The sequence below is a fragment of the Idiotropiscis lumnitzeri genome, chromosome 14, assembly GCF_059441095.1.
Source record: "Idiotropiscis lumnitzeri isolate Australia: NSW breed Sydney's pygmy pipehorse chromosome 14, RoL_Ilum_1.0, whole genome shotgun sequence".
In the NCBI taxonomy this organism is placed as follows: Eukaryota; Metazoa; Chordata; class Actinopteri; order Syngnathiformes; family Syngnathidae; genus Idiotropiscis; species Idiotropiscis lumnitzeri.
Genome location: NC_142404.1, coordinates 6,242,991 through 6,304,191, shown reverse-complemented (window position 1 = coordinate 6,304,191; position 61,201 = coordinate 6,242,991). Strand labels below are relative to the sequence as shown.

At 40.7% G+C, this 61,201-nt stretch overlaps 3 protein-coding genes across 5 annotated transcripts; 1 reads left to right on the top strand and 2 right to left on the bottom strand.

The window, feature by feature from the left end:
• Positions 1-605: 605 nt before the first annotated feature.
• On the bottom strand, positions 606-16,340 carry efhc2 (EF-hand domain (C-terminal) containing 2). Its single transcript, XM_088315274.1, has 15 exons — positions 16,240-16,340; positions 15,026-15,214; positions 14,798-14,948; positions 13,488-13,711; positions 13,127-13,378; positions 11,476-11,583; positions 11,244-11,382; positions 8,805-8,970; positions 7,591-7,733; positions 7,294-7,490; positions 7,090-7,223; positions 6,193-6,387; positions 3,816-3,908; positions 3,640-3,739; positions 606-1,543 (listed from the first exon to the last, which is right to left on the bottom strand). Exons 1-15 carry the CDS (start codon positions 16,279-16,281, stop codon positions 1,421-1,423), a joined length of 2,256 nt encoding a protein of 751 aa, XP_088171400.1. The 5' UTR covers positions 16,282-16,340; the 3' UTR covers positions 606-1,420.
• A 218-nt stretch (positions 16,341-16,558) lies between these two features.
• On the bottom strand, positions 16,559-21,224 carry fundc1 (FUN14 domain containing 1). Its single transcript, XM_088314573.1, has 5 exons — positions 20,924-21,224; positions 20,303-20,456; positions 19,400-19,475; positions 18,077-18,205; positions 16,559-17,235 (listed from the first exon to the last, which is right to left on the bottom strand). The coding sequence occupies exons 1-5, from the start codon at positions 20,940-20,942 to the stop codon at positions 17,158-17,160; spliced, it is 456 nt and encodes a 151-aa protein (XP_088170699.1). The 5' UTR covers positions 20,943-21,224; the 3' UTR covers positions 16,559-17,157.
• A 467-nt stretch (positions 21,225-21,691) lies between these two features.
• Positions 21,692-60,729, top strand: kdm6a (lysine (K)-specific demethylase 6A). Of its 3 annotated transcripts, XM_088314570.1 has the most exons (30): positions 21,692-22,237; positions 22,395-22,458; positions 27,668-27,776; positions 27,875-27,924; positions 28,484-28,542; positions 34,044-34,164; positions 40,352-40,406; positions 40,851-40,885; positions 42,988-43,081; positions 45,166-45,292; positions 45,962-46,060; positions 46,543-46,762; positions 46,995-47,135; positions 47,745-47,837; positions 47,938-48,015; positions 49,405-49,512; positions 49,610-49,993; positions 50,478-51,307; positions 52,045-52,174; positions 52,303-52,408; positions 54,592-54,797; positions 54,925-54,977; positions 55,047-55,115; positions 55,784-55,932; positions 56,017-56,131; positions 56,211-56,398; positions 56,487-56,628; positions 59,163-59,289; positions 59,373-59,543; positions 59,899-60,729. In XM_088314570.1, the coding sequence occupies exons 1-30, from the start codon at positions 22,050-22,052 to the stop codon at positions 59,923-59,925; spliced, it is 4,338 nt and encodes a 1,445-aa protein (XP_088170696.1). In that variant the 5' UTR covers positions 21,692-22,049; the 3' UTR covers positions 59,926-60,729. The 3 variants fall into 3 exon arrangements, with proteins under 3 accessions (XP_088170696.1, XP_088170697.1, XP_088170698.1); XM_088314571.1 differs by lacking the exon at positions 46,995-47,135; XM_088314572.1 differs by lacking the exons at positions 21,692-22,237; positions 22,395-22,458; positions 27,668-27,776; ... (1 more) ...; positions 28,484-28,542; positions 34,044-34,164 and adding an exon at positions 38,118-38,238.
• The last annotated feature ends 472 nt before the right edge of the window (positions 60,730-61,201 follow it).

Below are 61,201 nucleotides of genomic sequence, written 5' to 3'. Positions count from 1 at the left end.
AATCAATATCGCGAGAAATCGAGCAATTTTACCTCGATAACGATAAATGCACGATAAATTTCCCCGTGGACTAAAATCTAAATAAATGCAGGAATTGCATATTGACTGTTTTTTTTTTTATTGACCAACTGGTACACTTTCAATGAAAAACAAAAGTACAAAAATCATTTGTATGAACATTCCAAATAGCTTGCTTTGCATGACTTGAACAATGTCACAAAGAAAAAGGGTACCTCTTGCAAAATCTTTTTCTGCAAATAGATTGCGCCAAGATGCTCTCATGATGTAAATAATGGCAAATAAAAAATGCTAAATAAAATGAAAGAAAATGTCAATGCAAGCCAAATAAACAAGTGGGCATCATCGGGGAAAATGTGCCGTCTCGAGTACTCTGGTGCCACTTGTCATCTATGTAATGCACAGTCAGGCTCAATCAGGGATCCATGTTGCGACTCGACCACAAGTCGGATGTAGATGCAAAATGCTTGACATGTCTAAGCTCCCGGCCCGATGTAGTCCATATCGGGAAATATGGCTTTCATGAAGCGTTTAAATCCTGTGCGCGCCACTGTAACTAGAGGAGCTTTATCTTTAGCTATGTACTAGGCTATCGCGTCCACCTCTGAGACGTTCTCTCGCATGGTGTCGCCTCCGTTCATGGGCTGTTGTCACTTATCGAACCTTGCTTCTCACTTTGAACTTTCAGCACAGCATGGTTGTGTTGTGGGTGGTGAAAAAGCTTCTGGATTTGAATCGCCAGCTACGACAGCGACGTCTGTTTGCTTTCTCGATCAGACGGGTGGAGTCACGTGACTAGAGGCGCTGTAGCGGTCTTAAAGGGGCATGAACATTGCCGCAGACAAAAGGCTTTTCTTTTTTTTTTAAACACCGAATTTACCGACATGGGCAAAATGATTTCGGTCATTGTAATAAATTTCGGTAACGGTAAATTTTCGGTTTATCGCCCAGCCCTAGCCCTACCTATTATTATTCATTCTTTAGGAATGTCAGATGATGAAAGGTCACGATTATACGAGAGGTTTTAATTGGCCCGACATAGGACATTGCAGACACACAAGTTATGGTTCACAGAGTTGGAGAACTACTGATTTAGAGACATTACAAAAATAACATAAAATTGTCTCACGTCAATTGGACCGGAAAAAAAAAAGTTAGTCATCAGTACCTGTTGTTGCCACAGCTGTGAGCTGACAGTTGTTGTTGCCAATTTTCTATATTATAAATTCAATTCAGTGCGGGACGCTTCAGTAGTCATTGCGTAAACTTGAAATGTGGTTCCGATTTAAAGTCAACACACTTTTTAAAAGCATGTGTGTGATGTGAAAAGCGCACAGATTGGATGTTAATTTACCACGTTGATACGTCATGTTTGGGTGCATGGGATATTTTGTGCACTCATCTACGCTGATGCCGCGCTCTCCGGATCGACCGTGTTGGAGACGCCGGGGAACGCTTGCTGTAACAGGGAGGAGTAATTGATGGTTTTCACTCTGCTGGCGTCACGCCGGAGCTTCACGTCAAACTGGAGAAGACAGGATAAAAAAATAAAAATATATAGTAAGAGAAGAAAAGTTAACAAAATAAATCCCTGCCTGTATTTTGTTTGCCCTCTGTTGACCTGTTTCTACTTAGGCCAGGTGCAAACATTAAGACAAGCAAACTATTTCTCTCATTCAGACAAAAGCCATCAAACGCCTGACCTATGTCAAATAAGATTGTCCTATAAGATTATCCTTTGGGGTAAGGTGTGTTACGGTTGGATTTGTCCCGATAGTTGGCTCCAAAACGAGCAAGCCGACAATCATAAATATTAAAAGGTGCTCAATAATCACCATCAAAAAGCTTCATGTGCGCTGTAAATATAACAAATGATGTTGTTGAACCATTTTACAACGCTCCCGCCTCGGGTCCACTCGGGGAAACTTTGACGCATATCCAGAAGTGTCTGTTCTTCTTTGTCTTTGTGAGCTCACGTGTGATGAACGCGAGCGCTGGGGGAACATTGTTTTGAGATAGATGGTGGGACAGAATCTTTATGTCTGTGTAGTGTTTTGTGTTGAGAACATAACATATAGAAAAACTAAATACCTGATTTTCTATCTCGACAAAAAAAATCTATGATCAGTGTACTAGGCCTTGAAATGCACAAGCTTTTGCAGTTAGTATCAAATAGAAACAAAATCAGCAAAAATTGTATTGACTCCTGCTCAGAAGTTTATTTTATAACATTATTATGCCACAATTTTTCAGCTTTTTTTGGAAAGCCTTAAGGTTCCACTAGATGGGACCAGTGCTCTGTCTATATAGGAATGTAGTACACCCGCATTCACACATTCCTCATAACCAAACTCCCCACCCCAAGCCCGTTATTTTTATCAGCATTTTTTAAAAGATTTTTTGGGGTGAAAATAATTTTATTTCTATGCATTTCAATGAGTGTCAATAATACAGAGATTTTCAGTTTTTGCAGGTAGGCCTGGTCCCTATCCAGTGACAATGATTTTTTTTTTTATAGTTGGTGGGATATAGCGGGCCAGCACAAGCATAGCAACATTTAATGGATTCGGCTCAAAATTGCATTGAAAAAAAATATTTATATTTATATTTATTTTTATATTTATAAACAACATGTCAGGCATGGGCTATGGTTTGACGATATCAAGTAGTTTTAAGAATTAAAAGTTTCAGTAACCACTTTACTGTCTGACATAGATAAAAAGCTCTCCGTTTTTCAGGAGACTTCCAAGCAGCGCATAATATGATGGGCTGCTTGAAGTTAATTGCCTCCATTTGACTCTTCGTCCTGCTCTGCAAGTGGTAATGCACAATAGGAGGAGGGAGGACTACGGCAGGAGGAGGTACGGATGTGCCAGTGCGTATCCAAGGACAACATGAGTAGGCCACGGATTTGTTCTAAAAATAGCTCACCAATGATGTGACACCTGACTTGCTATTAAGAACTAAAACGGAATGAGAATGTATTTAGTTATTCAAATTTAACATGGTACACATTTCTTAATGTAGATAATAGGCTAAACTGTAAAAACAGTTGGGTTAAAAAATAGCAATTGTGGGTCGAAAAATGGACCGATCCGCTAATTGGGTCAATTAGCTTGTGTCGTTTTGTACAAAATTACCTATTTTTTGGGTTGTTTTCTGCAAAAGCAAATCAACCCAGGCAGTGAACCTGTCAGTTTTTTACCCAAAATAGCCTTATATTTAACAAATTTTAGAATGTACCATCAAAATCTGATAGCGGCCCATGTCGACCCCCAAATATTGTGAATAGGCAGTGATATTACGGTCAATAAGCATTTGTCACTGAATAATGGAGTTGACAACCCTGAAAATAAAGAACATTAAAATAAAAAATAAATAATTACAATAATAATAGTAATAATGATGATAATATTAATAATAAGAAAAACAATAACAATCATGATAAACATATTGAAAAAAAAGCCAATCTTTTTTTGCACAAGGGACTGGTTTCCCATAAAGACATTTTGACGGACTGGCACAGAAACAAGTAAAAATAAATTGATACCAGTAAAACTCATCATGATGCTAAATGTATTAGATTTTAAATGCCTCGTTATTAACCAAACTTTGTCTTACTTTTAGGATGTCGTCAGACATCACCGGGGGAGCTGGATGCTCCAGCCAATTGATGCCAGCCAGGAAGGCGTGGTAGTCAATCCGCTCCCCGTCTGCAAATCTTTACAACACACACGTAGGTCCACAACATCAGAACTGTATCAAATCAATCTTGCGTTAACATAGACAGGCCATACTTGTGGAGCAGACATGTGAGAAGGTTGTCAGAGAGGGGGAGCTGGAAGGTCTTGCAGATGGTGGTCACCTCCTTGATGGTTGCACGTCCTGTTCTGAAGAAGCAAATCGCAAAATTATTTTATTGATAGTCAACAAACACCTTCAAGTCATTTAAATCAGACATCATATTGCAATCTTAAACCATTCTTGGGTGTCTTAATAACATGTAATAATTAACCAGATTTTTGCCTCGCTGAAATTAGAATGTTTTGAGCAGAGCGGGCAGTCCCGACTCATGAAAATAAGATACTGCTCACACCAAAATGCCCAAACATTGCTACGTCAACTTCGTGGAACCTTCAGGTATGTGTTATTGGAAGCTCAGTCTGGTAACACGTTTAGCCAATCTGTGCTAACATTGCAGCTCTTCTTACCATTTCACGTAGACAAAGAGTATTTTCGCAGAGAAGGGCCGTTGCTCGAAAGTCTGGGAAATTCGCTTCCAGTCATATTTTGAAAATAGGCAATCAACAAAAGATTGACATAACTATAATTTCACACGTGATGGGTGGGCAGGCACACTAGAGAGCAAACTGTTAGCGTGCAAGAAAAAAAAAAAAGAATCTATTTTCAAAAATATAAATAAAATGCCTAATTTAACTAGTGTAACATGGCGAATGTGGCGTAAGGGTGCTTGTCCCGGACTGCGCCAGTTGTTTCACACTCAGTGATGCCACAAAATCCAGAGCTCCATTCCTGCCATACCATTTCATTAGAGCCATGAAGAACAATCAACACCCACCGGGGTCTCAACACACACACGCACACGGGATGAACAAACACGGCTGCTTGACCTTGTCATTGTTCATTTCAAATTTCTTCTTGTAACTTGTTTACTCCTAAGACTTTATTCCCGCAAAGTAAGATCTATTTCTGAAAAAAAAAACAAAAAAAACACACCGATCTCTTGTAATATTAAGATGAACTTCAGTCACCTAACATCATGATTTTTGTTTTTACTTTGAGGGAGGGTGGGACTTTTTTTTTTTTTTTTTTTTTAAGATTGACAGCTAGAGATTTAGTGCACAAAAAGGGAGGAAAGAAAATGAGGAAGGTGACATAGAAATTGCATGTGTGTGTGTGTTCTTCCTCACTACATGCCATTTCGTGTCTTTAGGGTCCATCTGGTTCCAATGCTCCACTCCCAAAGATGGAACTAATGCTTGCTCGGAGATTTGGGGGCCACTGACTGCACGATTGATGCCTTGTGTGACGCGTACGTGTGTGTGCGCATGTGTTCGTTTGCTTGTTAATCCATTATCTGTGTATCTTATGCCTCGTTCACGTTAAGTGATTTCGAACCGAGATGCTTGTGTGTTCACTGAGGAGTCGCAAATCAGCGACTGCGTGCTCTGTTCAAAGATGCGGGCCAAGAGGATGACGCGTTACCGACGCAACCCAGGCTTTTGAATACCTGGGCGAGTCTGCGTTGAGCTACAGCCATGAGAACCGAGGGGAGTGCACGACTTGGCATGTGTGACAGCATGAAAACATCTTAACGATGATGCAGTAGTCAAAACTGGAGATTGACATTGATTAATTCATGGTGATGAATTTTGTGGAATAGTGACAGAATTGATTGCTGAATAATAGCGTCTTGAAGCAATTGAGGCAAAATGGAGAGCGCTGCGTGGCTGCAACACACCAGTGGTGGACAGTCAACACTAATCGAAACATTGACCTTGATTTACAACCTAAATTTTAATATTTGTTCCATAAAATGTGTTCCCAGTACTCTGTTGTCCTCTTGTCAGAGCATTTCTGTGCGTTAATGGAAGTTGGATTTTTTTTTTTTTTTTTTTTTGGTCCAATCAGATTTCATTCTGTATGTGTTGCCATGGCAATCTTATCTGCCTTATATTATTCGGAGTAATGGTACTCTTTCTTGAACCAATCATATTGAACAGCCAGAGACCAGCTGAAATGATGAAAGCATTTTCCTGTCCTCTGATTGGTTCGTAAAAGCAAAACTTGTTCCAGCCAACTGTGAGGAGCAAAAGTGACCTGCATACATCAATAAATCTGGTGAAGGTGATGTATTTTATATGAATTCAATTCATGAAAATGTTTTTGCAATGTTATTAGATAAATACTGATTAATAAACAAACACTGCATTTTTGTATCATAATGATGACGTCTACAATTGTAATGTAATTGTGTTGACATCATGTCAGGTAAGTCCGTTCTGACGGTTCAGGTACGAAACGCAATAAACCCGCCACAGCAAGCTACACCGGTACTGTTGATTATGTCTCGGCTAGTTTTCGCTTTCTTGCAAATCTATATACTGTATGATATTGCTGAATAGTGTACTCAAAACTTGAGTATCTCCTTACTTGGTGAGGTCGTTGTGTTCGAACACTCGGGTCATGTCAGGGATCTGGTCATAGTCCTTCTTCTTGAGGACATCCTGGGCAACAGCCAGCATCAAGCCAACGTCCACTTCAGGCTGCTGCTGCTCAGAGAAAGATCGGCCCAGCACCAAAACCTCATGCTCATCCAGCCCACACTCGGTTGCCATCAGCAGGCCCCTGTCATATAGTCAAACACAGAAAAATAGCTTTACGCAACTTCTCTGGTTGACTACATTATTCCAGAGATTCACGAAATGGGAAAAGTAACAAGCAATTAAGAGCAGGAAGACCCCTTTCTGTTCAAGCACCCTAAAAAATACAGAATATTTTTTTTATTCTCCTGAAATAGTCATTTTCTCTCTTTTTTACTATATCAGTTTTATTTATTTATTTTTCACGGATCCTAACTTTGTGCTTGCTTTGATCACATTATGCTCATTAAATTTGTAATTTTTCTATTTTCTCGTCCTTCCAATGATACTTTTAACACTTTTTGTTTAGTTTAAAGCAGGGGTGTCAAGATCCAGTCCTAGATGGTCGCTTTCCTCCATGCTTTCAATCTCTCCTGGCTGCAACACACCTGATTCAAATGATCAGCTCATCAGCAAGCTCTGAAGAAGTCTGATACGTATCCTGTTCATTTGAATCAGGTCTGTTGCTGCCTGGAGAGATGGAAAACGTGCAGGACACACAGACCTTCGAGGATTTGCCATCCCTGGTTTGAAGGAACACCAAATATTTTTTGGAATGATTTGAAACAAATATTTGGTGCCATTCCCCATTCAGTGATGTTTATATAGAACCCAGATTTGTACAGTATCAAGAAAAAAATACAAATAGCAGCTTTTGCAAAAACTTCAAAAGGGACTAAGATGGTACCTGAACGACTCAAAGGTGACAAATCCGGTGTTGCTAGCATCATTAAGCATCAGAAAGTTCCTGATCTCACGCTGCTTCTCCTCCGGAATTGACTGTAGTTTAGCCAGGATGGTGCCAATATTGGCCTTGGGGAACTTGAGAAAATCACACACAAGTCATAGTTTGTGCCGTCATCCTTTAACTATACAGTACTTCGTTCCAAACCTGCTCAGCATGTTGCTCCAAGTAGTTGAGGGTGTACTCGTCAGCATCTAGCAGCTGAAATAGCCTGTTGTTAAGGCAGAGGGCCGCTCCAACATATAAATCTTGGGCTGTGAAGTACTCGGAGGGCTCGCTCTTAAATAACTCCTGGCCCGGCTTCTTGACGCGACCCCGTGCCAGAAACATGCCGCCGAGCACCCCTAATGGCCCAGGAAGGCGAGAAAAGTCTTAAGCTGCAGATTCGCAAAATCTCAACCCGACCTAAAGCCTGATGTTAACTGTCAATTTCACGGTCCAAACCTGAGTTCTTCTGTGAGCGTTCAAACACGCTGACAGAGTCGTCACTCAGGTAGAAGGAGATGATGAACTCCCTGTCACTATCCACTTGACTCGTGGTGACCATCTTGGCATAGTACTTGAGCACATTACTCTCAAGGCCACATCTGTCAACAAATGAGAAAACCCATAATTTCACTTATGTTCACACCTTGGACAATTAGCGGTTTCAATTAAACTATTGTGCTTGTTTCAAATGTAGGACGGGGAAGTACCTCGTGAAAATCCACATGGAAAATTCTTTACAACTGAATATGATAATAATCAATAATGTCAAAATTAAAGGGTTCACTCAAGATTTTTTTTTTTTTTTTTTAATCACGCGATTAAATAGTTTAACTCAGTTTTATTTACGTCAAAACGAATTTGCCTACTTTGCAAAGCCAAATTCAAACACTGTACCATATTAGCTGTACATCTTTAGCTCATCATCTTAGAACAAAACATCGTGCTCAAGTTACCGCTGGGCCTTGCAAACCAACACTGCTGGAGTGTGGCGCTTACAACTAAATGTACTGTAAAAGTACACTGAGTACAATGACAATTAAGGGCTTTCTGATCTGATTACTGAGTCATTGTTTCTAAGAAAACCTCCTGTAGAGATGACTCCATTTAGATCGTATTCAAGGATCAAAGAAAGCTATTTGAACAGTCTTTGATTTAAAGTACACTTCATATTTGGTGATTTTTATATTAATTACAATATATTATTCAAGTAAATACCTGTTAAAAGTTTTAAAAAACTGGTAGTAGAAAAAATGCGATTAATCGCAATTAATTACGGAATTTGCAATTAGTTAGTTACAAAAATGTACAGCACTAGTCAATAATAATACCCATTCTTGACCGCCCATCTGTTTTCTACAATGCCCATCTTGTTCAGGATTGCAGTGAGCTGGAGTCAATTCCAGCTAATTTAGGTCAAAAACCAGACTACACCTAGCACTGGTCGAAAGTCAATGACAGGGCACAGATTGAGACAGGCAAATATTCACACTCACGTTCATATTGCCACTGAACCCACACTGTTCGCCTAAACATTAGTGACTGCCAAGTCTGTGTCCAGATATGTCGTGAGAGGTCCACCAAATCACAGACAGCTAAAATTTGTGATATATGGCAGCTAAAATGTGGTGTGTTGGAAACAACAAATAATGTGGTGTGTAATATGATCCAACCTGTCATATTCCATGAATTTATGGAGATCTTTCTGTGGGGGTTTTGGTAGCAGACGCTGGCAAGAGCTTAGTGAGTCCTCCTCTGAGCCAAAGCCATTATAAGGAGGTACAAGCCTGGGGACCTTGGGGGCTACGGGAGCTTTGAATTGCACCGGGGTGAAGTCCTCTGAGAGGGGAAAGAAGGAGAAAACACTTAAAAGAAGACAAACCCTGGGAGGAGCTCTGAAACGATCAGAGGCTCCAAGGTAATCCATCCGTGAGGGAGCACGGCATTCTGGATGGACGTTAACCCCGCAACGACCTATGACTGCTAAGAGTCAGACAGCAACTTCTATCACCATGCATCACTCTGCCCGCTTTACTACTGTGACTAATGCAGCAGAGCCCCAACATTCTCCCCAGGGTAGCAGACTTATCCTCGCAGACTTATCCTCGCCCGGCTCGGGTTACTCCTGCTGGGAGGCAGCTTGCCTATTGTAGTCACCCTCCTCCCAACCCCACTGATGATGGCAGCTGAGAGAAATATCACTACAGGAGGTCCTCCTGTCCCTGTCAGACAGTGACCTTTGGTCAGTACAAACACAAACGCGGTCGTGCCAATATCCCGCCTTCACAGGTAGCAAGTGTCCCCAAAAAAATTATTCAGAAAACGCTGATAGACATTCATTGTCTGCTCTCTGTTATGTTTCTGCCCGATGCTGCGTTTTTTTCTTTTTTTCTTTCTGTTATTCCATGTTCCTATTACTTGTTGGCCGAACTTGTAGTTTTGTTAATTTCCCAATCGTGGTGCTTAACTGTTTTTGTTTCGTTGTGTTGCTTCAGGGTCTGCATTTTTGTTAATACATCCCATAACATTCTCTATGGAAAATGAGGGAGAAATATGAGGAAAAAAAATCCAGGATTGGAAAATACCCACAAATTAATTATATGGCCGAGCACCTGTGGGTTCCAATGTTATTTCAGGTGGGGGGGGGGGGGGGGCAGTGCCCCGAACCCTGCCCCTCTAGCTCCACCAGTGAAAGTCACATCACAGTCATAACAGAAGATAAGGCATTTGTCTTCCTTTTGTTTTGTTTTGTTGTTGTTTTTTTTTACACAGAACATAATGCCGGAGGATGTTGCCACAACTGGAAGAGATGCTTAAGAGGCCAAAAATATTTGCCTTTTACGCATCACAAAAAACTCTCGCACATAATCAAAACAAATCCTGTACACCCGCCATAAAATAACCTCTCACTACCACCCCCCCCCAAGAAACCCGCCCACACTCGCCAAAAAGGTCCTCATATTCACGAAAACAAGATTTGAGATGGATTATCCTGTTAGTTTTGAGCTAAAACAAAACAGAAAACAAAAATGAGTTTTTCTTTTCATCTTAGAACACTTCCAAAACGTCCACTCGAATGAAGAATATTTGTCTTATTCCGAGTTGGCTGGTATGAACTCATAAACGCACAGTCATGAACTTATTATATTAATATGTTGCATTATAAGCTGTTAGCTGCTGAAGTGAAGTTTTACTTTTTATATTTCCTTGCCCTACTGGGCGATAAGATCAGTGGGTGTCAATCATATTTTTGTCAACTGTGGGCATGTGAAGCCATTTGTGACTTTTTCTGTGAGCAAGTGCGACATAAATAAATTTGATTTTACTTGAATTGAAAGGCTTTTGGTCTATTTATTTTATTTAATGCCTTATGTTTTTGGATTAAAAAAAACGCTAAATGCAAGTTTAAATCTATAATTGTTTGAAAATGCCCCACTGAAAACCTTTCAAGACAATAAAGTATTGTTTGGTGCTATACACAATGAGAATCTAAGAAATAAAATCTGTTAATTCTAAAATAAAAAAAATTCAAATAAAAAATAAATTCAGGACACCAATTGGGTTACGTTATACTGTAAATGGTATTCAGTAAAACTATTATTGATCAGAATGCATGATTATTCAATCGAATTTTTCGTCGGATACTCAAACACTGACATATTTTTCAACGTTCAAACTCCCAAATGCATTGTCATATTTTTATTTCTTAATAAAACCATTGATTCCGGTATGTCGGATTAACCTGTAAGAAATTGCTCAAAATTGGTAAATTGCTCCTCAAATGTGAATGTCAAGCAAAATTGCTCCTAAAAAAAAAAAAAAAAGTTACTTCATGCCTTGTCCTCTTGGCAACTGCACACACTTAAGAAGTACCGCATGGCACAAAAGATATTACGTAATAGTTTTTTAGTGGAGTTACTATAATAACTGAGGGAAACCACAATATAAAAACTTTAACGCACAATTGCTCATTGAGGAAAAAGGTCGATTGGAGAACGAGAGACATGAATGTATTAACGCATACTGCCCCCAAGTGGTAAATTGTAGACATTACAAATAGAAAATTCAGTCAGATTGAAATGAATGAATGAATGAGTGCTGCTTTCGGTTACCTATACCATACTTGGAGCGGTAGTAGTCTTTCGTGAAGTCATCACAGTCAGCGATAATCACTTTTCTGCCCCACACGTTCAACTCGCCACCCACTGTTAAATCACAATCCTTATAAAACTCGTCTTGGATGGCTCCTGTCTGTAAAATCATGTAAACATTGGCTGAGCATCCATTATTATGACTTTTGTGATTTACTTTTCCTGCAAGGATCAAGTTTATTTTATACTCTACTTTGAGGCTGTCGAGTATGAAGCGGTCTCCTTGTCTGGTGGAGGCCAGCACATTAAGCACAGTGCGGTTGGTCAACTCTCCAGGTAGATTCAACTGGTTTGAAGCATGCTGTGGAGACATAATAATAATAATCAAAGCTGCTGGCAGAAAAAAAAAAAAATCAAACAGCTATGCCAGCGACATACACAGTGGTGAGAGGCACAACAATTAAATGCTTTTTCACCAGATTGCAGTACTGGTGAGTCGTGAATTTTTTTCTAATGTAAAATATGTGCCCAACAAAGGTTGGAAACACTTGTCGTGTATACTTGCATACAAATTTGGTGAATTTTGGGTGATTTCTCAAGTCGGAATTCAAAGTACAAACACGGGAATTGGCTTCTTCAAAACAAAATGGCTGACTTCCTGTTCAATAACAGCCATTGGGCCATTAGAACTTTTCATAATTCCTGTTACATCAGAAATAACCCCCTAATTTCATGGAATGATCACCATCAATTTTGGGGGGTGACACCTGGACACCGTTTATCCATCTTCTATACTGCTTGACCTCACTAGAGTTGTGGTTGTGCTGGAACCTTTCCCAGCCAGCTACCAAACTGTGAGGCAGATGTGCTGACCACTGCTCCACTTTGTCTGCAGACATCACCAGATGTCAAATGTAACCAGGATACGAGTTTCTGGTTCAGATGTCTGTAGGTGTGTGTGAATGTATTGGTTGCCTATGTGTGCTCTGCGTTTGATTGGTCACCAGCCCTGGGATAGACGTCAAGCACACCTGCGACACTAATGGAAGAAAATCACCTGCAAAATGTGCTGATTTTTTGTATAGAAAAGCATTCAAAATTACTTTACAAATGCTATCTTTTCTTTGGATGGCAGATTGTGGTCAACCTTGGAGGGCTGTTGACATTTAATAACAGGCGTCGGCACAAACAAAGTTAGCAGAATGAAAGCGCGCACACGTCGGAGATCTGGCTGTCTTTCAAGTTGAATTAGGCACTCGGCTGGTAGAGCCAAAATGCTCGAGGGGAGTGGAGCTGTCAGAGCGAATGAGGTCGAAAATGATAGGAAGAGATCAGCCAACCGGAAGAATGAACATTGTGAGTGATTTGCATTGCCGTCACTTCTCTTCTATGAATGTGCTTGCATTTATTTTGTGACCATGTGTCGAATAAAGTGATTGATTAAAGTGTACGGGTGGCTGCATCAATCCTTGACCACCTGAGGAAAGATTACAATTTGTTCTAACTAGTAGTGGTAGACTATCTTAAATTAGCTTTCAATGTTACCTTAACCGTAAATGTTTGTTAATGTGGTGTAGGGAATCATTACATGTGCCTTTGTCCTGGCTGCTCAATACAATTAAACTGACTATAATAATAACAGAGGAATAGAATTTACACAGTGATGATGACCATAGAACTTTACTTTACTGGGTCTACAAGGGGCAAAATCGTGAAAAAAAAAACGGCCTAATTGCCTTTATGCACATAGAATGGCATTAATGGGGATTATTTAAATGTTCTATTATTTCCGTATTTGAGGAAAACCTCACTGATAAATACGATCAGCAAGTGTTCTGAAATACTTCATCCATCAATTGTTATCAACAGATTGTTTTTCACTCATCATTTCCCAAACACCTCACCTTGGGGAGTTTACTGCGACGGAGGAATTTCGATGCCGTGACTCTACCGGAATTTGGTGAAATGACCTCTCTGATTTCTATTGTGTCGTCGGCAAGGAAGTAGTGCAACACGAGCTCTCTGAGATCCCCGTACATGGCTTGGGTGTCATCCCAGAAGCAGAAGAAGCGCAGGACTTTGCAGTCGTGGTCCAAAAACTGTTTAAGTGTGTCTCGCCTCTCGTACGGCCGCAATGGACACATGCTTTTCTCCATCTGGCAAAAGAGACTCATCTGTAAAACCAGTATGTACTGAATCAACCACTTTTCAAAAGTAATGACACTAAACAATAATAAGTATAATAATAATAATAATAAATGCAACCTTTTCCCGTAGGCTACAGTAAGGGTCTTCGGGCACAGCAACTGGGTCATTGAGTATCACCCCGCATTTAGTGAGAAAGTTCCTTGTGAACTGGTCACAGTTGGTCACCGTGAACGTGTGGGCGAACAGCACCATCTGTTGATTGAGGTTAAAGTGGAACACGTTGTAGAACTGCTCCTGCCTGGGTGGTGGCAATGGGATGTGTTGGCGGCGAATCAGAGTCCCTACCAAAATGAAAGATGATGGTTTAAATTTGGCTTTGCAAAGTGTGCAAACTATTTTAAGTAAGTAATTAGAAAAAAAAAAAGTTAACTGAGTTAGAATATTTAATCATGTATGTTTTTTTAAATTAATCTCAGGGGTTCATGCTGCAATTTTATCAGCTCTAATTTCATATTTTTACAGCCACTGTATTGCAGGAGCACCAATTGAGGGTGTCATTCCTGTTTTTATACTTTTATACTAACTCGCACATGCTAACAGCTTTTGGTAAGAGCAGTTCTGCTTGGACCTATTAAAGATGTCATAGCAACTCATCTAATTGACCACGTCAGGGGAGGGATGCCACTGGTCACTACACTCCTTAGAGTCATGGTTTCAAATCCAAACCATAAATATCTCTGAACAGCATACAAGCAAATAATGAAACAAAGAAATAAAATTGACACAAAACATGCGTCTCTCATGCCATTCCTATCACCAAAAGAAATAAAAATAACACAAAAACAGCACTGAGGCATTCTGGGATTTTATCAGCCTCATCAGGTTAGAAAGATGTGAGTGGTGTGCTTTGCAGTGTTTTTTTTTTGCAGTCTATTGTCTAAACCTGTGTAGTTTCTTGCTTGCAATAACATGAATGATAAGTAAAACTACGACATTATGGACAGCTGCCCTTTTGTCCAGCTTTCTCTTGCACCATCACCGAAAAGATATATTCACATAATATATTTGTCACACTCAAGACTTTGCCCAGTGGATTGTGCTAACATGCATTTTGCAGGGGCTCACTCGTCAAGAGAGTTGTCCAGTCTATAGAAAAGGTGCCTGCATGATAAGGTACTTGGTTTGTGTAATTACGGTATATTTGTTTGTTTCAAACATTTCTCTCAACTTTCTGTGAACATTGAATCATTCAGAAATCCTTAGGAAATTTCTGGAGTGAGTTGGCACTGAGTAACACCCACATTTCATTTTTTATCTATAAAAAAAGATTAAATTATTGCATGAATTTCACTCCACGATTGTGTCACGAGTGAGAGTTTAAGATCACACTGCGAGTCATCATAGAGATGGAAGCAAAATTAGTTCACCTTGAGGAATCCCACTGTTTTTGTATTCTGGCTCAACCACTTGTATGGTATCATCTTCCAGGTAGAAGTAGATTTTACACTTTCGGATTCTGTTTGTCACATTGGGAGCCTCTGGCACCGCTTCTTGGAAGTACGCCTCAAAACACAACACCTATACAGTGGAAGCAATAGCAAATTAATCAATGGGAACTTTTAATAAAATTTGTCATGTTAACTAAGGTGACACACCTGTTTGTCAAAGGCAACCCATGCCGGCAAACCACCGGTTGCTACTTTGGGATAGACAGAGGATTTTGGTTTGATCCGCTGTCCAAGCAACAGCTCGCCTCCGATGCCGGGCTTCTCTATTCCAGCCAGCAGAGGCACCCCGCTCGAGTAGTCAAAATGTTGGGATTTGTGGAATTTCTCCTTCAGTAGCTGGAACACAAATTATGTAAGGTGTGGCGACAGGTGAATTATATATAATATTATCGTAAAATAAAATTTTATTATTATAATATCTGATTGAAAATATGTAAAGCAAAGGAAATAAAATTCAGTTCCATACAAACATTTATTTATACAAAACAATCTGTGATCTTAATGTGCCCGTGGGCCAAGACAGGTACGGTGGTCATGGTATTATGCAACAATGAGCAAGTAGTTTGCTGGCTGTCCAAATCGCCAAACACAATTAGGGGACTATTATATAGTATGACTGCTCCATACAATTCAGGACTATATAGTGAATGAGGTGTTAGGGAAAAGGGTGGACATTCGGACACAGACATTGTACTGCAAATCGACTAGATTAGTAATAATGTGGTACAACTACCACTGGTGGAACTGGCTCTCTCCAGTGGTATATAAAAGAATAACTGAAATAAATGTTCAAACTTTGCAGGTTTGAGACAATTGTTTGAAATCCAGGAATAAATTGGTATTTAACTATGGAACAATTGCGCATAATCGTTATAAACTATTTTCAAACATCAATTTAGGTCTTATTCCACGTGTTTTAACTAATAATCGTTTAATGTTTATAGACATGTACAATACAACTTTATTTGTATAGCGCATTTCAGAACAAAGCGCTTTGCATATGGTGTAATATAAATTAGTGGGAAATCAATAAAAATGTGTGCGTGTGTGTACAAGCCTCTCCCTCGTTCGTTAAAACGTTTGACTGGATTTGATGCTGTTTACCATCTTATTTTTGATGAACTAGGACCTTGTTTTTAAATCTTATAATTTCGCCTCTGCCTTCTGAACGCTTTTTAAAATCGCGAACAATGTGGTGACATATTACTGGTAAACACTTAAATCATGTTGCCAGTAATTATCAACCCAAATTCAACTTTAATCAGAATGGCAAGATTAGCTCGAAAAAAATCCCAAATTACATTACACGCCCCATACACATAGACTGTATATATTTATAGCGTAAACGTCACGGTACTTACGTGTATATTTGGAGAATTTCCGGGTAGAAAGGGTAGCGCCATTGTGTAAATGTGCGTTATTTTTTTTTACTTCGCAATACGTGCTTCCAGCTGTTCTAAGCGTATTCCTCCAGTGTTGACGGTAACCATGGTTACTTGGTTAGGTTTCCGATAGCAGGCACCTCCAAACAGGACTTCTCTACCTTTGTATGCAATGTTTCCTCCGCACTACAATAACCCACACGGCATAGACACAACATACATGAATTCAACTCATTTTCAAATGTACTTACATTAGTATCCAAACTTTTGTATAAAATACAATAACCACACAACAGAACAATGTTCAAATGTATTTTATTTGTTCAAACGTACGTTTTCATGAGCAGCCTGTAATACATTAAACTAGTGCTCATTTAAAAATCATAAAAAGAAAATGCAGGGCAAAAATTATTCCACGTCAATCAACATGAAAATTCACTTGGTATATGATTCAGACTTTGGATCGACAATGCACAGCCACAATGAGAACCTTTCGCTGGTGGTAACAATAAATAATATGTTGCAACATTATCTTGATTACCCTCCTTTAATATCAGCATAAGAGGAGTGACTAAAGTGAGGTTGCGCAGATTCCTTTTAATATTTTTTTTCTAGATTGGCTCACATGATGAAGTTTGGACAACCCTGCTGGAATACAAGTGCAACCATTTGGCCTGGTACAAGAACTGAGTGTATTCACCCATAATGATAGTGCTTCTTCAAGTGGAGGTTCAGTATATCTTTACATAGAGCGGAAAAGGTGTTCAACCTGTACAGAAAACAGCAACAGGAGTACTGGAAACAAGCCGTCAGCGCATTGATCATCCACCCAGCAACAACTTATCCCTTTTCCCAACGCGTCAAAACAATTCGGAGTGTTCAGTCATCCGTCTGTGTTTAGGATGCCAAGCCGAGCAGGAAGCCTCCGACGAAGCCGCTCGTGACGACAATGTTTTTCTTTACAAACTCTGTGGACTGAGAGTGACAGGTATCAGATTGGTTGACTAAAAGCCTAAGCACCACACTAAAGAATCATAATCATCTATAGATGCTCAAGCTTGTTTCTTAAGCTAAACTAATATAAATGTTAGTCAAATAAGCACAGTTTCTGTTTCCTCATACGTGGGCAAAGGGGGTGTACATACATAATATTGACTCCACAGGTTCATTACTCAACCCGTTCTCATTTTAAATTAAACATACATTCCCAAAAATATAACTAAACATTGAGCGTTATAGTAACACTCTATGAGTGTTATAGTAAGACTCTGAGTGTTATAGTAACTCTATATGTCTGAGTAATGCTACCAACGTATCAGGCGTGGGTAAAGTTTGGTGTTCACTCCGCAAATGCAAGCTTAATATTGCTAGTGCTGCTATTCCCTTGAAGTTGGACTGCATTTGCTGTGACTATTTATTACAATTATGCACTTTCATAACCGCATGCCATTATGAAAAGCCACGCTTGAGAATAGTGCTCGTGCACAAAGAGAGGTGGTTTTGGTCAAAAACTCGAGGGGGGAGGACTCAATGAAGTCAGGCTTCATTCAAATCAGAGTGGCAGTTCTCTGCAAAATCTGCGTTAAGTAATGAGATCCCTACAGTGACAACCATTTTTTTTGCTGAATAGGAAAAGTCGACATCCATTTGAGGTGTGTAGAAAAAAAAACTATGTATCCTATTCTAACACTGTTGTGGAACACAAACCTCAAGCTGAGCATGAGTACAATTGGGTGTAAGATTGCTCCATCGGTTTATCAAGTGAACCACATTAATGAGTGGGACGCATTATTATAGATGATTTTTGTGTACTCACCCGCTCTACTAATGTGTTCAGCTCTGGACCTGCTTTATCGGTATTCTTCTTGATCTGCTTCTTTGCTTTATTCACATCCTTTTCAACTCTCTTCCAATCTACTTGAATGTATCCACTATTGTTTGCTATCTAGAGGGCAGACAAGTCAGAAAACACACGTGGTTTGATTTCAGAAGAAAGAAAGCAAAATGGCATGTGCTACCAACAAATAAAGATAGCCCTTTGTTCACAGAGATTGTTGAATGATGTGGTCTACTCAGTTGATTTATATTGAGTGTGATTGGTACAACATGGACAAAAAACACTGAGCACTCAAACACTAAATTATTTTTAAATGAAATAATTTTACACTTGAACAATTTCACCACCGTCATACAAAGATATTCAGTTGAAAAATCCCCAATTATACGTAGAACATTGCTGTGAACATTTTATTTTTTGGCTTTCTTTTTCACACATGCGCACACAAATTCGTAAATATGTTATTCTATATATTTACATGTTCTATTATGTGGGCCAATTCACCAAATTAGTTCCAGGGTCAATTGCTTTCACTTAAAATGAACTAAAGCTTTCTTTTCTCTGTCTTTTTCAAATCCTGCTGGCACACATGCAATAATACACTAGAAATATAGTGCGTGCAACTCGTATGAAAAAAAAAAATTCCATCGATTTTACAAGATGATTGTTAGCAATTAAACTGGACACCACTCTCTACGCTTAAACTACTCTGTTGCCGATGAATAAACAAAGATGTTTTTTAAACGTGTCAATGCAGTATTTTAAAGTTAATTCATCTTCCAGTTCTACTTTCCAAAGCATTTCAAGAGGAAGAATAATGTTAAATAGTTATAAGGTACCTAGTGAATTCAACATGTAAAAACCATGATGCCATTTTTTCTGCTGACGTAATGTCACATTATGAACAGCGCGGGAACTCGATTAAACAGTATTGTGTTTTATTTGCATTCTGCATTTTTTTCTCTGAGTTTCTAAGAGTGATGCATTTAAGGGCATAAATGACTATTTAGAGTGTTGGCATGCCACAAAGGAGGAAGTAGTCAGGACGGCCATTTTTCACTCCTCAAAATACATTCACACACAAACTACATCATAAAACTCAGTAAGGTTGTTTATTTTAACTCTGCATTGGATATGCAATATTGTATTAAGTCTAATCTGGTGATTGATTTTAAAGGGGGAAAAAATAAGGAGGCCCAAACTGGGTCAACATTTGCAGCCGTCGGCAGGCCGTATTTTCTGAGAAGCACCCATGTTCCATATGATTCCCACAAAAGGCTCAATTATAGAATGAAATAATACCTGTAATAAGAGGAGTCCTCCACCCACAGCAGTGGCAGCAACTTTGCCAACTTTTTGAAAGAGATAGCCTGCACACCTGACATGAAGCACAAGACATTTGTTAAAGGTTAAGATGGTACTTGAATATTAAACTTACTCAATATCTAAGATTGTTACTATTTCTGTATGTGGTCAACCTAAGTATTTTGCGACTGTGAGATAAAACTGAACAATAGCCAATTAGGAAGTGACCAGGACAAAAATAAAGGACCAACATGTTGGGTTGAGTGCAAAACACATCTCCCAAACAATAAAAAATAAGTGTTTGGCCTAGCTTTTTCTACTGCTCTATCTTTGTATTTTCCATCAGTCTGTATCCCCTGTGGAACCGTACTGCCTCTCATTGGTCAGTTCTGGTACTATGTTCCAGAATTTACCCTGGATTTCTCCATGTTTCATTCTTAATTCAGTGTGGTATATAAACAGGGACACAGAAGGGATAACGGTTTCTAATATTTGATGCTGTGGCTCAATATTACCAAAACATCCAACACAGCATTAGTTTAACACTTCTTGTAATTGGACTTTATTAGCCTACAATAACCGAAAATAGATTAAATAATAAAGTCAATAGAGGCATCAAAGTTGATTTGGTATTACCTCATCGACATCACAGTTCTGAGGTTTGGGATTAGAACCTAGGCTGTAGCCTTTCTGTGTGTAGTTTACATGTTTTTTCCATGTGTGTGCTTAGTTTCTCTCAGGTACTCTTACTTCTTATCAAAAATATGCATGTGAGGTTAACTGAACAGTCCAAATAAATGGCATTTTTGTCTATGTACTAAGATTGGCAAGCCACATGTTGCATTTTATCACGTGACATAAAAATAATGGCGGAGGGGAAAACATAAATTCTTTGATTACCATCCGCTGACACCTCCGATAGCTATCTGTGTGGCCACTGAGTATTTCTCTGCCAACGGTCCGGACGTCTTGCCAAACAGGCGGTTCCACCATCGCTGACGTTTGGCGTATTCGGTCAGATCGACGACCTTGTCGTAGAGCTCCTCTTCCAGATCTACAAATATGAATAACGTGAACAAAACATTGAGTTAGCACCGCAATGACAGGCTTGTATGGTTGAACCAGTCGAAGAGTTACGCTCGCACGACATATAGTCCCAAAAGAGGGACTGTTTTGAGCTTGAATCTTTGTGGCGTGACTTGACAACACAAAGTGACGTAACCACTTCAATGTAAACATTACCGTGATTGAAAATAGACTAATGTGGAGTATATTTCACAACATTCTTAATTTAAAATGAGAATTTCTAGGGTCATAACAATTGGTTAGCATCCTATCGGCATACGGCTAAAAAGTTAGCCAACACGTCGTAATCGTACTCCAATACAGTGCGTCAATTTTTACGGGATGTAAAATGATCAGATGACAATAACCATGCAGTCAGAAACGTTTCACCCAAAGGTGTTTTATGTTCGTGTGTATGTGCTAAAATACGGGAAATTAGCTTAACCGCTCGCTTACCCTTGTTGAGCTTCGCCATTTTGGATCCTCAGATGCCTTCAAGTCCGTTGTCACTTGCACCACTTTTGACATTCAAAGTATGGGGGGAAGAGGGGCTGCGTATTTCCAAACTCCATTAACTTTGAACATAGAGTCGCAAAGCATTCAAGAATGTCAATATAACTTGACAGTCAAGTGAATTTGAGTTGTTAGTATGCCACTATTACTTACAACTACATTGTCACAAAAGAAAAGAGCTAAAGGTTTCCAGAAACCAACTTCCACAAGCCCTAATTTAATGGAAGAAGTCACATCTGACGTCACAAAACACCCAGGTGAATTGTGGTTAATGTAGGCCTCGTGGTTATTTTGTGACACGTTTGTATGATTAACTCCACGCAACAAACATTATAATTTGAAATGCACGATTTATTGGCATTATAAAGACAAGTAAAACATTCATATATAATGCAGATGGGCGTTTTGGACCATTCTGATAGCGTTGTTAATTACGTCACCGCTTATCGGTCCGCCAATCGCAAAAACTACAATGTGGTTGCTAGGTCGGAACTGAACTTCCCCTTTTATCGCCCCTTTTGAATGACAGCTATTCCGACCAATTAGACATCTGAATATAGGATTACGTATTCACAAAACAGAGGGTGGAAACCAATCGCCGGAGTTTGGGGGGCGAGGGCCCGGCCCTTTTCTCGCCAAGGCGCGCGTGTTCGTCCGCGTGCTCGCGAAACGTCAAGCGGGGACAGTCACGTGACAGCACATACCCGTGGTTGATTGGACGAGGTGCGCGGAGGGCGTGCCAACAGCGGCGGCGTGCGTTTGCCAGTGTGACACAATTACAACAACTTTGAGCCGATGGTTGGGGAAGTTTACGATATTATCAAATTACACCCAGTCGTAAAAAAAGCCAACGTTGCATCCACACTATGCTCACATCGGCGCCGGAAATCACGCTCTAAAAATGAAGCGGGTTGAAGCTAACTTGAAGGGTTCGTTTCCTTGAGGATTTGGAAAGAAAAACACGCTACGCCCCGCGCGAGTTGCTGTGAACAAGGTGTGCAACTCTTCCGTTGCTCGTGTCGTTTCGCCAGCCGGGCTCGGCCCCTGTTGCTGTTTCAACTTGTCCACCATGAAATCGTGCGGAGTGTCGCTCGTCGCTGCCGCCGCCGCCGCCTCCTCCTCTTCGGCTTCTGCGCGGAGTCTGAGCGCCGCGGCTAATGACGAGGAGAAAATGGCGTCGGCAAAAGCGAGTGAAACCGAGGAGGACTTTCCGACGCTTACGACGCAAGAGAAAGAGAGCCTGCTAGGAATTGACAGGTTAGAACTAGTGTGGTGTTAATTTTTTGTTTTGTTGTCGGCAGAAATATATTCTTCGTTTCCTTGCTCGTGTGCTTTACGCAGTTTGTAACAACACAACACGAATGCCCCCTCAAGTAATACGGAACCGCCTGTGTTGTGTGTCCTCTACTTGCAGTTCACTGTTTGGATTTCATAGGCTTCAAGAAGATGGCGCCAGAACGAAGGCCTTACTGTTAAAGGTATGCCACCACAGTGTAACATCACAGTCTCCCCTTTTCCATTATTTCCTCTCGTTAGTAGTGCACATCCCCTCCCGAGATAAAGTGGCAGCGACCTCTCAACGCCACTCGCTGCTAACGTGGCTAATGTTGTTAGCAGCGACGTGCACATACGTGAATTTGCCCAACTTTTATTATTAAATGACGATTTAGATCGCCCTACGCATATTTTCCTCATTCTGTGTGGTTCCACACAACTCGTAACTTAACGCTATTACTCTAAAATGCTGCATGTTTTTTGACGCCACGTTTAATAGTATCACAATCCAAAGCTAGCAAACGATGCGCAATATCAATCTCCACATTTAAGTTTCATTCAGCATAGCATCCAAAGCGATAGAATATTTCTTCCGCAAAATATTTTTCACTAATGAGATAACACATGTTAAGCCAACGTAAAATTCACAGCCAACACACACTTCGCTTGTTATTATAAGTCAAAACGCTCGTTACTTGGCTGCAAAGTGCAGAACGAGTGTGATGAAGAGCCTTTAAATGTAAATGTGCGTGGAAAAGACAATAAATTAATAAATAAAAGCTACGCAGAAAGTTGACAGATCTCTGCTCATTTTGGTTCGTGCGTCAGCTAACTAAAGCTAGCGTGTAGCCGCTACCGGTGTGTAGCGCATTTTTGCTGCCTCAACACACACGCTTATCCGACATTAGGAATAGAAACATATAGCCAATGCAATTTTGAACTTTTTACCACAAATAACGATCGTATGATCGGAAGTAGGATAGTGGCGATGGGTCGGAAATACTTGGTGAACGGTCTAAGCTAACTAGCCTCGCTAGCTGAGCTAATCACGTTAGCTAAATATGATATTATAACAAAACACATCTAGATGACCCACGAATCGGTGGCGCACAGATAGAACGGCGTGGTGTTGTTTTGTGTACCGTAAACCACAATGTGCATGCAGGCTGTGCTGCCTCTGCTTCAAGTTTGTTTTCAACATATGGTTTGTGGGCTTCTCGTTGGAGGGTGAACTGCGATTGTGTGTTGAGACCATACTGCATTCAAGATTGTCTTGTCTGAGCTCAATTTATATTTACCATTGAAATGCCATTAATCTGTTACATCCCCTCATTTTTTGTCTGTGTTTAATAAGGGGGGAAAGCCGTGATAGTTTAAAGATAATATGAATACAATCAGTTTTTTTAAAGTCCCATTAGTGTTGGTATTCCTTCATTGAATGTGCTTGTAAGGGGCGTGGCCTACTGAGGTGGCCGTGGTGTCTGATTCTCTCCTTGTGAGTGTTCTCATTTTGTATTTTTGTGTTGAACAGGTTGTCCCATGCAATAAATGTCTGAAATTACATTGGCGACTGGCTCGCCTTGTCCACATGGGGGCATTACAGAACCTTAATTACGCAATTTTTTTCTCTCACTTCGTGTTGACGGGCGGCATATCTGAAGCGTGTTGATAACTCAAATTTTGACCAAGTGCTTGCTCGTAAAAACTCTTACGTTGGGGCACTTATTGACTGTCTTCCAAAATTGGCACCCTTGTTTAAGATAAATTATTTAGCTTCTAATTAATAATTTCCCACTGAAAATAATGTTGGAATAAAATAAAACGAGGAAAATCCAATCTCCAATTAATGGATTCTTGTCGAAGTAAGTGCTTGCATCGAGTGACCGTGATGGCACATGTGCTGTTGTTGTTTGATGTAATCCAGTAATGGCGCCATAATTCACAGTAGAAACTACAATAAATTAGCGTACCACAACAGGACATCGAGGCGGCCTTCCATCAGATGTGTGCTTATTCCAGCCCGCTTCCAGATCCGACTTTCCCTGTCAGTCGCAATGTGTTCCCTTTTTTCTATTCTCTTATTTATCTAATTTATATATCTATCTGAATTATTGTTGTATTGCACTGGAGAGGGGAGCTCTCTAATCTCGTTGCACACTTGAGTACAATGACAAAAAAGGGATTTCTGATTCTGATTTTAGAAGCTCATTTATCACCGCCGTGCTGCTATGGAAGGGAAGTTTACATTGTATTACGTAATATCTTGCTAATGCTAACATGGGCTAGCCATGAAACTCAATTACCCACAATGCTTCTGTTTTACATCGCGGATCACCCGGATTACCACTAATGCCCATGTGCATTGTGCACATTGTTTACGGCCGAGCCATGAGAGAGCGGCCATAGTTAACATTGTGTTGCGAATTGACTCTTTTTTTTTTTCTTTTCTTTTTTTTTTACATCGATGCGTATTTTAAGCAGTTTAAATTGACATGAAATAAAATTTCGATGTGTCTTCACATCCCCATTAACGCATTTTAACCAGAGTTGTCAAGAATTATGGAGGGCACTGTAACTGTAAGTCAATGTTGGGCTTGTCACAATAATTAATTAATATAGCAACTTATTGTTCACCAAATGGAATGAACGCAAATGTATTTTTCAGGACTCAAAATCAAATTTACATGCGCGTTTCTTTGCATAGGTCATTGTCATTCAGTCGTGCTTCTTTGGTCCATCTTCTGTCAGTCACTTTGCTCAACGTTGTGCGAGGTGGGACTCACATCTTCTTATACTCACCATGATGGAACAGTTTGTGAAAATCAATTCAAACTTTTTGTTTCACCTATTGCAGTTTGCACATGTCCTGTTGGTTAATAGGCATGTGCAACTCTTTTTCTCATTTACTAATGAGGCACAGCTTTGTACAGTAGCACAAATGCTTGCTAGAATGGCAGTGCGCATGGTTGTGCCGGCTAACAGCCACCTCTTTGGAGCTCTTTTTGTACCCTTTTATTGCGTGTTTATGGTTATGTGGACATTGTCTACGTCTGCCAGCAAGGCCTAGTATCCTTTTTTTTTTTTAATCTTAAAAGATTTTTTATCTATGACCTGTGTAATTCTGACCCCGTCAGTTTGCATGCTGTAGGCCGAGGCTAAAGTATTATTATTGTTCCTCAATTATAATCACCTGAAAAGGAAATTTGGTGCACAAAGGCAAATTTTCTGTTCACAAGTACCGATTTTATGATCTACGAATGAATGAAAGTTAATACAACTACATCAATAAAACTGCTTTGGAGTTGCGCCTTCCACAAATTACTATGGTGCACTGCTGGAGTGGCATGGATGTGAACAAAATTTCACATTCCATCTCCCGATCTCACTTTTTTGGCACACAAGTCAGAGTCTTTGCTATTATGTATCTGCCAATACCGAATCACAATCAGATACTTCAGCAATACATTAAAAATAGAGCGCACTTACAAACTTTCCCAAATTATTATAGAAATGTACTTTGAGACATACTGTATATACAGTGCACAACTGTGTGCACATATGCTAAGTTAGTAATTATGTAATTATTTTATATTGGCCCATCCAACAATTCAGTGCCAGTTGCGTTTTGAAATGCTCCCCAAAAAAAAACACGTCAAAAGGCCTTTTTTTTTCAAATTTTTTTTTTTAAGCTTTAAACGTGAGCACATCCATGATGTGAAACACAAAGCTCAACGTCGAGTGATGTGCACCCCAGAAAAAGACGTCAGATGGTGCAGTATTTGTGGAAGTAAATATGGTCCCGTGTGCTCACTTTATCATCTCAAATTGCAAGTTGCGAGGTGGGAGGAAGTACATGTAATTTGGGGATGCGAGGCGACGCTTCTTGATTGTATCATTTAATGGAGTCGTCTACTAAAGATGACTTCATGTCATTGCCGGCGTGATAAATAAAGGGACTCCGTGGCTGAATTACTACTATCGGCACAAATATCCACTTTATGCTTCATGTTTCAAGTAGGATTAAATTAAAATAAAATGTTAAGACAGCAACTGTCACCCAAAATAAATTTGCAGATTCATGGACGATGTCAGCAGTCTCCCACGCACCCTCTTCCATGCCTGCGCGGAGAAAACATTTGGGTTTTGATGACGTAATCACATTCTTGATTTTTCTTTAATTTTATTTTTCATTTTCTTGAAATAACTACCCCATGCCGCTGTACAGGATAAAAAAATAGAAGCCTTTACTTTACAAAATTTATTTTCCTTCCTTTTACAAAATAATGGCTCTCGGTTAAGGATACATAAAGTGCGCTGACAAGTACTGCTAGCTGAATATCTGCATAGTGAAAAAATAAATACAGAATCCTATTGGGATGTAATGATAATTGTGATGTCACAGTATTAATATTGCCACAATATTGTCGCCATGTTACGATATTAAAAGCAACACAACGCCCTCAAAAAATATTACTTTTCGCCCGCTTCAGCCAAACACAGCGTTGTGGAAAACATGGACCGTATCTGAGTTTCCATGACAGCAAAACAAAAGAGAGATTTATAGAATTTCGATCAAGCGCAATTGTGACTTGAATGTGTTTTCATTGTGGTGTGTTTCGATTCTAAAGCGTAAAATCGTCTTGTAAAATCTTTTGTGATGTTCCCATCGGACTTGCGGCCAGTTGTGCAAACCACACTCTTCAGCAGTTTGTGCGGTGGCCGCCTGGGGCATCGTGGCCGTGACCCAGCGCACTTCCCCCACAGCGGTGCTCCGGGTTGGCCTGGAAAAGCTCAGGACAATGGTGACTCGGGGAGGCGTGGCTCTGTGGTAGAGTGATCATTTCTCAACCTAGAGGTTGAGGGTTCGATCCCTGGCCCATAGCCTAAATGCAGTGTATATAGCAACTTCTACTTTAGTTTCTCGTCCTCATCCAGGCACTGCGCGGTCAGGCCTAGCAAACTAGCAGAGCTAACATCACATTGTTTTTAAGGAAATACCGGCATTATGTATTCAGGATACAAAAGAACTGTAACTGTATTCCATTACTGTTACAGAAAAAAACATTCGGATTACAGGTACATCTGCTGGTGTTTTAAGGCAAATAAGTCAAAACGCAATTTGTGAGACCTTTTTCTTTGCAAGTATCCCATGTTATAACTTGGAGATCTGCGGCCAATATGTGCAAATTTGTTTTTAAGCCTAAATTTAGCTGTTGCAGCTTTTAATCAGGTGCAAAAGATAAATTATCATTTGAATCACCGGGATTTCAATTATTACCTAAATAATCGCGATTAATATTGTTTTCATAATCGAGCCGCCCTAATGTGCGCTACATTTTTGTCACACCTGCTGTCACGTTTATTCATCATAGTTAGATCCACTAACACTGTACTTCTTTTTCTCCTATCCAGGCGGTTAGCTGCTATAACAACCTCATCCTGAAAGCAGAAGGGAAGGTAGATCCTGACATTTTCTGTCAACTTGGCCATTTCCACCTCCTGTTGGAGGACTATCCAAAAGGTTTGTGTTGTTTGTATAGTATTTTCAAATATTCACCGTATTTTGCACAATCTGCTTTCATTTCCATTGACCGTTGTGAATTCACCTCCTTTTCTTAGCATTATCTGCATACCAGCGGTACTTCAGTTTACAGCCGGACTACTGGAAGGTGAGTTAACCGAACAACTGAATAGCTTAAGGCTTTGTGTGTGGGTTTTTTTTTTTTTTTTTGCTGAAGGTCATTTTAGTTCAACTACAGAGCTTTGTCTAAATGCCGTTAAGATTCTACCAAGGTGAGAAAGGTTATCTTTATGGCTAATGTGTGATCACCGTGTTCAAGACTGTGACCAATTTGGTTGCACATGTTTTACAGTTGCGCCCTACCCTTCAAGTTTTGGGGAGGGACATGAACAAGCTATAAAAACAGAAAATGTCCCATGTTAAATATTCAGGTTTATTTTGTTGTGAAAAAAAGTAACTACATGGACGTAATTTGTTTCTTTAAGGGCCACCTGACACATGTACACCATTTGCAACAGTAACAATTAGATTTCTCTTAACTAAATGTGCGCTATTTTCTGTTTCAAAGTCGATGCACGATATTTGTTATATCAAGAATATGCAGGGCCAATGTCAATTCTGTCAGGGCCACCACTCATCTATCATCACAAATGTTCACATTATGTTGTTTAAATTTAAAGTAACATTTTAATTGTGTTTCCCCCCAGAATGCAGCCTTTTTATATGGGCTCGGCTTGGTCTACTTCCATTACAATGCATTTCAATGGTAAGTGCTTCCTACTTTTTTCTTTTGTCTATGAACCTGTCAACTAATCTTGGGAACAATTGGCTTTTTGCCAGCGGGAGTGCAATCCTGCAAATCAGTCTTGCTATACGAATGTGTCTGGTCCAGCCCAATCAGCGACCTTTGGAGCAACACTTCGCCACAAAAAAATAACAACTATGCTGTCATAGCTGTGTCAGTCATTTGCAGCATGTTAGCATGGCCCAGTGCTCACGGTGGTCTGACGGCCCTAAAAAAACTGCATTTTCATCATTATCCTTGAGGTTCCTACAGTGAAGTTGGAGTCCACCTATGGTAAATTCAGTTGATTGAAGACTATTTGGAAAGGCACACATCTGTCTAAATAAGGTCCCATAGGTGACACAAACAACACATGAACTCAAAGGAATTGTCAGTAGACCGATCCAAGATGATTGTCTCGAGGCACAAATCTGTGGAGGGGTACAGAACATTTCTGCTGCTTAAGGTTCCAATGAGCAAAGTGGCCTCCAACATCTATAAATGGAGGACTCTTCGTATAGAGCTGGCTGTCCGTCTGAAGTGAGATATTGGAGGAGAAGGGACCATGAACACCATGGTAACTCTGTTAGAACTCCAGTGGTGCTTTGTTGAGAGAGGAGAATGTTTCAGAAGGAAAAACATCTCTACAGCACTTCATCAATCAGGCCTGTTTGCCAAAAGGCACCTGAAGGACTCTAAAACTATGAGTGAGAAAATTCTCTTGTTTGATAAGACAAAGATTAGTCTTTGGCGTGCATGCCAGGTGTCATGTTTGGAACTAGGACCTGCTCATGACCGAACCAATACAATCCTTACCGTCAAGCTGACAGCATCGAAAGTAAGAGTGTAGATTGATTTTGGCCTATTAAATCGCCTTTGAAACGTAGTGCGCTGACTGTCAAAAGCAAATAGCTGCTAGTCACTAGCCATTAATGCTGGCAAACACGCAATTATTATTAATTAATTATTCATTTTAATCATTGACAGTGTGATTAATACGTTATATTTTGTGCATGTTAAATGACTGATTGAACATGGTTTCAGATTACATCTTGCAGTATGTGATGGAACTATAAGGTAGGATACCGACTAGTATGGTGCGGCAACAGCTGTTGCGATCCAGCAAGGATTCCATCGTTAACTGACTTTAAAAGTGGATCTTGAACGATTTTGATTTCTTGGAATTTGGTTGATGCATTACCGTGGTATCAGATTGGGATAGCAGAAACTCAAAAGGATCCCGTGCTAAAAAATAAATTAACAAAAGGAATCAGGGTTTTCCCATTTGGCATTGACACGTGGCCCGAATCTTCACCGCCCTTTCCCGCCTTTCCATGAGTTTACCATTTACACGGGTGCCATCCTAGCTCTCTTAGAGCTCTGATACTTCCTCTGATGGTGGAATGCTTGCCGCCTCCACCCGCTGCACCATTGTGTGTCCTTGAATAGGCCATGTAAAAGGGGCTATTGTTGCATCTCACTGTTCTGTTAAGACCGAGTTGAGGCAACGGCATGTTATCGCAATAATTGCTAGGACAGTAACAGCAGCAATGGCGACAGCATTGTTATGTGCATATTAGGTTTGTGTGAATGTGCGTGTTGAATATCACAGTTTTAGAGATAAGCTGTCACATTTTGTCATTGTGAAATTCATGCCATACAATGACTGACCAATTGGAAAAATCTGTCGCTGCACTTTACAATGTGCCCATAAACCTCATTCCTCTTTTCGCTGTAGTCTTGTCTCGCACTTGGTGACACCACTGAGCTTTCCCAGCATTCTCTTCGGCCTCTGCCAGCGTGGGAGGAAAAGGGCGATAGCAGAGCATAGCAATGGAGGAGTGGGAGGGGTCGGTGAAGAGGAGGTGGAGGGAATGGGAGCAATGAGTTCAAAGTGTGTGCGTATGCGGAGCTGCCTGAGAGGGGTTTCGTGCTAACATGCCGATGTTGTTGTTGGTCCAGCGACAAAAGCAAGGAGGTTTATTTGTAAACTCCAGGACGTTTGTGCCTTTGTGTGTGTGTTGTCTTGTTCTTGTAAAGATAATAGATGAAACATGCCTTCCACAAATGTAGCGTTTTCTTTCTTGTTTTCTTTTTTTCTTTTTTTTCTTTTTTTTTACATAATTACTACGCTTGCTATTACAAAGCTTATATTGGATCACTTTAAAGGGACCCTTGATTGAGCTGGACATTGGCACTTATGTAAAAGGTCTGTATGTAAAAAATATGAGGCTATGGGCTTTATCTCTTGCATGCTGGCAATGAAGCGCCAGTGGAGGACTGTCAAAACTGACGCAGATGTAAAAACGCCGCCCTCACAAATGTTGCGTTCCTCGTTTCAAGCAACCCCTGAAACGGAGACATCAGAAGTGTCTTACCTGGGCTAAGGATGACAAGAAGGCACTGTTGCTGAGTGCTCCTAACTCCTCTTTTTCATATAAAGAAAGCAAAATAAATTTTGCATTCCATTTGGAAGTCAAGGTTGGATAGAGAAGCACACAATCCATGTTGCTTGAAGTCTAGGTGTAGTTTCCACGGTCAGTGCTGGTGTTGCTGGACTGTGAAGCTCAAATACATTGCAGCCATCCACCAGGAAATTGTAGAGCAGGGGTCTTAGTTCCTGTTCCTTGTTACAGGTCCACTATCCAACCTGTTTTCCATCCCTCCCTGCTGCAACTAATCTCATTCAAATGAGCAAATAATTAGCAAAGTCTGCAGAACCTGGATAACGATCCGGATCATTTGAATCAGGTGTGTTGCAGCAGGGAGAGATGAAAAACGGGCAGGGCAGCTGACCTCAAGGAACAGGTTTGACGACCCCTGTTCTAGAGCATGTCATGCTTCAACTCTGATTACGAGCTGAATGGCGATGCTGTTTTTGTTTTACACTAGAACCTGCCCACACTGCCAAAGGTCCCAAAAGCTAGTTCAATGACCATGGTGCTCTATAAATAAAGTTGAGTTTATTTATTCATGTGGCTTACAACAGACACGCGCATGCACCGGCACTCACTCATTTCTTACTTTTATCACCATTTCCCACTCAGGGTTATCATCTACCTTACTTATCTCTGGAGCCATGCCGTTCAAGTAGCAAATGACCTTTGCAATGTGAATGATGGGGAGCAATTAGATTTAGCCTCAAGGCAAAACACCTTACTGTGGCGAATAGAAGTGCCCCTTGTGTTTATATGACATAAAAGGGCTTACAATCTTACAAGTGGTTTTAGTAGACTGACATTTATTAGAATTTCAGCAAAATCTGTTGCCTAACTTTACTTTGCTCGCTTCCGTAGTGCGTGTGACTCCATGTAAAAAAAATAAAATAAAAAAAAGTAAATGGCAGTTTACTGCACGAGGAACCAATCAGATGGTGCTGCGGGCTGGCTAATCTGCCTCTGCAGGCAGGGGCCTCGAGCACAGCAGAGAGAGAGAGAGAAAGAGAGAAGCGTGCTGCAGCGAGCCAAAATAAAGCAGCTCTTACTTTATTGGCCTTTAAAAAAAAAAATAGGCAGGTCCGATAATCTGTAAAATGCCAAATTTTGGCCCTGATAATCGGTCTGTCACTAGTTTCGAATGCATGTATTTTGAGACTTTGTTTAATTTGTCACTGTTCTTTGTAAATAACACTGACGGATTGTGGGCTGCGGGGTTTATTTTTCAATTTTCTGTCTTTGCAGTATCAATGAAGTAACAGAGGCACTGTGCGCAAGGGATTCTGTTGTGTTTAAGGCAATTGTCATTATCCACTAATAATTGTATCTATTAATACAGATGTTGGCGCTGATATTATTTAACTAATTGTAAGATGAATGCGATTATGAAAGAGTACACAGTTGTATCCTTTGTCCTCTTAGATGAGTTCATCAATACTAGTGTAGCTTATACTGCTGGGGACAAATTCCTTGTGTGTCTTACATACTTGGCCAATAAAGATGATTCTGATTCTGATACCGGAAGATAAATGCCGGACCTCTGTGTGAAAGAGTCTTCAGCGTGTAAAATGACTGACAGCTTGTTGGTCAATCTCCCACTCTTCATATACATCAGCATATGATAGCATTGTTATAAGCCTCTCACCTCAGGGATTTGGACCTTAAATCCAGGTACTTATTCAGACAGACAGCGCTGACATCACAAGCTCCTAATACCTACACTGTGTTCAAAATATTTATACATGTGTAATATTTGTTCATTTTCTCAAATGGCCCATGCAATTTATACTGAATACATTTCTTAATCAACATTGTTTTATAATAAGATGGAGTTTTTTTTTCTCCCATCAAATCTACCAGTGATGTAAATATTATTTTTCTTCCCCTTATTTAAAATGTTCCACGTTACGCATAACAGAAAGACAAACACATTGGTTGTAAAGAGCTCTAAAGGCACTGTTGTTTTCCTGACATTGCATGGAGATCAGCGGAAAAAAAGCAATTTGAACCAAAAATTTGATTAAGCGCAATTACCGTATTTTCGCGACCATAAGGCGCACTTTAAAGTCCCCAATCTTCCCCAAAACAAACGAGGCGCCTTGTAATGCAACACGCCTATTATATAGGCTGAGCAACTCGCTCGACCATCGGGCCTGATCCACTGATACGCCTATGCTTCAAAGCGACGTGGACAAATACATTGTGAATATGTTTTTTTGGTGATGGTGCAGGAGAAAGCTGGACAAAAGTCCAGCTGACCACAATGTCGTAGTCTGTCTTACCATTCATGTTATTACAAGCAAGAAACATCACTGGTTTAGACAACAGACTGCAAAAAAATAAAATAAAAACACACTGCCCAAAGCACATCACTCACATCTCTCTAAACAGCCATGTGATTGGTTGGGGCTGAATGGCATTGCTGTAATCTTTTTACGTTATTTTTATTTCTTTTCGGGATATGAATGGCATGAGAAATACATGTTTTGTGTTAATTTTATTTCTTTGTTTCATTGTTTGTTTGTATGCTGAGATATGTTTGGTTTTGATTTGACTCTAAGAAGTGTGGTGACCCATGAAATCCCTCCCCTGACGTAGTCGATTAGATGTGTTACCATGACATCTCTCATCGGTCAGAGGTGCTGCTAATGGCAGCGATCCCTTATTTGCATGAGTTTTGGAATGCATTAGCTAGCATGCGCGAGCTAGCATGTGCGACCTAGCATACGCGAGCTAGCATGCGCCTCGTAGTGCGGTGCGCCCAGTATAAGTATTAAATACAGAAATAGCACCCTCAACTGGTGCTGCTGCTTTGATACGGCGCGTCTTTTGGCTGTAAAAATACGGTAATTCCGGAATTCTTTTGCGTTGAATTAGTTAAAAAAAAAACACAATTTGATAATCGATTAGTTATCAATTAATCAATCAATTGGTTTAACGCTAGTATTGAGCATATTAGCCGTATTTCTCTTCGGAGCTAGTTTGTGTGTGAATGTGATCATACAACATGTTTACCAGTTCATAAACAACATGCACCATCTTTTTCAGGGCAATCAAGGCTTTTCAGGAGGTGCTCTACATTGATCCCAGTTTCTCTCGAGCTAATGAGATTCACCTGCGACTGGGACTCATGTTTAAAGTCAACACAGACCACGAGTCCAGCTTAAAGGTATAGTTGCTGTCTTCCTTTTATACCTCATTTTTGCTATCCTTGCTTGCGTAATCTGCAGCACTCGTTTTTTTTGCATAAGTGATTAAAAACATGATGGCCTGGTGTGCTGTCCCGTTGGCCTTTGTCCAAGCTTGTCACACAACCCAGATTAACAGAGAGCGTTTGATCACCTGTCTTGTCTATTTGAGGGAAGCCCCTCTGTGACTTTCCTCTGACATCTGACTAGGGAACTGCCCAGACAATCACTGTCTAGAATCCCGCAGGGAACTACCTGCTATCTGATCTCAGGCCTCATATTCTCCTCCAGACTTTGTCCAAAGGAAAGTCACCAGTCATCCAAGACAATTGCCAGCCACAGTATGTGTGTAGGATTTAAAAGTCACTAGTTGGACCACCATTGGATTTGGCATTGAGTCTGGATCAGCAAGTTTACAATTTGAGTGAAACAAATTCTGCCATCGTCATCTTGGATTTTGATTATTTGAACACAGTTGGGGCTGGTTTGGTGTATTTTTATTGCAATACCGACATTTTTACTTTGATACTATACCTGCATACAGCACCTCAATACCATTAAAGAAGCATATTACCAATTATTGCAGATATCATAAATAATCAAAGTACTATGATATGCTGATTTATAACATAGGCTTTGTCCTGGCTGACGTAACTGATTCTTTTCTGGTTTGGAGGTTCTGTGCTTCGTGTGCATAACATTTAATGGTAAACGCGTTAATTTGCTGTTTGTAGTTGTTTGCTCTTTTGTTTAAAAAGTACAAGACCGATTTTTGTGAACGAGTTTACTGTACACCCAAGCACTCTTTCACATTAATTTAGCAATGGTCTTGCTTGGTGTGTCGCATGCTTTATTTATTTATTTTTTTAAGCCATTTGGTTGTGGCTGCAAGCAATAGAACAGGCGTGTCTTGTTGCGGAGTAATCTAGCCTAGTGCATAGCATTCTCGCCTTGCAAACCACCGTCAAAATAAGGGAGATGGGCAACTGTGTGACGTCAAGTCAACACGACGTTTTAAAAAAAAAAAAAAAAAAAAATTCCTAACCCGCTGAGAGCTGATTGGTTTTTGTGACGAGTCACAAATAGCAAGCATTTTAGCTTGGCGAGAGAAGAGGAGGCAGATTGTATTTATAAAAATAAATAATAATAATTAAAAGAACAGATTCTGGGTCAGTCAGGAACGCTGCAAAAAAACAAAAAACAAAGCTCTGCCAATCACATTCCCACGTTGTCTGGATCACAATTTCAAACAAACTTGTTCTGCCCTATAACAGGTTCACATTGCATGCCATTTTTCTTCAAGGCAGGTGACTGTCAGGGTATTTGACTTATGACGACTAAGGGCTGATCTCATTGGACTATATCGCTCACAATCTGTGGGGAATGAATACAATACTTCTGCACATATTCTCAATTTTTTTTGCCAAACAGGATTTGATCCAGACTGCACCGGAGGCAACAAATTTATTCCTGCTTTTACTCACCGTGCCAGCATGTGTTCATGATTACATCATCTCCTCTGTCAATGAAAAACAAATGCATTAACATTCACAGTCATTCAGGTGGCTGAGGCTTTTGCTAAAACTACAGCTGTCTTGGTTCAACATCTGTAAACAAGTTCATAAACCTATTTACCAGGTTTGCAAAGTAGCCTACGCCCCTTTTGGGGCTGGCTGTGTTATACAAGTCCCGGCAATGATTATTTTTGTTATACGATTTTTGTGCACTTTTTACCTGCCGGGTATGTGTGAGATAGTAAGCGCAGTCTTCGAAGTAGCTGTGTAGATTTGGAAACTTATATGTAATCACGTCGCGACAATAGCTCAACTCTCATTCGGTAAGACCCAATATATGTCATATCCTCTTTTAGCAAAGGTTTTGTGGGTCTGTCAACAACTAAACTATTTCCATGTGAGTTCGCGCAACACTCTTGGTCTGTGATTGGCTGAATATGTGTGGCTGGAAGTTCACAAAACTTGCGCTGAATGATGAAAGTTATTTTGAATTAAAGAGATGTTAAAATGAAATAAATAACATGCATACTGTAGCTATTTTTTCATGTAAATAAAATGGCTTTAGGCTTTTTACCAGTCAAAAAGATAAACCCACACTTATGGCTGGGACGATAATTCAATAGTATCAATATAAATCGCGATAGTCAAGTGATCAATATCAATAGAATATCGATAACATTTTCAATATAACAAAAAATATGAACGCATACCATGACCACGGCATTGAGTGTGTTCTAAGCAGCGCGCTGCGGCCTCCAAACACGAAGAGCCATTTCAACCAACGAAGAAGCCACCGCTAAACCAACAAAGAAGCAGCATTCAAACCAACAAAGAAGACACAGCTAAACCAACGGCGCGGGCGTGTGTCATACACGGAACGAAGAGAGTGGCGTAACTTGTTTAAATAAATGACCTGACAACTCGATACAAAACGATAATACCATGTCCGACGCTCGGCTTTCCACTCATAAGTCAACATAAGGCAGTAAAATATGAATGGACTATAACAATAAAGAGTCCACAAAATGATAAAGTAGTCCTAAGGTGGTTGGTCAACGCTAATGCATGCAACGCAAGAGTATTATAGTTCACTAAACATTGTATGAACATTGAATGAAGGCCAATATTGTTTTGGGGTAGACTTAATATTAATATTGCTTTATCTGTAAAATCGTACCTATACCTGTAAAACCCAAATCAATATATTAACACAGGGAAATAGTGCAAAACGGTGTCTGTGCAAATGCCTTGGCTGCACTTTGAGTGAAGCAGGTTGGCACGTGCTGCATCTCTTCGCTCAGCTTTGGATGCAGCCCTCCCTTTTAGAGTTCTGGCTCATTACCAACAACACGCACCACCATATCAAACGCTCACGCACGAATTGTGCAAATGGTCCACTTGCCCGCCACAGGGGATATGAGTACTGTACTTTTGCTGGAAACAAGACAGCAGGTAAAGACAGCACTTCATGTCATGGGCTTGTGGACAAAGAAAGTGCAGGGATTTGTTTTACGGACAAATACTGTGCAGTTTGTCACTGATCCTGCAGGATCAAATTCAAAGATGTCTGCAATCTGTGCACACATTTAAAACCACACGGGATTATGATGTTGTAATTGTTGCATGATGACCTCATTGTACTGTACATCACTGACTCCCCTCCAATCCCGACTATCGATGTAGCTAGTAGGAGTTGAGGTAACAATTTTGTGCTTTTTACACCAGAACCTCAGAAGTTAAACAGCATATTAAAGCTTGCAAATTTTGGAGTTGGTGAAACATTTTCGAGAATTTGAATATTGAACATGTGAAATCAGAGCACATTACTAGATCTCATTTTCGCTGGCATCAATTAATGCATTTGTTTGCCTTTTTGTTTTGCCATACCTTTTCTGGCATTGCTGAGAGGAAGAAAATCCAGTTTAAACCAATGCAATGTCAATTTACGAGTTTTTCATAGTTGGAAATGATGGCCGCTTAGCCTTGAAGCTGACGAGACCTGCCATCTAAATAAGAGAGCGAGCTGCTCAAAATGGTGGCAGAAGTATGTCTTCTGGGTTTACATTAGTACTTATGGTTGTGACACTTAATGAAAAGAATGGGATGCATGAGGTGCAATTTTATTTTATTCTTAGGGAAAAGATGGCGTTGAAAGAGTAATTGTACTTTTTAATGAAAACAAATTGGGTACAATTGAGAAACCACTGGAGCTGGTGTAGCTGCTTTGAGGTAATATTGTGTGTCATCTCTTTCTCGCTGCACCAACCACTGCAGCCGTCTGCTGAATAGTAATCACTGACACCAGAGTAGACGAGAAGAGGAGGAGGAGGAGGGGGCAAAGGGAAGCAAGACAGCAGTGAGCAAAAGGGAGAGTGAGAGAGAAAGGCAAAAGATATGAGGAGGGAGGTGGAATGTCAAGCTAACAGTCAGTGCCGCATTATCAGACAAAGTGTGAAGGAGGAGGAAGGTGAGGACGGGAGGGAGCTGCAGGAGGATGCGCGACGGCTTCCAGCAGGAGGCTGACGAGCCACCGTAACATAGGTAACACTTTTGTGCATGTCTGATTGTGACAAGTGATATTATGAGTCTTTGAGGCAATTTATTTTAAGCTGGTGTCTGTACGCGCCCATGTGCACACGTGCTCGGCGGCGCCGGCCCTCATGCATTCCGGCTGCCAAGGTGGCCGTCACTGCCTCTCTAAACGTTGTTAGGCCTTCTCGTGAATACAATTCTTGGTATTTCATTTTTTGCATCTTGAGTGGCAACTTCAAGCTATTCTCGTTGCAAATGACCCAGATACAGCACCACGCTTGCATTGTCTGTTTGACGTAGGGGTGGGCAGCCTACGGCACGTGGGCCATGTCTTACACCCCCCAACCGAGCATTTCATACATGCCGCCATGCAAGTCTAAAAATGATCAAAGCTGTGCGGAGCAATGAACAAGCCCTTGCAACCCCATGCCCAATCTGGCCGGTGGGTTTTTCATGGCTAATTATCAAACTATTTACCGTTCTCCACCCACACACTATGGGAAAAAAAGTCTCCCAACTCTCCTGTATACTTGGTTCAAATGTATTGAACACCCAAGGAGGAGTTTCAGTACAGCCACTGAAACCAGAATATATAACTTTTTATTAGTTTTCAAACATTTGTTACCAGGTGCTTAACAAATCTGGTCGGTGACGGAAGGCATTTTGTTTTTTACTCATTCATGTCACTGCTGAGTGGGCAGTCTTGTTCAAGACATTAAATGCATAAAGTTTCACTCGAATGTCAGCCCTCATCGTATTTTAGTATGTTTAAAATGGGTCGAGTAATAATAGTAATTAAATATTTTTTTTTTAAAAAGCTGCTACTGGCAAAAATGGTTTATTTGATTTGTTATAGCGTGTTTTTCATAGATTGTATGAAAAACGTGTTTTGTAAAATGTGAGGTCAAGTCAAAAAAGTTCATAACAGCAATACGTTTTATGCGCCCCCACTAGTATCCTGATTGATTTAATATTGCGTGTGTGGAACATGAATTAAGCAGCAAAATCCACACATTTTTATCCATGTCAAGGGGGTGGCCACTTTGCCACTTGCTGTGGAACGAAAATGACATCACAGTGCCTAAGGGCTCAGATTGCAAAGGTCACATGAGCAGTTCCAGTAAAGAGCTGAGCTGTGATGGTCACTTTGGGAAGACTTTCTACAAGATGTTGGATGGTGTTTGTGGGACTTCTGGTCCATTGTAGAATGACACTTGTGACTTCAGTAATGTTGAAACCGAGAGAAGGCCTCGCTATTAGGAACTGCACCATTGTGGTTGGTCCAACAACTGTATTGGCTAAAAGAAAAATAAATCAATGCAAAACTGTGTCAAGACATACATTGGAGTGTGTTTAGCAACATTTCAGTATCACATCACTGGAGTTGGTTCCTTTAACTGAAAGGTGGCAAAATCGGTACAGATTGGGTCAGTTTTCAGGTGTTGATTATGTCAATCAACAGAATGCTTTTTGGTATTAATGCTGTGTTTGGTACCCCAACAACAAAATGGTGTGGTTTGGATGGGTTCCTTTTGATAACTTCAGTTGTTTACATGAAAATGCCAAATCTCAGACCTTTTATATGGCACTGTGGTTGGTAACCCAACAGTAGTGTATTCAGTTGTCGCTTATTTTGGTACTATTAAACTTTTTATTTGGTAATGCAGGATTGTGCTTGTCTATTGACGAACAACAATAAGGAACTGATTCAACTGGTTCTAGCACCACCCTCAAAGTACCATACCACTGCAGCTGATACCCCAATTAAATGTGACTGAATGTGGGTGTGGTTTTATAGTTCAGTTATGGTACTCTGGTACGCTTTAAAACATAAAATTGTAAAAGGTGAAAATTTTCTTGCCATTTGGCGGAATCCACTTTTAGTTTACCGTTCCGCCCGGCATGGTTGGTGCCCAAGCTTCATGGGGCCAAAATGTGATTTAGTTCACATTAATTATTCTTATGCTCTTCAAAAATTTTAACATGGAAACGTACAAGGGTGCTTATTTTGTACCAGCCGACTACAATGTCTAACTCCACACGTTTAGGTATTGTAACACTGCAGTTGGTACCCTAACCTGAGGTTGACTGAAATGTTCTCGCCCTCTCCCTCTTTCTGCAGCATTTTCAGCTGGCTTTGATCGATTCGAACTTCTGCACTTTGTCCAAGGCTGAAAGTAAGTCGCTGACCACTCACCATATTTTGCACAGTTGCTATTAATGAATAAATCAATGCAGCGTCTCCTACCTAGATGACACGTAGAAAACATGAGGAAGCAGGGAATTTATTCCGTTCTCTCCTGCCGTATCCTCCCTAAAAATGGTGTTGCCTAGGAGACAAGCAGCAGAAGAGAGCTGCGAGATCTCAAATGCAGACTGCACATGCTGACTGGCTTTTCACATCACATGCATGCGCGCGCACACGCACGCCAACACACACACACACACACGCACACACACACGCACACGCCTACTGTCCCGCTCCCCTCCTCCCATCTGTCCTCCATGCTGGATATAATTTGTACCCGCCGCGAGGTCTATGGGTGAACATGTAATATTGATTTTGAACAAGGAAATATTAATTCATTTCTTCTGCTTCTGTTTTTATTTCTTCCCCACAGTTAAGTTCCACATTGCTCATTTGTATGAGATCCAGGTAAGAGGCACGTCCCCTGTTTTTTTTTTTTTTTTTTTTTTTTTTTAATACTATTTTCATGTGAGGTCATTTGATGATAGTACTGTATGACATTGTAATTTAACACATTTAGTGTCTTGAATGTTTTATATAGGCTTACATTCTCTAATTAAGGCACAGGTGTCAAACGCCATTTCTGCAGGGCCACTTTACTACATGTTTTCCATTTCTCCCGGCTGCAACACACCGGTTTCAAATGAGCAGGATACTTATCAGGCTTCTTCAGAGCTTCTTGATGAGCTGATTATTTGAATCAGGTGTGTTGCAGCCGGAAGAGATTGAAAGCATGCTGGAAAGCGGCTCTGCAGCACTGGAGTTTGACACCTATGAATGAAGGCTTTTTTTCGTGTCAGCAATGTGAAAAAAATGTGTGAGCATTTTAAATTAAAGGCAGGTGTAATACAACTACTCAGACTATACCACACAACATGTGAAGACATATTTTATAAGAATCTGGCTCCCTCCTCCCACAAAAGCACTTCCCGCAGTTTCTCCAGTCAGCCTTTACCTTTTACACTGCTTCTGCTGGCGTTTCAGTGCTGGTGAGGCTTGGATTTACCAACAGTTTTTGAAAGTCTTTATCATATATCACACTAATATGCATGGTGTTAAGTGACGAATTTTATTCAGATTCAGGAAATGGCAATTGAAATTAAGAGAGGAGTTCTTAGCCGTTTCTTTTGTACTCCTTATATTGAAATAGACGTCACAGTTCAACATAACCGCTAACGATTTACGATGGCCATATTATCTCACACTAACGATGCACCACAATATATTTTCAGTTCCATTAAAAAAATAGACAAAACACTATGACTTATTGCCTTTTCCCACTTTTGAAGTGACATTAAACAGACATATCAAATGATATATGCACCCAATATTGCTCGTATATAAAATTATAAAATCTAAACAGAAGCAAAGTAGCTGACATCTTTTTGTACAAATAAGAGGCTCACATAATAATGTTGTCTGACAAAAATTGATTAAATAAATAGATGAGCTCTATTTATTTTCCAGATCGTAAAAGTCAAAATCAAAACTCAACAAATCATATTTGTAATACATTCAATATATTATATGCTTACATTTTCTGAATCGCTTATCCTCAATATTAATATATGTACAATCTTGGCGGCTCCTCCATCGCCTGGCGGTCTCTAGAAAAGTGAATCTCAAGTGTGTGAGAGCACAAACACTATCTCTGTTGAGTGCCCTGCTTTTTCATTTCCATTGTGACTTTTATCCATCATTGATATGTAATCTTCTGATCCAATAATGTTTGCATTGTCCCAATCCATGTTATGGTTGTCCCATTTGCTATGGTCAGTTGTAGCTTTTCCTGTTTGGCCCTTTCCTTTTCTGCTCTTGTGAGGCGAAAAATTACATTTTACTAAAATTGTTCAGCCCTACGTTGCATTCCTTTCCGGACAAGTGTGTCGATGTTTAGATCATTGCGGTTTCTTTAGTCAGCCTAGTCATATTCCATGTGATGGCCACTTGGACTTTCTTCATTCTAGCCCACACAAGATGATTTTTGATGTTTAACAATAGCATTTATGATTATTACCCTGTGTGAAAACTCATTTAATTTGATGTGGCAGGCTGGATGTGGCCAGTGGGCCTTGAGTTTGACACCTGTGCTTTCAAACAATCAGATAATCTGACCTTTTCTGACTTCAGAGGGGGTAAAATCAGTCTGAATATCAGGCGGCTCATCTTTGTTTTCCCTCCAACTTTAGTCAATAAGCAGATGCTCTGTGCATGGTATTTTTGTTTATTTCAGATGCCATATGAGTAAGGTCACAGAGTCAAAACAAGCGTTTCATACACGCACAACTGCAGAAGTGCAGCAGTGGCCACCCGACAGAATCACATGCTTTAATACTCCAGACATGTTGAGTCTGGCCTTTCCGCTTACTCTATGACCCTCCCCCTCCCAAATTTGTGTTTGTCCAGACGGTCATTACAAGTGTGACCGGGTCTTTTTGTCTTTGTGGCTCGTGTCATAAAACACACAGTCCTGTCTTGACTGGATCGCCACCTTGTCTGTTCTCCTGCAGAAGAAGTACAGAGCAGCGAAAGAAGCTTACGAAAGTCTCTTGCAGACAGAGAATCTTCCTGCTCAGGTGAAGGCAACAACACTGCAACAGCTTGGTGAGTGTCACTGGATTCTCGTGACTTATTTCATTCATGCGGAAGTGACAGGAAGTGACATTTTGGTAGTCTATTTGAAGCTAAGACGCACCAATACCGCTTTTTTGTCATACTCTGTACGAGTACAAGCACTTAAATTTGAACACTCACAGCTACCATGTCCTGATACTTGATAATGCCAGTATGAGTTGCAATTGTAATGACATGTTTTTGTTCCAATGAATATTTGTCCAAATCAAAAACATTTTTAAAAATGGGATAGGTTTCACTAAGACACTTATCTGAGAAGCAAGTTATTACTGACATCATAAATATAAAAGTTTTCAGTGTTAAAAAAAACAGTATATGTTAAAATTGTGTGATTGACCTGACAGTAGAATATTAAAATCATAAAAAAAAATCATCCCTTTCTGGTCCCATTTTATCACTCTAATTTATTCTTTAATTACTATTTCTAAACATGTCATGGCCAAGACTGAAGAGGCAGAATGTGTGCCAAGATAATGTCAAATGATGATAGTTTTCTTGGGTGTATTATTGAACTCTGATTAGCAACAAAATTCAAAAGAAGGTATTGTTAACAACAAAATTTAAAAGTAGGTATTGGACATCTCCCAAGACAAATCAAACATGAACTGACAGTAAGAGTGCCAAATTATGGGAGTATTTTTACTATGGACCGGTAAACATGTCCGAATTCAGGTCTAGTGCACAGCACGCGTGCTGAATAGGTCCAAAATGTCCAATAGGGGTGCGGACAAGGTTTGTTTTGATACCTAATCAGCTCAAACCTTTTTTCAGAAAATCAGATGCCATTGATTTTTGCACTTTTATTCCTTAATACACACTGACAAATCGAATGTATGTTCCTTGAAGGCTGACTGATTGTACTTCTGTCGAATCAATGTCCAATATACTTGCGTATCTTTTGTGCATTTCATTCGCTGCCAATTTGAAATAATGGCTTGCTTTGAATTAAGAGATGGAAATTAAAACATGTCATTTCCTAATCCGATTTGGGCCAGCGGATAAGTATCACAGAGAGGCAGGACAATGCTTATTTTTTGGAATTCTGCCATGCCAGTTCATTGCTCTTTTACACTTTCTGCCCTGTTGTGTTGAGCGCACTCAAGTGTTTTATTGCACACATCAGATGCCGGTGCTGACATTATCTAATTATCTAAGTCTGTGATCTCTTGAAATTTAAAAGAACACATGGTTATGTGAATCCTCTCTTGCTGGGTTCTGTATAATTGACACAGGAGGAAAAATCAAAATCTCTATTGCGAAATGCGCTATATATAAATAGTTGTACTATTGTTATTATTATTATATATTATTTAACATCAGTGTGAAATAAAATTAATTTAGTCAAGCCATTTTGAAATGCTGCTTAGAGATGTTTTCGTAATTTTTATGTTTATTTTTATTTTCCTCCATGACAGAATAACTAACTTGACAGCATTAAAGATGACTACACACACTGGACTTGATTAGGAATGTCATAGCAACTGAACCAGCTTTACGTAGCCGTTAAAGCCTGGTTCTAGTATTTTATATTGATGGCCATATTAACAAGTTCTTCTTCCAGTCGCAGCATAGACGGACAACAGCCTCCCCGCCCCCACTAGTAAAACACATTACCAGTCTCGCCTTATTGAGTTGTCTTGGCGATCAGTGGAGCTTGCCACAGGTGTGTCGAGTCTTAGTTATGCGGGAGCAGTGGTCTGTCTGAAATAAGAGCACTGCTCCAACTTGTAGTCTAGTTTAACATGAAAGGAGGGCGTATTTGTGAATGGTATTTTGTTTCATAGCATTGTGAGGTAGGGCTTAACGATTTGGGACAAAATAATAATGAATATTTTGATTGCAATTGAAGTCATTGTTAATAAAAGAGATTATTCATTGGTTTCAAAACGTAATAATTATTCAACTACGTAAAACTATCATCATAGCGATAGAACCGTGACTTGAGTGATCTCTGGCGCCACTAGCAGTCAAATCCACCCTACTTGGAATATGCTGGTGCACAATCTAAACGATTTTAGTTAAAATAAAAAGGTGTTTTGTTTGTTCTCCTGTAGGCTGGATGCATCACACGGTGGAGCAGCTTGGGGATAAAGGCACCAAGGACAGCTATGCCATCCAGTGTCTGCAGAAGTCTCTAGAAGCAGACCCAAACTCTGGCCAGTCCTGGTACTTTCTTGGCAGGTGAGACCTAAAGAAAACTAAACTTAAGTCGTCATGGTAACAAAATTCTCGCTTCAATACATTACCTGTTTGAAGTACCTGAATACCCCACGGTGTTGTCAGAGCCATCACCTTATTGCGGGGAGGGGTTTGTGTGTCCCAATGATGATGGGAGCTAAGTTTACTGGGCCTTTATGCCTGTGGCATCACATAGAGCAAATAGATCCTGGGTGAGGTACCAGACAAAGCATGGCTCAGAATGCCCCCAGTGATGAGCTCTATTTTGGAAGGCGTTTTCCCAGCGCCCAAATACGGGTATACCCTTCTGGAGCCTGGCCCAGAGGTTAGCTTGATGGCGTGCGCCTGATGGCTCGGCCTGCCCCATGGGTCTCTCCTTGGGATAGTCTAAAGAGGTGAATTTTTCACAATAGAGCTTTATTTTTGAGACCGTCGAAAAATACGTTACAGTAATGCAACTGGTACTTAAAGCATGCTACCTTAACATGTGTTGTTTTTCTTCAGAAAGAAAACATATATGACAAACACAAAGCTGTATTTGGGGAATATGCAAGGACCAATCTAAGCAGTCTGTGTAACAATACTGTATGCTGTGTATATGTACCGTATTTTTATGACCATGGTTTATTCATTATATCGTCGTCACTCATCTTCTTCCGTTTCATCTTGCAGGTGCTACTCTAGTATCGGCAAAGTGCAGGATGCATTCATCTCCTATCGGCAATCCATCGATAAGTCTGAGGCCAGCGCTGACACCTGGTGCTCCATAGGGTGAGCAAGAACTATCTGTCATGTTCTTGATTTAGAATTACTGCTTAGAACCCATCACAGCATATTAGGATTTTACATTTCCCTTTTATATTGAAGATGGCGAAGCAAGGGATTTTTGTCCATGAGTGCGTGTGCTTTCACACAGCAACATGGTTTCCCCCATTCTGATGATTACATTACGTCATGACAGTCCTACACGCACGCACGCACGCATGTCGGTGTGCTGTCCGATGTTGGTCCCCAACATGTAGCTAATACAAACACACACACACACACGCACACACACCCCCACACACCTGTCAGCCTACCATTGTTCAGATACTACTTAAGCCAGAAAATTTCTGGGTTGCCTTCATGCCATTTGATGTGGGTTCTGTTCATATAGAAAAAGGCAACGGGGAAAAAAGTTATTCAAAAGGTATTACATTTTGCACCATTAATTATTGTTGGACTCATTTCCACCATTTTGTGTTTCCCTTCAGTGTGCTCTATCAGCAGCAGAACCAGCCTATGGACGCGCTGCAGGCTTACATCTGCGCTGTTCAACTAGACCACAACCACGCCGCTGCCTGGATGGACCTGGGCACGCTGTATGAGAGCTGCGGACAACCACATGACGCCATCAAGTGCTATGTCAATGCCACGCGCAGCAAGGCTTGTGTCAACACTGCTGCGCTCGCTCAACGCATCAAACTGCTTCAGGTAGACGCTATTCCTTAAGAAGCTGTACCTGTTAGATGTCGAGTCATTTGTGGAATGCGTGTCGTAATCACTTTCATATCTGACCACCAAGATATGAATTATTTCATAGATTTGTGCTTCTGTAATGATCAAGCATCTTCATTTCATAATTCATTTGTCAATTGTTCTCCCCAATTAGTGTTGTCTTGTTGGTTCCGCACTAAAACGTATGTCTTGACGCAATTTCTCCTAGGCTCAATTGTGTAACCTACAGCCAGGTAGTCTGCAGAATAAGAGTAAAATGCTCCCTAGTATTGAGGAGGCCTGGAGCCTGCCCATCCCTGCTGAGCTCACATCCAGGCAGGGGGCCTTGAATGCTGCACATGCACAGCAGGTGAGAGATCAAGCTCCTACTAGAGACCTCAGCGGCTCAGAGACGCAAAATTAGTGGCTCTAATAGTTTACTTAACATCTTGGCATGGATGTGAGAACCTAAAAATGGGATGAGGTGCAGATTCAGAGGGGACAGTGAGGTGTTGATCTTTAAAGGGTTTGCCAGATGCAAAAATGATGACGGAGAGTGACAAGAATCATAGCATCATATTATGGCTCGCTGCACTTCATGTAAATGTACAAATCTACCAGAAACAGACAAAAATATGTTATTTATTTACTTATTTGACTTGTTAACCCAGCCAAGACCCAACTTTGTTCGCACATTGATGCAACATTATTGTTGCATCGTTCCACAAGCACACCATGAAGCCTCTGATTAAGACCTTAATCAATAGTTCTGATTAAGATTTAAGGTATGAAATCAAGCTGTATTTTAATCAGAGTGTTGTCATACATTCTTTTATTTGGCAGCATGTAAATGTAGTGACGTATGCAGAGGGTCCATGTGTATTCTCCCTCCCTTCTCTTTTGAAATGTATTTTTATTTTTTTGCATGACAAAGCGCAGATGGTCATCATCACAAGCTGTTTCTCTGCTGGATTTGTAGGCATGTAAGGGAGAGGGAGCCCAAAGCACCGTCAATCACAGCGACCTACAGGCCAGTCCTGCCAAAAAGAAACGCACTGCCAGCCCAGCCAAAGTAATGCCAAGAGTTGCATATGAGGGTCCAGCCCGCACACATTGCAGTTTGAGCGAATATACTGAGTTCCCTTTTTAATGCTTCCTTTGGTTTTGTGCAGGGTGTTGCAGACTCGAGTGCAAACAGCCCCAATCAACATCCTGTCCACAGCTTTTACCTTACGCCGCAGAAGCTTCAGGTAGGAAATATATGTATAGATGACCACTCTTAATTAAAATCTGCACACCTTTGGTGGCGTTCGCCTTTTCCACTCAGTTCATTAGTTCTTTAAATGGGTGCACACAGGAAATATACAAATGAATCGTGTCCATTTAACCTCCTCCCATTGGACACGACTAAGCCAATCAAATGATTTGTCCACATCAGCTTTTGTGAGTAGGCAAGATATAGATCAATTATGTGCATTGTTACCCCTCCCACATGACACTCCTCTAACCAGTAGAATTCAAAGAGGCTTTTTACAGAAATTTCTTTGAAACAATCAAGCGGTAAGAAAGAAAATGTGAATCTGGGCATAGGTTCTCTCTGTGCTTGTGTGAATTTTCTCCGGGTCCCACGTTTTTTTGCCACATTTGATACCCGTGCATGTGCGGTTCATAGACGACACTAGATTTTTCTTAGGTTTGAATGTGAGCGACGATGTCATATGTGCCCTGTGATTGGCTGGTGTTTGAGGCTTTTTGCGCCGTGTGCAAAAAAATTAATTCAGCTGGGTACAATGGGCATGAAGATTCCCTAGATTCCCATGACAGGTCATCCAAGCACAAAACCTGGATGAGAGAAAAGGAACAACCTCTCTCTTTTTCAATCTGTCTATTTATGCCAGCCAGCTGCTCAGGAGGCTAAAGAGGCAGCAGCTAAAGGCAGCCAGTTAGCTGCTAGTGCTGCTGTCCACCTCCATTTCAGCTCAGCTTTGATCTCTAGTGGATATCTAGCTACGAACTTGACTCTTCCTGACCTTGATTTTTTTCATTGTTGAGTTCCGATTTACACTGTTTATTTTTCAAGAGTCCCTGTTCTCTCTTTACTCGCATCATGGAAGAAGTAACGAGCTACTGTTGGATTTTTTCCCCCCACACCTTTACTTGGCCTGTGTCATGCGAGCTACGTAATCTGTACACGACATTCTTGCATCCTGCATACATTCTACAGTCCCACGTTTGAGAAATAAACACAAAATCTTTTTTTTTGTCTTAAATAGGTCTTGAAGTCTTACATTTAATTTCAAGAATCCTGTACAATCCCTGAATATTGAAAATGGATGAATGGAACAATATTGAACTTTTTAAATTTTCTTGTATTTGACTATTTGGGCCTGCAAAATGAGTGAATGATGATAATACACGCTATACATTTTGTTTGGTTAGATAACATGTTCCTAACCTGAACCTCTGTTCTCTACTTGAGGACACAAACTATTGGCCATGTTGATAACGGGCCCCCTAGTGGTAGACAAAAAAAAACATTGCACGTTTACAAGCAGTGCTATCTAATTTTATTCCATCTTCGGGCATGATGTCTCTTTAAGATTTTTAAGTGAAAAGGTATGAAAATGTGTTCTATGCAGCTTCTGGAACACTTGCGAACCAACAGAGCCATCCTCAAGCCCCTCCAGGTGCAGATGCTGGATCAGCTGGAAAACCAGTTCTCACTCATGCAACAGCATCAGCAGCAGGTACACATTTTTACTTTTACAACATTTACAACAACAACAAAAAAAGGAAGTACAAGTATACAGAATTACTCAGTTTTTTTCCATTTTGCATTGTCAGGTGAGGCAACAGGCAATGGCGGGTGCCCAGCTGCAGCCTAGCCTTCCCAATGGTCCTCAGGCCAAGTCCCCCAACTGCCACGAAGCCCTCCCCCGCTCCTCCCCCCTGAATCATGGAGCCATCAGACCGCCGTGTGTCGTCCAGCCCACGGCCAACGGGTCATGCTCAAGTCCATCATCTGGGCCGCTCGACACCAGGTCCCCTGCCGGGGACCACGGCGCGGTGTCAGGAGGTGGCAGCACAAGCAACGGAAACGTGCCTTACGCGCAGCAGAACTCTCTACCTCACAACTGCACAGCCGTCAGTCACCCCAGCACCAGCAGCGCGAGTCCCGCTCATCCAGACGAGACGTGGAGGAGCCCACATAGCAACGCTAACACTCAGGTATACCATCATTCTTTTTTTGTGCCCCTTTTGGGGCAAAGGGTACACTTAATTCTTAATTCCGTTCTTGAGTAAATCAGGCCGTTAATTCTCATATGAGGTTGCATATGGTATGGATAGGTCTCTTACTATTCTGTTTCTGTGTAATGTTGTCTTCTCATATTCTTTTCTACCACTTCTTGAGGCTACTCCTTCTCTTGAAATCAGTGCTTAAAAAAAAGAGAGAGAGGAAAAAAACAAAACCCATGCATGAAGGTAATCCTTTGGTACACGCAGATGTAATGTGAGATACACCGAGGTCTTAGGAAATGGCAATTTGAACATGTCCAATTGCAAAAACCTCAGTTGCAAACCATGAATTCGAAAAGGTCATAAACAAATCAAAATCCTATATAGCAGCTCGAGCCACTTCATACTTTCAAAACTCAAGGGAGAGATTCGCTCAATTTTGCTCTTGATTCAGTGCGTTTCCTTTTTTGTCTAGGGGCTTCACAAAGGTCCTGGTTCACATTCGGCAGGTCCCAATGGCGAACCCCCTTTCTCTTCCTCCTCCTCCTTCCCTCAGACCTCATTCTCTTCCTCGGCTATTCTCAATCAGGTGGGACATTCTTCTGGGCCCTGCACTGCCTCGTCCTCTGCCTCCTCCTTATCCCCCACCTCCCCCAGGTCCACCCCCAACCACTTGTCCTCGCCTCCCCACTCCACCACTACCTCAGGGCTCCACACCAAAGACAATGCGGCTTCTGGGGGTAACCCGGGAGCAGCTGCCACTCTGCCGTTAGGTCCCGTCACCACCACCGCTGCAGGGATAACCCCAAGTCCCGCCACCACTCCTGCACAGGGATTGACTAATCACGTCCAGTTGCGGGTGACAGACAGACCTGGCTCTCCAGTCCCTGGTGCGCCCACTTTAGACAATCCTCCACTCTCAGCCTTGCTAAAGGGAAAAGCCAACACCACTACTACCACGAATGACGATAACAACAACCGCAGTAACCATGGAGGGCCTTTCTCAGAGAAAATCAACAATGTCCATGCGGATGCTGCCAATGCTGTCTCGGACCACTTCTTAGCATCCTCGCCAATGTCCACCACCACCACTACCGCTGTGTACTCCGACAAAAGCCTCTCCTGCCTTAACAGCCAGACCGACAGTCAGGGGCCCACAGTGAATGGGAAGGAGGACTCTCGCAGCCCGCAAAAGGTAGAGACTCCTGAAGGGGCCGTGCACAGACACTTGGCCCCCGCTGGCCTGGCTCCCTGGTCTTCTGTTTCAATCTACCCCAGCTCCAGCGAGGTGCTCAAAGCGTGCAGGTATGTTGCTTCCTATTTTCCCACACAACTATAGTATTTCTTAATCCTCAAACCATGTACAAAGACCAGGAGCAACAATAACTTACTCTGTTGGAAATTGACATTGAAAACGCAGTAGCCTTCGGACAGGCCACGACCAAATAATGAAAATCTGGCAGATTGTTAAAAAAATCATGACATTCTAGGACAAACTACTGTATTATATATTTATTTATGCATGCATGTATGCACGTATACACGCACGTACGTACGTCGCTCATTTTCTTTCATAGTTCGGCTGTCCCTGTGACATATGCCCAGGCCTGACGTATTAAAATTAGATCCTGGACTGGTACCCAAACACCCCCCCTTATTCCCTGTGAGGAAAAGTGTTTGTTTTTATTTGTTTTGTTTTGTTTGTTTTTTATTTTTGTTTTTTTACATAAATAAACTATGTTTCAACTGTACATTTAGCCCAGGTTCAAAGCTTATAGTAGTTTATTACAGTATTCTGGTCTCCACACAATCTAACATCATCTACTTTGTCATACCTTCACATTACTTTTTGACTGCATTTATTGGATAATTTATCCATCAGGAATTAGGAATGTGACATATTCACTCTTAGTTCTTTAACGTGCCCATCCTGATACTTTTCTAAACTTGCCAAATAGTATCTCCTACATTTGGGCTGTTTTTGATTGCTCACTCATGCTAACTTCATATTTGAACTAATCACTCGACCCACTATGCCTTAGAAACCTGGGCAACAACGGTCTATCGACAAGCAGCATCATCTTGGACAAGTGTCCGCCACCACGACCCCCGAGCACACCCTCCCCTCCTCTGCCAAAGGACAAGCTCAACCCACCGACACCCAGTATTTATGTGAGTCAAGGTCCCCGTTGACAAAGACATCCAGTATGCACGATATTATAATGTTGGTGATACAGTTTCAATAGACTCCCTGAAAAGGAGTCATAAGTGGTGATGAATCCTTTTCCTCTCTGACACAGTTGGAAAACAAGAGGGATGCCTTCTACCCACCTCTCCATCAGTTCTGCACCAACCCAGCCAACCCTGTTACCGTCATCAGGGGCCTGGCAGGGGCCCTCAAACTGGGTGAGAAATTACTAAATGCCTTTTTTAAAATTGATGAAATGCTTTCATCTTCGTAGTCACTGCAGTATCACCTTGTAGATTCTGATTGTGTCTCAAATGGTGTGCTGTGGTTGGATTTGACATGTCTGGCAACAGTACCACCTGCTGAGAACAAATGTTACTGCATATTAGTGATAATCAAGAGTAGAGTCTAACCATGCGGGGTCTTGATTTATTATTTTTATTAAACTAATGGTAATTAATTCTGATCCCAAAAAATGTGTTTGCACGCTATGATCAGAAAACTTGCTGACATTTTACTCAATCTATTAAAAACTTACATGCAAACTATTGTTTTACCCTTTAACCTAAACTTGGGATTTAAGACAGTGATTTTAAAGAAAGCCATGCTTCAATGATATGAAATGTGAAGCCCACGAAATGTGCAGTGGAACTTACATTACAGGCTTTGCTATGACAGAGTGTATTTCGGGCCCAAAATGCATCGTCATTGTCATGGTGCAGCCACACGCACTTGTTGTCATGGTGATGGTGAGCCAAAATGTAATGCTTAGTATAAAGGGTTGTTTTGAGGAGAAAATAAAGGGAGGTGCAGTTAAAGGGCACCGACTAGGATGTTCTCTGGACTTGGTGGCAAGTTATCTAATTACATTTCCAAACACTGTTCATGGTAGCTTTTGTCAGCTCCACCGCAAAACTTGCCTCATGTATGCTCACCGGTTTTGAACTATGATGGCTGTTTTATTTCCCCATCATGATTGTGTGCATTTCATATGCAGATCGGTGCAGGCTTACGCAGAGCTGCCAACTGTTACGGATTGTCCGTATTTGGATATGGAAATCACTGAACGCTAGCTCGTTAAACTGTACCATTAATTATACGGCTATGTAAAAAAAAAAAAAACATCTATATCAAGATTCATATTGCTCAGACAGTTTGAAAACAGACAAAACTACTCAGGAGTTATTTGTAATGTATTCAATTTTATTCCGGACTCAAGGTCCACTTCAACTAAAAACAGACACATCCAAAAAATAAAAAGTCACACATTAAAAAGACAGGCATACCAGTGTTTCCACAAGTTTAATTGGTGAATAAAACTGTACATTAGTTTGCAGTACAGCTAGCAAAGTGCTGAGACAAACATCTCAGTCGCACTTGCCCATCAAGGCTTTCTCAAGCACCCACGAGCGTATTGAAAGGTCAACTGCATCCCGTGCGTACTGGCTCTCTCATATTGAGTCTTAAGGTGGGCTGGACACAGAGCTGTACAATATAAGTATGTGTGCAATATATGTTTAAAAACATGCTAATTGGATACAAAATTCCGTGGGTCCACTTCAGTAAAGTTGTACTCGCACACATACACCCTTGAAAGCTAGCAGACAAGTCTGACGTTCGTCGAAAACTAAATCCTGATGACCGCTAGCCTGAATAGATTCATTTAAGCGTTGAGGAATTAGGACATCGAGACAGTTTTGTCGCTAGACTATTATAGCCTTTAATGCACAGACAACAACTGCCTGTTTGAGATCTTTATTAACATAGAATTAAAAAAACGGCATAATGCTTGACAGCATTGTGTCCTTACTGTTGTGATACTTGTTGTAATACGCCAGCTTATTGAAGCATTGTTAATGGTGAGTGATAGATATTTTTTTTTCATGATTTGTTTTTGTTTTTATTTGCTTCTGTGTGTCCTCGGGTACTAAAATGTTTGGGGACAGCTGCCTTTAATTAAAAAAAAAAAAAAAGTTAGTGCACTTGCGTGGGTGAGTTGTTCTAGGTACGGTAAATATTTTAATAAATTTGCGATGGATTTTTTTTCTTTGACATAAAAATGGCATTGCATTGCCTTGATTTTAGTATAGAATTCCAGATAATTGAAGTGAATTTCTATTGGTAGGCATTTATGCTTAACCAATATGCTGTGAGGCTTGTTGTTGCCTTTGTTTGACTGACAACACAGGTTATGCACGACTCTTTTAATCGAGCAGACTGTCAGGAACATTGACACTTTCCTCCTCTCAAACAATATGCTGCATTTCACAATAATTAAAATATGCATATATATTCTTATGTGTGGATATGTCTATATATGAATATGTATGTATGTGTGTGTCTGTGAATTTTAGGAGTATTATTTGACATGGTGCTTCAATATTCCTTCCGATCTGTGCAGACTTGGGCCTTTTCTCCACGAAGACGCTTGTGGAAGCCAATCCCGACCATCTGGTGGAAGTGCGCACCCAGCTGGCCCAGCCCACGGACGAGAACTGGGACCCCAGCGGCAGCCGCAAAATGTGGCGCTGCGAGAGCAGCCGCTCACACACCACGATCATCAAGTACGCCCAGTACCAGGCCTCATCCTTCCAGGAGTCGCTACGGGTCAGTAGTAATGAGGACGTCCAAATTGTCTTCCATTTTCACTTTTGTAGGTGGTATGACCACGTGTTAAGACGCATACTTTTGTCCACACGGTGTACATTCAAGTTGATGTTGATTTCTGAAATAGGAGGAGAACGAGAAGAAGAAGGAGATGGAAGCAGAGGCAGCCTCGTCTGACAGGTAGGTGACTTTCCTTTTGCCTGCCAAAGATTTTTGTGTTCCTGTCACTAACACTGTTCCTCTTGTCAGTCGGCGGAGGAAATGTCCTTTCAAGCACATCAAGTTTGGAACCAACATAGACCTCTCGGATGAAAAGAAGTATGTGGATCATTGCGTGTATAGCAACTAGACAATTAAGATGTTAAATATGTATTTATTGTATCTCACTAGAATACACATAATCTTTTTTTCAACCATATAAGAAGAGGTAACAATTTTGTTTGGACCACTTTTCACTTTTGTGTCGGAAACTACAGTATATTATTGAAGACTCTAATGCAGCTTTTCAGTTAGCGCGAACAGCACCACACAACGTAGCTTAGCCCGGCACCACACCTCACCCCCACCGTCTCCTTTGCTTTCCCGTGGCAACAGTTTATAACGGAAAAGCGACCACTTGGGGCCAAGCAAGTTTCGCGTGGAACCGGGCTAGTTGGAAAGCTTGTTTTGACTACGTGTGCCAGATTGGCTGGCAACAAGTCCAAGAAATGCCCCACCTTCCGCATGTCACCTTGGATAGGCTCCAGTTCAACCATGACCCTCATTTGGAAAAGCGTTATCGAAAACGGATTGATGTATCAGTACTTGAGATGTGGGCCAAAAATTGTATTTCCTTTAATTTTGTCAAATACCTGCCATTTTGAATAATGTCAATTGAATAATGTAAAATTATTCAATCCCTAAATAGCAACGGTATTTTTTAAAATTTTATTTTATACGACATTGTGAGCTCATCATGCTCTCTGTAATGCTCCACTTGGGTTTAGGTGGAAGCAGCAGCTCCAGGAGCTGACCAAGCTGCCGGCGTTCGCCCGGGTGGTATCAGCCGGCAACCTGCTGAGCCACGTGGGACACACCATCCTGGGCATGAACACAGTGCAGCTCTACATGAAGGTTCCCGGGAGCAGGACACCAGGTAAACGTGGGACTCTGATAATAGATCGTCCCTTGTAATTTTTGGTCACGTTTTCTAATTATGAGCGCTCATGTGGTTATTTAGGTCACCAAGAGAACAATAACTTCTGTTCGGTGAACATCAACATCGGCCCTGGCGACTGCGAGTGGTTTGCTGTGCCTGAACCATACTGGGGCGTCATCAACAGCTTCTGCGAAAAGTGCGTCAGAAGCTAATTTAATGCATGCTCTGCATTTGATCTGCAGTCTAATGCTGACTTTTGGGGGATTCTATGACAGGAACAACATCAACTTTCTGATGGGCTCCTGGTGGCCGAACCTCGAAGACCTATATGCGACCAACGTGCCTGTGTACCGCTTCATCCAGCGCCCTGGGGACCTGGTGTGGCTCAACACGGGCGCTATCCACTGGGTACAGGCTATTGGCTGGTGCAACAACATTGCATGGAACGTGGGACCCCTCACAGGTGAGGATAACACTCAAAAGGACTGGTCATTCTCAATTGTGATGTTTTGAGCCTGCAACTGAGGTGTTTCATCTATTGATTTCACCAGCCCATCAGTACAAGCTGGCAGTAGAGCGCTACGAGTGGAACAAACTGCAGAGTGTCAAGTCCATTGTTCCCATGATCCACCTCTCCTGGAACCTAGCCAGGAACATCAAAGTGTCCGACCACAAGCTCTTTGAGATGATCAAGTGAGCACTTGCTTCTCTTGTCAAAAAGATTTCCTTTTCCTTTTAGCTCATGCCGATCTTTACATGTCTGTGGTTTATTCACTGCACTGCTCGCGGTTTCTTGTGGTGCTTAAAATTCATTTATTTGTTGCAAGTGGTTGGATTCTCAGGTGCTTAAAATTATTAAAATTATAACTATTGTGCTGTTTTGTATCAGTACAATTATGCAAGGAAATTTTACCTGCAGACAAACAAGTAGAACTCTTTTGGCATTCATATGACCATATGAATGTGCCTTTAATTCCTTTTTTTATATTTTAGCGTTTGCATAATTTTTAAAAATTGGAAGTAAAGTTTGTATTCAATACATAAAATACAGCATTTCCGCAGGTCATTAATAAGCATTAAGAGTCATTAAATCGATTTTGTGAAAATTACAACCTTAAATGGCATTAAAACGCATGTCCTGGGCAGGGTTATTATAGTTTGGGAATTTTAATTATGGTTCATTTCTATTTTGTGTTTTGTTTTTTAAGTGTAGTTTTCATTGGTTTTCAGGCCAGCTTTGTTAGTTTTCATTAGTTTCAGTTTTTTGAAAAACACTTTAAAAAAAAACAAAAAACCTTTTGATATAAATTAGAGTTTTACTTGTGTGCAAAATTAGAAAAACATGGTGGTCGGTATCCTATTGTAAAAATTCAACAAAAGGTATTATTTTTTACATTTTAATACAGGGCACAGTTTAACATAATATATATGTTAGATACATGCATGCGGCATGCACCCTAATTAAGTAAAGCAAGGATGCCTGATTGCCACGTTCACGGTCATCTGAATTAGTTGCAGCCACAGTGTATGTGTATGCATGTCATTAAGTCACACAAGTTAAATTAAAAACGGCAATAAAAAGTAATAAATTAGCTTTGCTGATACTTGATGAAACCCTAAAATACTTATAGAATAGATAGAATAATTTAAAAAAATCACTAAGTTGCCGTTCATATACTGTTCATTTGTCAAAATGTCTTGGAATTTAAAATGTTGAATCATGACTATTTTTGAATTGTTACCCGTTCTCTTTTATCCCATGTAATGTCGTAATAAAATATTTATGTACATATGTATGTATATATTTACGTATGTGTGCATGCATAAGTGCAGTACGAGGGGAAAGTGTGTTAATCATTTTGAATTTCATAAATCTTTGAATAAATTGGTAACATAGTCTGATCGTCATCCAAATCATGAGAATGGTTAAACTAATACCACACAATTATGTTTTTAGAGTTTTATATTCTGTAACATGGGACAGGTATGAAAAAGTAAGGGCAAGTGAGCCCTTGGATTTAATAAGTGGTTGACCCTCCTTTGGAAGCCGTAACCTCAACCACACATTTCCTGTAGTTGCAGATGAGACAAGGCCAATCAGGATGAATTTGGACCATTCCACTTTACAAAACGGGTGCAGCTCAGCAACATTCCTCGGATGTCTGGTGTGAATTGCTTTCTTGAGGTCATGCCACAGCATCTCAAACTGGTTGAGGTCACGACTTTAACTTGGCCGCTCCAGACCATTTATTTTCTTCTTCTTCCGAAGCTGTTGTTGTCTTGCTTCTGTGTTTTGGCTCATTGTGCTGTTGCAAACAAACAAACTCTTTTGAGCTTCAACTGTTGGACAAATGGCTCCCAGGTCATCATCAAAATATCTTGATAAACTTGGAAATGCATTTTTGCATTGATGAGAGCAAGCTGTCTCGGCCCTGAGGAAGCAAATCACAGCCAAACCATGATGCTCCTTCACCATATTTCACAGTTGTGATAAGGTTTTGATGTTGGTGTGCTGTGCCAATGTTCCTCCACACATCAGGATGAGCCGCCCCCTCACCAAAACAATTCAACTATGGTTTCATCTGGCCACCTAACATTTTGTCAAGTAGTGCTGTGGAACACCCAAGTGGTGCTTAGTAAACTTCAGATGTGAAACAATGTTTTTTTTGAGACACCAACGGCTTGGATAAAATATTTAGATGATCTGGCAATAATTTATGACCAATTTATGCAGAAATGTAAGAAATTCCAAGAGGTTCACAATTTTCTTGTCATCAAGCACTCATGTTTTATATACAACTCCTAAAACCAAGCATCTTGTTGGTTGTTACAGTCACACATTTTTGTTGATAGAACAGTTGTGGGACAGGGAGGTATGAAGCTGGGTGAGGAACTAGGGAATGATTTTATTTTTTTTCTGAAGTTATTTTACTAAAGTAATGTGGTAAATAAATAATTATTTGTTAATGTATTTAAAGGAAACCTCATTCACTGTCATTGATGACAAAACATTGCTTGGATAGTAATTTAAAACTTAGGATAAATGTAATTTTTCATTTGATTACGAAAAATAAGAAGCACATTTTTGCTTATTCAATGTTGCCAACCCATTTTTCGCTTTATGTAAACAGCCAAAGAAAGTCTGAAATCAGGGTCAAGTATATCATTGCAACTGCATTTTTAAGATTACTTACTATTTGTAACCTGAGCCAATGTGTCCATGTTAGGTATTGCTTGCTGCGCACTCTGAAGCAATGTCAGATGCAGCGAGAGCTTCTGTTGGCTGCTGGGAAGGAATTAGTGTGGCACGGACGCACCCAGAACGAGCCTGCGCACTATTGCAGTATTTGTGAGGTAAACCACATGGGCCATTTTGTATTCCATCCTCCACCTGTGTTGTTTGCTTGGTTCATGCTGGTGTCTCCTTGTCCACCCAGGTGGAGGTGTACGACCTGCTCTTTGTGACCAGCGAGAGCAACAGCAGGAAAACCTACGTGGTGCACTGCCAGGACTGTGCCCGTAGAGGGAGCCCCAACCTGGACAACTTTGTGGTGCTGGAGCAGTATAAAGTTGAAGAGCTCATGCAGGTCTATGACCACTTCACTCTAGTAAGTGTCACACGGAACCATTCCTCGGAACCTCTTAAAACATGCTTCTAGAAGTTGTATTTATTTTTGTTAACTTGAATGAGGACATAAAAAGAGCAGATATAACGAAAAGTCTGATTTCGTGTGGCCGTGAGTTGATTTATAATGTCACCTGTGTGGCGTGTTCCCTCTCAAACTGTGAACGACTCCTCTTAGTGGAAATCTCACTGGGCACGTGCCTGCCTGTACTTGTGCACACCTTATGTTTAACAACACTTGCATAAGTACTGAATACTTTCTGTAAGAAAAATGTAGAAATGAGGAAAAGACAGCGCAGTGTTGATTTAAGTGATCAGTTACTGTTTTCTCTTCACAGGCGAGTCCTCTGCCTTCCTCGTCTTGATGATGTTGATGATGATGTTCTTACGGACATTTTTCAATCCCAGCGGACTCTCCACACATCTTTTCATCGTCATCATTTAGGAAGTAAGCCGTCAGTCCTCTTAAAGCACGCTCTGTAGCGTTCCCCCAAGGCAGCTAGCTGTGTGTAAGCTGCGCGTCTATGCAACTGGCCTCCCCCGGTGGACTGGAGAGGGAAGGCAGCTCCTCCTAAAGACTGTTCCACTGCTAGACTCCCAACAAGAAATCTAAGCGTTGTACATAATTGTATGGTTTCAAATCATCTGACTACTGAGTCTTTTGTTCTTGATTATTTTTCTTTTTTGTTCAGTTTGCCATCACCTAGATGGTCTTTTATACGTTAGTTAAAACAAAAGAACATGTTTGTAATGTGAACAGTTGAGTAATGCAGTCTTTGCGACATTTCCCTTTTTTTATTTTAATTTTGCTGGAACAATGTTGATAAATCATTTGTAGACACAAGGCCAGGTCACCAAGAAAAAGGGTTGCACATAGAATTCATTAGTTTTTTTGTTTAATTATGTTGATGTAAATGTACACTATTTATAAATGCATATTTATTGCTTGGAAATATTTGTTGATGGAATGCTGTCTTTTTTTCCCCTCCAGAATACCTGCCATTACATTTAAAAGGAGCCTTGTGGGTTTTTTTTTAGCAGAGCTCCCTAAAATGTTTTGTATAGAAATAAAAGTGCTCACATTGTGCAGAGACCTGATGTTCAATTGGGTTTGTTGTGTGAAGGATGTTTTATGCGTCAATAAATAAATTGTTTCTATTTATACTTGAGATTTTTTTTTTTTTTTACTCATTATAGTTGCAGGTGCAGCACGATGTAGTGGCTAGCACATATGCCTTACAGTTCATTAAGTCAGACAGCTGTAATCTCAGTTTTTCCTATCAGTGTGTGTGTGTGCGGGGGCGTGCGTGTGTGTGTGTGTCTGTGCTGCATAAAAAGGTGCATCCTTTCGAAAACATTTCAAGGATGCAATGATTCACATGGATTGTTCAGATATCACTTTTCCTAACTCACGTCATCATAGAATGGCAAATATGTCTTCCGCTACCTGCAAAATATTAGCTTAAGAATAAAATAAGAACGATGCATATTAGTGCTGCTTGATTATGAAAAAAATAAATTATTATAAACATAAATGCCTTTTATCACTCCTCCATTGTAAATGCTTTGCCTACCGCCTCTCGTTTCCGGCCTGCATGGATGTATTACGAAATGTAGGAGGATAGGAGGATGTGTACCTCA

Bases quoted from the DNA above. Each gene is read 5' to 3' on its own strand.
- efhc2 (XM_088315274.1), bottom strand. From the start codon at position 16,281: ATGGCGCTACCCTTTCTACCCGGAAATTCTCCAAATATACAC. The intron at 11,584-13,126 runs GTGAGGTGTTTG...ATGTCTCCACAG, and splicing joins GTCGCAGTAAACTCCCCAAG to CATGCTTCAAACCAGTTGAA. The intron at 7,491-7,590 runs GTTTGGACCGTG...CTGGGCCATTAG, and splicing joins ACGCTCACAGAAGAACTCAG to GGGTGCTCGGCGGCATGTTT.
- fundc1 (XM_088314573.1), bottom strand. The intron at 19,476-20,302 runs GTAATCAAAGAA...GCTTCATGTCAG, and splicing joins ATCGGAGGTGTCAGCGGATG to GTGTGCAGGCTATCTCTTTC. The intron at 17,236-18,076 runs GTGAGTACACAA...TGTCACTCTCAG, and splicing joins TGAACACATTAGTAGAGCGG to TCCACAGAGTTTGTAAAGAA.
- kdm6a (XM_088314570.1), top strand. From the start codon at position 22,050: ATGAAATCGTGCGGAGTGTCGCTCGTCGCTGCCGCCGCCGCCGCCTCC. The intron at 49,994-50,477 runs GTATACCATCAT...TTTTTTGTCTAG, and splicing joins ATAGCAACGCTAACACTCAG to GGGCTTCACAAAGGTCCTGG. The intron at 59,290-59,372 runs GTAAACCACATG...TTGTCCACCCAG, and splicing joins ACTATTGCAGTATTTGTGAG to GTGGAGGTGTACGACCTGCT.